General features: G+C 45.1%; 1 protein-coding gene across 1 annotated transcript; it reads left to right on the forward strand.

Moving 5' to 3' along the window:
• Positions 1-16,590: 16,590 nt before the first annotated feature.
• On the forward strand, positions 16,591-60,736 carry ZNF638 (zinc finger protein 638). Its single transcript, XM_069977159.1, has 26 exons — positions 16,591-16,777; positions 30,164-31,979; positions 33,245-33,306; positions 34,580-34,618; positions 34,701-34,942; positions 35,031-35,350; positions 36,539-36,679; positions 37,770-37,886; positions 38,037-38,068; positions 38,190-38,224; positions 39,185-39,217; positions 39,518-39,577; positions 40,339-40,391; positions 40,469-40,597; positions 40,954-41,085; positions 41,803-41,844; positions 49,431-49,568; positions 49,730-49,855; positions 49,947-49,984; positions 51,543-53,427; positions 53,996-54,055; positions 54,237-55,074; positions 55,729-55,914; positions 58,221-58,325; positions 58,922-59,040; positions 60,140-60,736. Exons 2-26 carry the CDS (start codon positions 30,378-30,380, stop codon positions 60,191-60,193), a joined length of 6,588 nt encoding a protein of 2,195 aa, XP_069833260.1. The 5' UTR covers positions 16,591-16,777; positions 30,164-30,377; the 3' UTR covers positions 60,194-60,736.
• The last annotated feature ends 212 nt before the right edge of the window (positions 60,737-60,948 follow it).

The following is a 60,948-nucleotide window of genomic DNA, read 5'->3' on the forward strand; positions in this document are numbered from 1 at the left end:
AGACCCCCTGTGTGCTGCCCCCAGTAGTCTATAGCCCCCCTGTGTGTTCCCCCTGTTATATAGCCCCCCTGTGTGCTCCCCCTTTTATATAGACCCCCGATGTGCGCTCCCCCAGTTAAACAGACCCCTTTGTGCTCCCCCTCCCATATAGTATATAACACAATAAAACAAACACTTATACTCACCTGGGTCCGGGCGTCTCCTCTTCTCTTCACTCTTGTGGCCGCAGGAAAGGTTTTCCCTGCGATCACAAGAGGCCGCACTCCCCTTGTCCTGGCGCCGATGCTCCAGTGATGTCACTGGAGCGCCGGCACCATAAGGACAGAGCGGCCACTTGTGACCGCAGGGAAAGCACTTCCTGTGGCCACAAGAGTGACTGACAGGAAGGGAGTCAATGTCTCCCGCCCTGTCAGTGCTGCTGCATGTAACTATGAGCGCTCTTTACAAGTGCTCATAGTTACAGTTCAGATGGCAGCAGTGAGCGGGGCAGCGGCCCTGTCCAGTGGTCTTGAGTACAAGAGCAGGGCGTGGGGGTTCCCCTGGATGTTGGGGGCCCCAAGCGATCGCTTGGGGTGCTTGGTGCCAAAGACCGCCACTGTATATATGTATATATATATATATATATATATATATATATATAGTGCACATATTTCCTAGATAGTACTAGTGGTAGGTAGTGACCAAATATTTGAGGAAAGAGTAATGGTGTGTCTACACAGAGAGATTTATCTGACAGATTTTTGAAGCCAAAGCCAGGAATGGAGAAGAGGAGAAATCTCAGTCTTTCCTTTATGACCTGTTCTCAGTTTATAGTCTATTCCTGCCTATGGCTTTAAAAATCTTTCAGATAAATCTCTGTAAAAGCACCCTAAGCAGGTTCTATCATTACCACCAGAACACGTTCTCAGATTAGGTCCCGTATAATTCTGCCCTACACTCCCGCCATCTGTCTTCATCATTACATCCAGGTCTTGCAAAATGGAGGGAATTGTAACAGGCTTCTCATCTTACTGCACCAGACAAGCACTTTAAAACTACTCACACAAGCTCTTCAAGTGCTCGGACAGAGTCAGTGCTTAATCTTTTAGACCTATAACTAGAACCAGTCTGGTATTTAAATAGCAATTACAGTCACAATTCACAGTGTGACATGGTTCATTGGGATTTCACACAAACAGATCGAATGATAGAACAGCAGAGGACTATCGGAAGACTATATACCAGATAGAAACTGACCCCACAGAAAGAGGGAACAAAATACCGTCCAAGGAGTATGGTTACAGTCCAGTCTGGCCAGATCCATAGCCAGGGAGATATAGACCACAGGACAAACTCCACAAGAGAAAGTAAAGCTCTGGGAACTTCTCCTAATGGATGTCTCTGTAGGGTTGTTGGCGTCACATATCACAATGGCCCTCTAAGAATTGAGGTATCCACCATCCAGTATGCAGAGAAGGTGCTGTCATCAGCATCAGTTCCTCACTCCAAATGGGATCCAGACTCTGACCAATGACGTTTCCAAGATCTCAAGAAGGTGCTGGCCTCAGGATCAGCTACTCACTCCAGTGGTATCCAGACAATTCAGAGAATGCAAAGCTCTATATGGAATATAACGAGGCTGAGCCTGATCAGCCACTATAGCTATAACACTGGAGCCCTCAGGGAGGCCTCAGGATGTCATAGCCACCATCAGGGCTTGGCACTTGGCACAGCCCCGATGGTGAACAGAGGGAGAATTCTACCTCTTTTCTGCCCTATAGCTGCTGCAGGGTATAGAGTCAACTGTTGCGCTCTGAACTCGGCTCAGGTCTCAGCAGTTGCAGTGGGTGCCCGGCTGTCACTGACAGCCGGGACCAGACGAGAATGGAATGGGTGCAGCTTCTGTGTCCGTTTCACCAGCGGACATGACTGTATGTCCATGAGCGGGATTGCATCGCAAAAATGGACATACACTTACGTCTGCGGTCCTGAGGGGGTTAATTCTAGCAGGAGACTCTTGTATTTTAGTGTTTGGTCAATTTGGCAACATGCACATTTCCAGGTTTATATTATACTGTGTGGGTTAGGTCTACGCTGAATGTGGAAAATGAAGAGGCCATCCGAGGACAAGGACCGACGTGAATGTTTACAGACTGTATATGCTATATGATATGAGAAATATTTCATGACTGGGATGTCTGGGCTACACCGGAGTTTTTTCTGAATGTTTCATTCGGTGAATCAGATCCTGTGCCAGAACAAACGATTATCTCTACGTGTGAGGGAGCAGGGACCTGGAATATGCTGAGTTAGTTGTGTTACCCGGTCACAGGGACATCGGTGATGAGTAAGCTGATGGAAATACACAGACCGTCCCAGGAGAGGCTGTTTGTAACCGGAGCCAGTTGTTTTGTCGAGGTGGAAATCCCTTTCTAATGTTCCCTGGCTGGCCAACAACCTAAATGTTTCTGAGCCCGGAGCTTAGGTAGACCTAGACAATGAATTTAGACCATTGTCTCGAGAGGCGTTACACAGAAACCACACGACTATAGTAGTGTAGTGAAGCTACAGGCCGGCTACATTCCAAAAGTTTCAAACTTGGAAATCTGTTCTTACTATGGCTGCCAACATGACCTTCTCCGTGTGCGTGCCCTCCGGGTGAGAAGAGCTTATCTTACCCGGCTGCTAAAGATCTTCTTATAGTTGGAATGTAGCAGCGCTGTTGGATGGAGACAAGATGGATGTGTTTTCTTGTATTCATGTTCTCTTTACTTTTTACCATGACAGATTTAATCGTGTTATTCATTAAACATAAAAAAAATAAATAAAAAAAATTGACATGTAATAGACAGGCATGACACCGCTCAGGACCTGGGTGCTCAAAAGACTTAAAAAAATCACCCAGACCGCGAACAATCAATAATTTTGAGACGTTGCCTAACTCCAAACCTGTCCAGATCTCTGCGTGGTCATCTGCCCATAAAATACATCCGAAACTGCGCGTTTGGCCATGATTCAGTGACTGAATTGTATGTTTCTTTTGCACCAGTCTGAACTGTGTCTTATTCTAGCACTTTCTTTGTGGTGATTGACAGGTTGCTAGCCTAATCCTGGGCTGCAGATAGTTCAGACTGTATAGTGATGGACAGGTTCCTTTGCCACTCGTCTTTCTTCTCTGACAGTCTTTGCTCTGTGGTCTGGACGTCAGAGGGCTGGTCCAATCACATCCTGGATCGGGACATCTCATAAGAAGTCAATTTGTGCTCTTTGCCAATTTTCGCAATAGTCTCTTGTAGCTGGAGCAGGCGTTTCATATTGGATTGTCTTGCTTGGAATTCTGACCTCTTTGCTTGTCCTCCTGACCTCCATATTTGCCTGCTGTCCAGACCATTCATTGGCTAATTAGATCTTTTGTACGGCCGGTAAAATCATAGTTGGCTGCACATCTCTTTACCTGTAAACGGACACAGAAACGATCATTTCTGCGGCCTGGATATGTAAAAGGACCCTTACAGTACAGCGTCACCATAGTAAACATTGCAGCTGACACTCTACAGGAACAGATCAGAGGCAGCAGGCAACATGCATATGGACATCCCGTGGGTATTACGTTGCATTTTTCCCCATTGACTTTAGCTTTTATGTGGCCGCAGTGTTTTTTAGCCAAGCGCCAGTTTTGTAGTTCTTGTTACCCTTGGTGTATGGCACAAATTCCAACACTACAATTTCAAACACTACAAAACATTTGGCGGCAAAAAACTTAATACTACACCTATATACTACTCCTAAAAACTATACTTATATACGCCAGCTAGTGGTTTCCATACATTAATAATAACACACATTGTGCCACCACACTCCTTCTCCTACATGTCTTAGAACAGGATTAAAAATGGTGCCCGTCTTACATTACTAACCCAACACTCATCTACCTGACTCCGCTGTTATGAGGAACATCACTTAACCATTTAATAGACAAAGGTCACTGATGCTCAGATGTCCTGGTCAACAATCTTCCTTCTTGCCTTCTAAGAGCCATAGTGCCTTTATTTTACCACTTACAGGGCTGGTTGGGGCGTCTTTTGTGCCATGATCTCTAGTTATTATTAGTACCATATTGGTGTAAAAGAAAATTTTTTGATTGCCTTTATTTATTTTTTTAGTTTACGCTGTTTACTGTGCAGGAACAATATTTTTATGTTTTATTAGATCTGACAATTTTGCATGCTACGATATATATATATGGTACCTTGGTTTAAGAGCAACTTGGTTTAAAGAGGATGTACCACCAGGTACATCCTCTTTAACCTGAACCCACTGATCGAATGGCGCAGGCACGGGGAAGCCGGTGCCGCTGTCCATTTTTCGGACCGAGGCCTGGTTCCCGTGCACAGCGCCGTTCTATGCACCGGAACCGGACGGTGTTCAAGCACTGAAGGCCGGCCGGGTTGCCCCCAGTGGAAGGGAATTCCCTCCCCTGTATGACGTGGCTCCCTTAGAATGAATGGAGTCGCGTAATACAGGGGAGGGAATTCCCCCCCACTGGGGGCGGCCCGGCCGGCCTCCAGTGCTTGAGCACCGTCCGGTTCCGGTGCATAGAACGGCGCCGTGCACGGGAACCGGGCCGTGGTCCGAAAAATGGACCGTGGGACCGGCTTCCCCGTGCTGGCGCCGTTCGATCAGTGGGTTTAGGTTAAAGAGGATGTACCTGGTGGTACATCCTCTTTAAGGGTGCCTTCACACGTACCGTATCACTGCGTATTTAACGCTGCGTTTTTATCGCTGCGTGTTTGGTGCAATTTTTACATGCAAGTTTTTTTTTTCACATGAAAATCATGTGAAAATCAAAACTCGCATGTAAAAATCGCACCAAATACGCAGCGATAAAAACGCGTTAAATACGCAGCGATACGGTACGTGTGAAGCTACCCTAAGAACGTTATAGTTTAAGACGTGTCCAATCAAGAAGGAATATCCTCTCCCTGCACCACTACCTTCCCGGCTTGGCTCAGATATAAGTATCCCTGCTACTGGATTCCCTCAATACTGCTGGTGGTGTTGCTCAACAAACAGCACAACATGTCCAAAAATATCGTTATAGTTTAAGAGCTCACAGTTTTTCAAAATTGTGACTTGGTTTAGGAACATTGCTTTGGTTTAAGAGCTCCCTGTACTGGGTGGGAGGACCAGTGGGGGAGGGGCATATTCTGCATAGTGTGGTCTACAGCCCTGTTCTCTGACCCAGGAAGTCTCCCTCACCTTCCAAATCATAGCAGATCCACTTCAGGCTGGGGCTTACATTAGGGGACAGGACTGTGGAGGTAATCTCTCCATAGCTGTAACCCCTCTCCCCCCCAGACAGAGTGCCGCATGTATGTGCCCACATCTGTCCTGCTCATTCCTTCATGCTCCCTGCAGTCTCTGTCCGCCCTTGTTTCCAATCCTCTCCATTACTGTACAGTAACTGATATCACATATTCAGTTGTTTCTGAATGTTTGTTTCATTTGTTTTACATGTTATTCAGAATAATAAATTATTTTTGAGGTGTGGAACCAATTGTCTACATTTCTATGATTTCTTATGGAAAAATTTACTTTGGTTTAAGAGTGGATTTGGACTACAAGCACGGTCCAGGAACGAATTATGCTCTTAATCCAAGGCACCACTGTATATATATATATATATATATATATATATATATACACTCACCGGCCACTTTATTAGGTACACCATGCTAGTAACGGGTTGGACCCCCTTTTGCCTTCAGAACTGCCTCAATTCTTCGTGGCATAGATACAACAAGGTGCTGGAAGCTTCCTCAGAAATTTTGGTCCATATTGACATGATGGCATCACACAGTTGCCGCAGATTTGTCGGCTGCACATCCATGATGCGAATCTCCCGTTCCACCACATCCCAAAGATGCTCTATTGGATTGAGATCTGGTGACTAAGGAGGCCATTTGAGTACAGTGAACTCATTGTCATGTTCAAGCAGAAATCGAGACTCATCAGACCAGGCAACGTTTTTCCAATCTTCTACTGTCCAATTTCGATGAGCTTGTGCAACTTGTAGCCTCAGTCTCCTGTTCTTAGCTGAAAGGAGTGGCACCCGGTGTGGTCTTCTGCTGCTGTAGCCCTTCTGCCTCAAAGTTGGACGTACTGTGCGTTCAGAGATGCTCTTCTGCCTACCTTGGTTGTAACGGTTGGCTATTTGAGTCACTGTTGCCTTTCTATTAGCTCGAACCAGTCTGCCCATTCTCCTCTGGCATCAACAAGGCATTTCCGCCCACAGAACTGCCGCTCACTGGATGTTTTTTCTTTTTCGGACCATTCTCTGTAAACCCTAGAGATGGTTGTGCGTGAAAATCCCAGTAGATCAGCAGTTTCTGAAATACTCAGACCAGCCCTTCTGGCACCAACAACCATGCCATGTTCAAAGGCACTCACATCACCTTTCTTCCCCATACTGATGCTCAGTTTGAACTGCAGGAGATTGTCTTGACCATGTCTACATGCCTAAATGCACTGAGTTGCCGCCATGTGATTGGCTGATTAGAAATTAAGTGGTAACGTGCAGTTGGACAGGTGAACCTAATAAAGTGGCCGGTGAGTGTGTGTGTATATATATATATATATATATATATATATATATATATATATATATATATATATATATTTTACATATTTTTATTTGTATAATGGAAAGGGGGATGATTTTAACTTTTGTTCTATACATACAGTACATTCCTACTGCAAGGGGCATCAGCAGTAGGAACATATATAGCCGTATGGCTCACATGAAGGGGTTAATAAACATGTCCCACTATCCTGACTTCATTGTTATTCTTTATTCTTCTTCTTCTTCTCATAGTAAACTCCTATTCCTTTAGTAACCCATATATGTACCTGATACAATATAACATTGCACTGATTTTCAGGCTCTATGTCTCCCTCTGCTGGTAAGAAACATGTATAGCAATGTCATCGGTGACATCGGAACTAAGATAATTCCTTATTTTACAGGGTGACTTTACAATTTGACAGTCATCAGTAACAAGGATTGTGTGTGACAGGGATATGTAGCTTTCCAGGTCTCTGTCATGGAGCAGTAGGCCTGATCAAGGCAACCTCAAACACAGAGATGGTCCCATCATAGTCTATGTGCAAGAGGCAATAAAACTAAAACAAAGTCAACGTCAGCCAGATCAGTACCTAGAGGTAATGTAGAAAGAGAATCAGCAGTCAGGGAAAGTCCAAGGGTCAAGAGCCCAGAGCCATATGAAGTATCACAAATCATGAAAAACAGGGAGGGGAAGGTTTAGGGGGGATGTGGGTGACGGAGGGGGACCTGGGCACTCATTGGGGGAGAGGAGTTCTACATCTTGGGGGATGTCACTCAGATCAGGCATTAGCCATGTTTATATGTAGTGGGTCTTTCCCGGCCATTTGCTCTATGGACCATGTGGTAATGTGAAAGCACTGTTTCAATTTGTTCCTTATTTAAGGGGGAGAATAGGAATAAATCTTTCCCAGGTGAGAAAGAACTGCTTGACTTTCTTTCCTTTGAGAAGAGAGGAATCCATCCAGTCCATACAAAACAAATACACTATTATCTCCAGAAAAAAAGTTGCATGGTGGGTGAAGAAATCCAGCAATGTAGGATATTTTTGCGAGCTGCGGCAGATACATAGAACAGTATCTTTTTGTCCTTCACTAGTCGTATGGAGCAGTCGTCTGTGAGGGTACTGAAGAGACACCACTGAGGGATGAGAGTGAAAGTGAGGCGGAGATGAGTAAGGGTGCGTTCCCAGCGCCTTCACGTCCCGCTCAGCCAATCAGTGCGCTGCGGCGGGGCAGCGCACTGACTGGCCGAGCAGGACGTGCCGGAAGCCCCGAAGCAAGCTGGAGCAGGGACTAGGTGTTGTATATGCTCCAGGGGCGGGGGGGTTAACGGGGGCGGGCTGCAGACATACTCACAGCGGGATGTGCATCCCGCTGCAAGTTTGTCTGTCCATAAGTGTACAGGGCAGGGATCCGCAGCGGATCTCACTGCAAATTTGCAAGAAATCCGATGCGGATCCGTTACGTGTGAATGCACCCTTAAAAGGAATGTTCTGATCTGGTTCCAGGTGGTTTGGATAAGTTGACATGACCACACGCAGTGAAGAAGGTCGGCAGAGGGGCATTGCACTTAGGGCACGTATGATCCGTGGTGTTGCCTACAAGTAAGCCTCTATAGGGTGATATATAGGCTCTATGAGCTATTTTTTACATTTCCCAATAAAATGCTGAAGGGGGGTATTTAGTTGCGGTCTGGAGGGCTTTTAAGATGTAATCTACTGCAATGTTGGGTATAGCCGATGATATTTCCAATCATTTATCGTTAGTCATTAATCATTAAAAATCGCTTTATCTTATGCTGCGTTTACACAGAACAAGTATCGTGCGAATTTGCACGATAACGGTCGAATTCGAACGATAATCGTACGTGTAAACGCAACGAACGATCAACGATTGATCTCTCAGCAGGTTCTCAAATTGCCGTTGATTTGCAAAAAATTGGCAGATCGCTCCATGTGAACAGTCGTTCGCCGATTTAACCAATGTGTGAGATAGGCTTTAAGCGATCGCAAAACAATCGCAAAACGATTTCTGTACGATATATCGTACCATCTAAACACTGATCGTTATGAAAAAAAAAAAACGTTACTCCGAAATCGTTAATCGTACGATCGGGCGAATTATCATTCCGTGTAAACGTAGCATAATAGTACCCTTAGGAAAGGATCTGTCCAATCTTTGGCAAGTTCTGTGAGGTTTTGTTACTAAAGCTGAATTCCCTGAAGTCTTTATAAAAACATCTAGTCCTGACAATTATACCTAAAGGAAAGGCTAAATATCTTATTTGCAGTGAAAGTATTTGCCATATTTTCTCCAGAAAACAGTAAAATGTTGCCCAGTATGTTGCCAATAACTGCGGGTGAGAAAAAATTCTTTGTCTGATCATATACAAAATGATTTGTAACTCGGCGGCCCAAGTTGCAAAGTAGCATTCCTTGCGTAGAGTTGCAAAAAGACTGAAGAAAATGTCAATAGTGAAGACTGCACAGGTCTCCCGAGAAGAGCTATTTATCTATTTGTGAGATGGAATAAAGTGTATACAATTTTAACATTTTTTGACGTTCCAGAAATCTTCTCTATTAGAATTTTCTTTGGACTTAGCGGTTGGACACTGTGCACTCTCCCATGCAAACCTTCAGTACACGAGCAGCTGTAAGCTGAGCTGATTTCTTTACTTTGCCACTTTTTGCTTTACTTGTTATATAAAAAGGCTGCCTGAGATTATTGCTGTACATAGTGTAATGCTCCAGGTTTTGCACATGACATTTCATTGTGCGGTTATATGATTTATAGCATTTTTAGCATGGTCAAATGGCGGGTGTAACCTGACATCATTAAAATGACTAAATCTATGATGAAAGTTAGGTCCAAACAGTTCAACCTAAAAATCGTAATGTACTTGCTGCCCCAACTCTAAGGCCCTCTTCACACGTCCAGTAAATTTATCCAGATTTCTTATGAGGAAATCCAAATAGATTTCTGGACCTATAGGGCTCTAATGGACATGGACACCCTTCAGGATTCTTCCTGAAGGGTGTGCGTGCCAGAAAATAGGCCCGGAAATTATAGGACAGGTCCTATAAGTGTCTAGAATTTTGGCACGGATGCCCCATAGAACTCCCATACTTCCAAATGAGCCCCATGTTAGACCTGGCCTATTTACCGAAGAAAGTGCCATCATTGGCCCTTTAACTGTACGTGATCCTAACAAGAAGTGCAGTTGTGGCACTGTGTGTGATGGGGCTAGGAGCCATTGGCTCCTGGCACCTGTCATTGACTCTTCTGGCCAGAGGTAGCATTATGCCCCCTGGCCAGAAGGGGGCGTCCCCTCCCCTCCAGCATTGCGCATGAGTGACATGCCCATACACTGGCAGAGCTGGAAGGGAGAGAAAGATGGAGGAGAGCACTGATGCGGCCTGCAGCAGGCGAGTATGTTTATTTTTTTATCCTCCGTTTTTATGGTCAGGAAACACTGATGTTTTCCTGACAGTAAAAAGGGCCACAGATGTGTGAAGGGAGCTTAAGTCAGATATTAGCACCCACTGTTTATACCACCGAACAAGTTGATAGGAGGAGGAGCCTCTTATATACAGTATTCTTTTGTATTTTTCTTATGTATTATTAGTTTTGCTAAATAACTAATAATCGCTCATCTGATGCCATCTCCTGTGAGATTTTGTCAGTAGTCTATAAGAGTATAGAAAAATGATCTGTCTCTGCCCCTTCCCCATGTGCTAGTGTGGAGTCTGTAGCAGTGAATGCACAAATGACCCCCCAACCAAAGAAAAGTGCGCTCCAGACATTGGTTAATTGAAGAATCCTACCTCTAAATGTATCATCTGGTGATCCAGTGGCGATCACTGGTTTTAGGTCCCCCTTCCCATGCCCGGTCCTTATTGACTTCGTGGGAAGCAAGCCTCCCACATCTGCTGCTATAGAAATCCATCTTCACCCTAGTCAGTGCATCACCATGATGCTAATGAAGTGACAAAAGCCCAGAAACCACAATCACAATTTGACCACATCTTCAAAGGGGTTAAACTACAAGGATGGAAGGGCTAATGCACACGTCCGGTATCCTGCGGAGTGGACCCAGCATCATGATTATGATGTTGAGAGCTCAGATAAGGTTTGAAAGTTCACGCTAGTGTACTGACCAGAGAATAGAAGCTCTGGGCCAACTTAGACTGATGACCTCAAAGAACTCAGTGTTCTTATGCATCAACAGCGAATGTACTGTACTGCACTGTGTATTCTAATAATTTTTCATACTTTTCAATTGAATAATGAAACTGGATGGTTTTTGTTCATGTAATTTATTTTTTTGTTTGCTATGTGGTAATGAGTCCTCCCATGATGTGATATCATTTAAAAGGGTACTCCTGAGAATAAAAATTGTTTTCAAATTAACTGGAATCAGAAAGTTATGCAGATCTGTAAGACAGTTCCTGACATGGACAGAGGTGGCAGCAGAGAGCACTGTGTCAGACTGGAAAGAGTACGCTACTTATGCTCTCTCGGCCATGCTGGGACGATCATAGTCAATTTGTTTGTATCCACTACCGTGTGATGGAATACAGTTGTTCCTGCATGAAGTTAGTTATTGCTGCAGCTTTTTTCTCTTTTCACACTTGACAAAATTATATATAATGTTTATTATTTATAGAGGACCTTTCAGTTGTATTAGTTTTATTTTCTTGTGATATAAAGAATGACCTCAAACATCTGGCCAATGTCACAAAGAACTATCTTTGTAGCATGAAAAAGAACAAAGAGTCCTGGAGGTGATGATATGGCCCCCACAGAATCCTGACCTCAACATTGAGTCTGGGATTAAATGAAGAGACAGAAGAACTTGAGCAGGAACATCTCCAGAAGATCTGGGGTTAGTTCTCCAAGATGCCAGAACAATCTTCCTGCCGAGTCCTTCACACAGTGTGCCAGTACTGAGAAACGTGATGAAGCCAAAGCCCACTCACATGAAAAATTGATTAGATATAAATTCCACAGCATCACCCCACATGATGGCACCAATACGTTAAAACCAAGGTGCTGCTGTAGAAGAAAGCAACGCTGTAGCTGCATATCAGTGCCCCCCCCTCCTCTCTTCCAGGTACACCAGGTCTATCCTCCTGGTGCAGGCGTCCACAGACCACTCAGTCACTCACTGGATCGTGGCTGTTTTCCATCTTCTCCCTTTCAGGTACATTATATGTGAGACTTCAGTGTACATGCAATGCCTGTAGCAGGACCTTCCATGCCAGGTCACGATGATGTCACAAGGATGCGTCTCATTGCCATAGAGCTGAAGCTTCAGGTCTACTTAGAGGACACCGAATTGGGGAGTGTTCCTTTGCCTCCTAACTTTCAGGTGCCTCTTGGTCAGCGGTTTAAGTGCAGGCAATCTTGCGACTAAAAACTTCTGTGGTGGTGCAGGACAGAGTCAATGCATCTCCCTCCTGGAAGCTGCTAAGGAGAATTTGGCACCAAATTTAAATGTGGTAGATACTCTTATGAGGAGCAACACATCTAGGTTTCTGTCTGGAGAAGATGGATGCTGCAGCTATGCTGACTTCCATTAGCATGGGCTTTTAGGTCCATAAAACCCTACTCCCTGTCTCTATATTTACTTGCTAATGGGTCTCTCTGTGTCTCAGTTTTTAGGGAGAAAAAAAAAAAAAGACACCTTAAAGAAAACTTTAAAAAATTTGTTGTATGTTTTTCTATGTACAAGAAACAAAAAAAGTTATGTGCCAGTTGTATAAATGATGTTATATAGGAGGAACGTTACTCTCTTTCTTTCGGACCTAAGATCCATGATTAGAGAGGTGAGTACTACACTAACAGTTAGACATAATTTCTTGGCGGAGTCAGAATCAAGCCTTCCCACTAGGAAAAGGTCTTTGAAAATTTCTTCCTAAAGGGCCTAATCCACGGGACGATTATGGTTCGCATAATCGTTAATGATAAACGATCCAAACTACCACCATTGCAAAAGACCTGAAATCTTTCACCCATTTACATGGAACTATAATCGTTACTTATGACAGTTCTTGCGATCGTCTTGTCGCTATTGCGTTTGTCACTACTGCGAACAACCGAACAACTTTTTATTCATTGCGAACGAGCAACGATAAAAATAGGTCCAGGTCCTATTAAACCATTAACGATTTCTTGTTCGGTCGTTAATTGTTATTCTACCGAACTATTATCGTTAAGTCGTTCGAACCTAAACGATAATCTGAACGATAATCATTCCGTGGAATAGGGCCCTTAGACTTAGGGTGGTTCCAATGTTGAACACAGCTCAAAACCAGATTTGGAAGAGGGGGAAATGGCAGAGTAAGAACAGGATTTATCTGACTATAAATACTTTGACTCCACCAGTACCCTTTTAAAAGCAGTTTACGGTTTTTACTCTAAAAAGCGCAAAGCCTTCTCCAGGAACATTAATTTAAAAATGTTGAAAAGAAATTATTGGTTTCAAGAGAATTCAAAAAAACTTTCCCCTTCTGAAAATGGTGACAGGTTTTCTGGCAGATTCATCGGCTAAAACTGTTAGATTTGGAGCTAAGTCAGAAGTTTTATCCAACTCCAAGAAAAGCATAATGGATGAAACTTTGGTCCTTAGTTCCTCTGTTCCCTCAAAACGTAGCTATGTGCTCAATCGATCTAAAATATGTGTACTATCACATACCAATAAACCCCTGGTACCAAATTTTTTTTGAGGTTTGCGATGGATTGAATAATGGAACAGTTCCAGTTTCAATGTTTTCCCTTTGGAATATCTTCGGCCCCGAGGGTATTCTCAAAGGTAAAAAGAAGGAAACAGCCATGACTAAAGGTGCTTACAGCATCTGAAATGCGTTGGCATTTATCTGGGGGGTAGTATCGTGGTGTGTGCACTGTAGAGTGGATATCAATGAACATCATTAAATTTATTGTTTCCTGCAAACTGGACTTCCTGTTCATTAGTTCAAATATTCTTAACGGTAGTAATACAAAGTATTGAAAAGCATTATGAATTACATTTTTGTCCTTAGTTCCTCTGATCCCTCAAAACACAGCTATGTGCCCAATCAATCTAAAAGATGCGTACTATCACATACCAATAAACCCCTGGTACCAAAGATTTCTGAGGTTCGCGATGGATGAATAATGGAACAGTTCCAGTTTCAATGTTCTCCCTTACCTGGACAATTTTTTTTGCTGCCAACAATGGTGAGAGACTGGTGAGTTCAGTCTTGTCAGGACAACATCCATCGAATTCTGCATCTTCTCCAGGAATTAAATGTCTGCGGAATTCCGTCAGCTGTCCGCCCGCACATCTGGGCGGCCGGCTGACTGAATTCAGCTGACATTTTCCGCGAGAATTCCTCAGTCTGAACCCACCCTTAGAGTGGATAGTGGGTTTCCAAAATTTGGACTTCAGCTCAACTACTCAGGTGGTGTTTCTAGGGACTCTTCTGGACTCTCATCTTTAGATAGCTTCCCTTTCATTTCAAAAGACAGATTTAATGAAAAAAAATCCTACATTTTCAAAAGAAAGAATCTGCATTCATACTGTAAATATGTGCATGAGAATGTTAAGGTCCAGGCAGGGACTCAGCATTGGTATAGGCGGAAGTTATCACGGAAGGAGGAGGAGGAGGGGGGAGAGATGCTGTGTACTGAGCGGCTCCCCCCTGCGCCCGGCGGCATGTCATATCCATTACCCAGCTACAGCTCCCATCACCTGTTCATACTAGAAGCAGATGATGGGAGCTGTAGTTCAATGTATATGGTCCGGATCGGCGGGAATGCGGCGGATCAGCGTGTGGCGGATCGGCGGGAATTCGGCGGAAATGCGGCGGATCGGCGGGCTTACTGTGTATTGAATGTATTGAATGAATACATTTATGCAATACTTTGGGGAGCAAGGACACTTGCTCCCCAAAGTATTCCATAGATGTATTCATTCAATAAAGCACTGTACACTACATTACATTACATTACATAGAAACCCATAGAAACAATAAAGTCCCATAGACTTCTATATAGAGAGCGCCCCCTGCTGGACACTCCATAGGAATTACACCCTGGGTCGTGACGTCACTTCTTCAGAGATATTTCTAACACTTCCTGATCTACTAAATTAAGGGAAATAGCAGTATATGTGCATTTCCCATAATTAATGTACATTAGAAATTTGTATAACTTTTCATAAGTAACAACATATCAAAAATTAATTTTGGCCGGACTTCTCCTTTAAATGAACTAGATCATAGTGACCTAATTCCTGAAATGAACTAGATTTCCCATCACTATTATATAGGCCTGATACTGCAGAAACTTTTTCCTATATACTTCTGATACTGCAGGAACCTACCATTACGGACCCCTGATACTGCAGGAACCTATCCCTATATACCGGATACTGCAGGAAACTATCCCTATATACCGGATACTGCAGGAAACTATCCCTATATACCGGATACTGCAGGAAACTATCCCTATATACCGGATACTGCAGGAAACTATCCCTATATACCGGATACTGCAGGAAACTATCCCTATATACCGGATACTGCAGGAAACTATCCCTATATACCGGATACTGCAGGAAACTATCCCTATATACTGGATACTGCAGGAAACTATCCCTATATACCGGATACTGCAGGAACCTATCCCTATAGACCTGATACTGCAGGAACCTGTCCCTATATACTGGATACTGCAGGAACCTATTTCTATATACCCGATACTGCAGGAACCTATCCCTATATACCAGATACTGCAGGAACCTATCCCTATATACTGGATACTGCAGGAACCTATTTCTATATACCCGATACTGCAGGAACCTATCCCTATATACCGGATACTGCACCAAACCCCATCCCTATAGACCGGATACTGCAGGAACCTGTCCCTATATACCGGATACTGCAGGAACCTATCCCTATAGACCTGATACTGCAGGAACCTATTTCTATATACCGGATACTGCAGGAACCTGTCCCTATGGACCACTGATACTGCACCAAACCCCATCCCTATAGACTCGCAGTCCCTGTGACATCACCACATTTTCTAATAGTGTAGCAAAAAAGTTTTAGTAATACCATTAATGGTGCGTTCACACCTACAGGATCTGCAGCTGATTTTCTGCAGCAGATTTCATTTAAATAACTGAACACAGCATCAAATCTGCTGCAGATCCTGTAGGTGTGAACGCACCCTAAATGGGTTTTTCTTTCCCACCCTGGAATAAAAAATTAGCTGAAAAAGTGACACGTAGCCGAAAATGGCCCCAATGAAACCATCCTACAAAGTATAAGGCCATACACAAAAAAATTCTATTTTTTTCCTACCACATTCAGGAATTATTGTGGAGTGGTAAAATCCGATGAAAACCTCCATACTTTGTCTCTCTGTAACCATAGCGACCCACACATCAGGTAATAGGTCATTTGCGCGTCATAGCGACTGCCTTAAAAAAGAAACCGAAGCTAAAGACCCCCAAAAAATATAAAATTCTGTTTTCCTTGACAAAAATAACAATTTTTGTGGATGTTGAGTCACCATGGCAGCACTAGCTCATGACTGACCAAACAAACATGGCGGCCGTCAGCGCGGGACCGCCACAGCAAACCCTTCCTTCACATTAGTAATCCCCACAGCCTGCAAACACACGTAATGACTCTGGTCACCATGTCACGTGCAAAGAGCGTAACCTACGCTGCCGACGTCTACAACGTTATGAGCCAATAACCATATGACCACGCCCACATACTTTCCCGCTTGTCCTTCCTCCCGCTGTATTCTTCCCATTACGGCCTGCTCGTAAAAAAAATGTGTGACGTATTTACGTATGGGCCTGTGGTTACGTGGTGACGTAAGACGCGACGACCGCAGTCACGTCCTCTTCAACCGCCAATCAGAGTAAGGGTTGGTCGTTGACCGACGTCTGTCTCCAGCCAATCCAGTTAGGCGAGAGGCGGGACGAGAGGCGTGGTGTACGTACTCGCCACAGCGAACGAGGGTGATCGGTGAAGGAGGGGGGAGAGCTGAACGGCGTCGTTACCAGTGACGGGAGGAGGCCGCGCTTACCGGAGGAGCAGCACCGAGCGTGGGGACGAGGCCTACCGCACACCGCTCTACTGTCCGCACGCCGAGGCCCGGGCTCTAGGTGAGACAGCAGGTAGGCCCGGGCTCCCTGACGGGGCACAGCACACCGCCGGCCCGGGCGCGTACGGACGTGTGGGGGTGCTCGGCTCTACACCGGGGCACCTCCAATATGGCGGCTACCCGCTGTCACCCAGCTTTCCCACACTCCCCGCAGCCATGTGCTGGGGCCGGGCAGGGGGAGCGGAGAGATGGCTGAGGCCTCCCCGGGGGTGCGTGACGACTACAACTCCCAGCATGCAGTGTGTGTGATGCCGGGGGCACGTGACAACTACAACTCCCAGCATGCAGTGCTCATGTACCTGGTGTGTCACAGCGCCACCTGCCGGCCACAGAGATTTACCAGTGACTGCTGGATTATCAGGATAGTCCGGATTATCGGGACATTACAGGAGAGTCTGTGCAGTACATGCCGGATTAGGAAACTTTTGAGTTCTGGTGTTGGATCATTTGTGTTTTGGGGGTAAATTACATATGCTGGATTATCAGGTTATGTAATACTCATATGAAATGTGCTGGACTATGGGGACGTTACACGGCAGTCTGGGGTTACACGTGCTGGATTATGGGGACGTTACACGGCAGTCTGGGGTTACACGTGCTGGATTATGGGGACGTTACACGGCAGTCTGGGGTTACACGTGCTGGATTATGGGGACGTTACACGGCAGTCTGGGGTTACACGTGCTGGATTATGGGGACGTTACACGGCAGTCTGGGGTTACACGTGCTGGATTATGGGGACGTTACACGGCAGTCTGGGGTTACACGTGCTGGACTATGGGGACGTTACACGTGCTGGATTATCGGGACGTTACACGGCAGTCTGGGGTTACACGTGCTGGATTATGGGGACGTTACACGTGCTGGATTATGGGGACGTTACACGTTCTGTATTATGGGGACGTTACACGGCAGTCTGGGGTTACACGTGCTGGATTATGGGGACGTTACACGGCAGTCTGGGGTTACACGTGCTGGATTATGGGGACGTTACACGGCAGTCTGGGGTTACACGTGCTGGATTATGGGGACGTTACACGGCAGTCTGGGGTTACACGTGCTGGATTATGGGGACGTTACACGGCAGTCTGGGGTTACACGTGCTGGACTATGGGGACGTTACACGGCAGTCTGGGGTTACACGTGCTGGACTATGGGGACGTTACACGGCAGTCTGGGGTTACACGTGCTGGACTATGGGGACGTTACACGGCAGTCTGGGGTTACACGTGCTGGACTATGGGGACGTTACACGGCAGTCTGGGGTTACACGTGCTGGACTATGGGGACGTTACACGGCAGTCTGGGGTTACACGTGCTGGACTATGGGGACGTTACACGGCAGTCTGGGGTTACACGTGCTGGACTATGGGGACGTTACACGGCAGTCTGGGGTTACACGTGCTGGACTATGGGGACGTTACACGGCAGTCTGGGGTTACACGTGCTGGACTATGGGGACGTTACACGGCAGTCTGGGGTTACACGTGCTGGACTATGGGGACGTTACACGGCAGTCTGGGGTTACACGTGCTGGACTATGGGGACGTTACACGGCAGTCTGGGGTTACACGTGCTGGACTATGGGGACGTTACACGGCAGTCTGGGGTTACACGTGCTGGACTATGGGGACGTTACACGGCAGTCTGGGGTTACACGTGCTGGACTATGGGGACGTTACACGGCAGTCTGGGGTTACACGTGCTGGACTATGGGGACGTTACACGGCAGTCTGGGGTTACACGTGCTGGACTATGGGGACGTTACACGGCAGTCTGGGGTTACACGTGCTGGACTATGGGGACGTTACACGGCAGTCTGGGGTTACACGTGCTGGACTATGGGGACGTTACACGGCAGTCTGGGGTTACACGTGCTGGACTATGGGGACGTTACACGGCAGTCTGGGGTTACACGTGCTGGACTATGGGGACGTTACACGGCAGTCTGGGGTTACACGTGCTGGACTATGGGGACGTTACACGGCAGTCTGGGGTTACACGTGCTGGACTATGGGGACGTTACACGGCAGTCTGGGGTTACACGTGCTGGACTATGGGGACGTTACACGGCAGTCTGGGGTTACACGTGCTGGACTATGGGGACGTTACACGGCAGTCTGGGGTTACACGTGCTGGACTATGGGGACGTTACACGGCAGTCTGGGGTTACACGTGCTGGACTATGGGGACGTTACACGGCAGTCTGGGGTTACACGTGCTGGACTATGGGGACGTTACACGGCAGTCTGGGGTTACACGTGCTGGATTATGGGGACGTTACACGGCAGTCTGGGGTTACACGTGCTGGATTATGGGGACGTTACACGGCAGTCTGGGGTTACACGTGCTGGATTATGGGGACGTTACACGGCAGTCTGGGGTTACACGTGCTGGATTATGGGGACGTTACACGGCAGTCTGGGGTTACACGTGCTGGATTATGGGGACGTTACACGGCAGTCTGGGGTTACACGTGCTATGGGGACGTTACACGGCAGTCTGGGGTTACACGTGCTATGGGGACGTTACACGGCAGTCTGGGGTTACACGTGCTGGATTATGGGTAGATTGTATGATGGGAGCTAGGGGTTCTCTTGGTGCAGGCGGTGACCTGACCGGCCGGTCAGGTGACCAATGCCATCTTGTTTGTGGATTTCCATCTCTGGCATGGTGCACTGGCCCAGTTATTTCTGTATCTTCTGGACCTGCGCCAATTGTTCTACCCAGAGTTGGAGTGGAGGATTTGTCGATTTCTAGTAACCTGTTTGGTCCGTGGGAGCGGCTGCGGTTCAAACACATGCTAATACTGAGTGTTGTGCCTTGCATTTGCACAACACAATCAGGTGAGAGTCCCCCATACACTCTCTTGTACTTCACCCCTTTGTCTCAGATACCACACCATGGAGCGCTGTTCAGATGTGTATTTGATACCATACTAAGCAGAAATTACAATAACTTCAGACGTTCGATAATAATTGCAGCTGTCTCTAGGAAAGCTCCTCTGTACATCAGTGACATCAGAACTAACATAATCCCTCATAGATTTCATAAGTCATTTTACAAGATGACTTTACAATTTTACCATCAACCATCTCACGGATGGGGGCGGGGCTAAGTGGTACTAGGGGCTGAGCAATGTGTCACAAAGCCCACGAGGCCCCGCCCACATATAACAGTCCATAGGTGATAAAAACGACTTTACCAGAACAAACCCCATGAGGTGTGATATAAAATAAGTAATGAAAGCTGTAACATTTACCCTTTGCACCTGTGGAGAGCAGTCAAAATGCAAATAGGGGTGACAGTGTCACTTTAAGTCAGGTCAGTACCTCGAGTTGATGTAGAAACAGAAAACAAATAGGTGACCTCCTGGCTCTTGACCCTTGGACATTCACTAGCACCAAAAATACAATAATTTATTTATATAGTACTAACGTATTCTACAGCACTGCAAAAAATTCCCAGGCAGGTCCAAATTAGTTTTCAAATATGTGTGTATATATATATATTTTTGGATACAATGATGAGAAAACATACCTTAAGGGTACGTTCGCTGTGTGTGACACTGACAGCTCCCCATCAGCCAATCAGTGGAGAGAGGGGAGCCGGGAGCTTCACTCACAGCCGCGGTGTCGAGCAGGTAATTTATGCTCCGGGCCGGGGCTGCGGGTGGGGGGGGGTGGTTAAAGGGGCCGGGTCCCGTACATGCAGCGGATCTGCTGTGTGTATGGGACCCGTTCAGCTTCACAGTACAGGATCCGCAGCGGGTTTCGCTGCGAATTTGCAGAGAGAAATCCGCTGCGGATCTGTTACGTGTGAACATACCCTTATAGATATTTTTTATTTTTCTCATCGTTGAATTTGGAGGGAAAAAAAAACCCGATTGGGGATTCTTTGCACTCTTAAAAATAAAATAACAAAAAATAAATAATTTCATTTCCATCAAGGGAATGACAACTGATTGAGCAGGAGGCCCCTGTAAGTTAACCCCTTCCTCCCAAATAGGGATTCCCCTGTACATTAACACCCTCCAACCGCAATAATCTTGATTCTTCCAACACCCCTGCTGAGACCTCCTAATGATGACAGTGTTAGGATAGTGATGTATCCCTGTTAGGTGGCATACCCCCCACCCTAAATACCTAACTGCTGCGTCTGGCCTCTCCTTCCTTTCCGTGCTCTGAGCACAAGTCACGTCACTCTTGCACCGGACCACTGGGGAAGTGTGTGGGCTCTTGTGGCCAGAGGTAGAATGCTGCTTGTACCCATAAGAGCAATTGGCAGGACCAGCAGACGCCACCCCAGTCACTGATTGGCTGAGCGGCCAGCCCATCAGCCGGGGCTGGTCATCAGATTCCCCCCCCCCCCCCCCCGGGAGCTGTATGTTTTGGTGGGTTACACAGTATTTTGGTACAATGGACCCTGTCTGTAAGAGCTTGCTTTCCCACGTGCTGCCCCTGACGTCCTGCTGCTTTAAGCGTTTAGGTACATTTCATAGCCGTCTTTATTTACAGCATCTAGTCACATCTGTTACATAAAAAGAGGCTAAACATCTTTCTTTCTTTGCAGTGAAAGTATTTTTTTATACTTTCTCCAGAACCCAGTGAAATGTTGTCTGGTATGTTGCTAATAGTTGCTGGTGATCTTATACACATTGATTTGTAAGTTGCTGAACGGCATTCCTTGTGTAGAGTTATAAAAAGGCTGCCAGATTGCTGCTGTACGAAGCGTAATGCTTCAGGTTTTGCATATGACATTTCGTTATGCTGTTATATTATTTATGGCATTTTTAGCTTGGTTATATTTTGAGTGTAACCCGGCATCATTAAAATGACTAAATCTGTGGTGAAAGTTAGGTCCAAACAGTTCAACCTAAAAATATGAAATTTACCTGCTGCCCAACTCTAAGGTCCCTATTACACCAACAAATTATCTGACAGATTTATTTTAAGCCTAAGGGCCCTATTCCGCCGGACGATCATCGTTCAGATTATCGTTAAATTGTTCGAATCTAAACAATCGTTCGGTTGAAATGCAGTCAACGATTAACAACCGTTTTTTTTTTTATCGTTGCTCATTCGCAAAATGTTCGCAAATCATTCGCATTGAATAAGACGTCGTTCGGTCGTTTGCAGTAAATACGAACGCAATAACGAAGAAATAGCGAAGAAAAAACGATAGCAAATATGATCATAAGTAATGATTATCGTTCCATGGAAATTAGTGAATGTTTTCAGGTCCTTCGCGATAGCGGTCGTTGGAGATTGTTAATTGTTAACGATTATGCGCACGATAATCGTCGGGTGGAAAATGGCCCAAAGCCAGGAATGGATTTGAAAAGGAGAAATCTCAGTCTTTATCACTTGTTCTCTGTTTATAGTCCATTCCAATCTGTCAGATAATCTGGCGGTGTAATAGGGCCTTAAGGCCCCCTTCACATATCTAGTAAATTTATCCAGATTTCTTATCAAGTGATATGGACCAGCAGATGTCTTGACAGATTATCTGACAGATTTTTGCAACCAAAGCCAGGAACAGACTATAAACAGAGATCAGGTCTCAAAGGAAAGACTGAGATTTCTCCTCTTTTCACATCCACTTCTGGCTTTGGCTGTAAAAATCTGTCAGATATCTGTTGGTGTAATAGGGCCCTTAAAGTTCTATTAGGCGGGGACACCCTTCAGGATTTTTTCTGAAGTGTCTGTGTTCGTAATTGGGATTCTGGCATGGATGCCCAAGGCCGTGTAACATCTCTGATGAATCTCCTTATCTCCTGTAGTTGAAGAAATTTCTTCTATCGATAAACAGACTTGGCAGACAACTGTACTCTTAGGTTATTAGGTGTTAAACCTTTACCAAAGCCATCCTGCACGGCTTCCAGTATCTCTGGCACTGAAGGATTACTAGGGGCTGTCTGTCGAGGGGTGCACCATTCTTGGAACACTCTCCTGACTCTCACATATGATCTGTTTGTCGCCTTGCTCCTTGAGTGAGAAATCATACCCAACACCCTGTCGGGAAAGCCTTTAGTAGGGACTGGTCAACCTCCAGGCTGTGACATTGAGAGACTCCCAGATTTTGGCAGAGCTGCATGCCCTGAGACGCCAGGTTCTGCATGGGTGGAAGCCTCCAATACTTTCCTCAACTCATCGACCTGGGCAAGCCAGTATCTTTTTGGCCAAACGGTATTACCACTATTACTATGGAATCATCCTGCTTGATCTTTATTAATTCCCTCGGTATTATTGAAGATGGAAGAAATATGTAGGCCAGTTTGAAGTTCCATGTTATGGACATCACATCTACACCATCCAGATTGTCCGCCTGATAGAGGAAACAGAACATTGGTAATTTGACGTTCCTGCTGGTTGCTATGAGATCACATCTGGAGACTATCTGACTGAACACTGCCGGGTTCATTGCCCACTCTACTGGGACTGTCAGGGTCCTGCTGAGACAATCTACTAAGATGTTATGAGTTCCTCTGATGTAGACCGCCGATAATAGAGATTTTCTTGATTCATCCAACCCCCTGCTGAGACCTCCTAATGATGACAGCAGTAACATAGTGATGTGAGGCAGAAGCATGATGATGGTGGGGGTAGTAGTAGGATAGCTTTACAATTGACCTCTAAGTATCTTCCTCAGGCCCCTAAAGCTCCCTGTAGGGATCAGTCTGTCACTGGTGCCCCGGATCACACATTGGACTCTTGTTTCAGTGAATGGTTTCAAGTCACTCAGATGCGAACTGCCTGCCAAGCAGTGAGGAGTCTGTCTCCCTGTCAGTCCAGTATCTGGCTCGGACCCCGCGCTATTCGAATCATGGCAGCTTGAGAGGAAGACAGAAAGAAGCACCCGGATCCTACAGCATTTGTCAGCAGTCACAGGGCGTATGTACCGGCTCCCGTACAATGTCCCAGGGAAGGCAGAGTCTGCTCACCAGCTGCCCAGCACTGCAGTGATGCACAGGAGCGGCGACTGTTTAAACTTGTGGGCGGAGACCTGGAGAGGGGTCCCCAAAGCTCAGGGAGAATGGTGGTGGTGTCCCCCAGTGGTGAGAAGTAACAGCTGTTTCGGCAGGTGGATCTTTTGCCGGCAGCTACCATATCAGTAGTGCTAGCAACCACCAGGTAGGGGGACACCTTGGCTTGTCAGGGGAAGTGGGATGGGTTATGCACCAGTAGTGAAAAAACTGACACGTAGAAGATCAGGTCTGTTAACTGAGGCCAGAGTCAGTTTCGACTTTTTACCAGTTTATTGCCCGTCCCTAGTCGCTGGCCTTATAAAGTATATAGCATAAAACTGACTTGTGTCTAATCATGACGCCACCCTCCCTTTCGAGCTCCTCTTTGCTTGTTTTGTAAGTCCCGTCAGTCCTGCCGCTTGTTTTCAGTGTGCAGGGATAAGTGTTGAAGAGCTAAAGACTCAGATGTTTACTCAGGAGAAGAGACCTCTTGTGCCCCGAAGATCTAGAGACAACCAAACCCTGTGTGCATTGACTAAGTGAGCAAATCGGTTTCATTGTTCTAAACCGGAGAATTATGCCAACATGCACATGTTCTGCCAGGTTACACACCTGCGGGGGAAACATGTTCCCAGTTATTCCTAGATACAGATAGGATAAAACGTATTCACTCAAACTTTAATCGTACTATCGTGAATGGTGCTAGTTTCTGGCATTCTGGATTTTTATACAGTCAGGGAGATTAGGCTATTCCAAAGTATGAAGCTATCATTTTATATTCAGATGTGTGGACGACCCCATGCAAATCCCATTAGTCCCTTTTCTGTCTATAAATCAGGATGGTGGTTTACAGACAGAAAATATTAGTGTGGACGAGGCCTATATGTTACCTAGCATGTTGCTTAGTTCTACAGTGAATTGTATTACATATCCTATTAGGTTGCGTTTACATGTAGGGATTTGGTCAGAATTTTTTTTAGCCAAAACCATGAATGGAATTAAAATAGAAAGATATGCACTTTTTCTGTGTTGCAGTCAGGCCCCTTTATTGGCTGTATGAGCGCTCATAAGAACAGTCCTTCCTGATGACCTGTGTAAGGTTGTGTTTACACACACAAGTTTTTGACCCTTAGATGACAAAGCAATCTTATATTTTTTTTCATTGCTGCCTTCCACATTTGTTTTATTTATTTTTTTTTTAGTCAACATGCCTAGACCTAAATGAGGGGTTTTTTTTCTGGGATTCGCTGTAATTCGCTATATCATGGGGTACATATGACATTTTGAGTGCTCTTATTACTTTTTTTTGGAAGATGATGATTTCAACGACTATGATGATAATAAGGGCCACACAATTATCGAGCCATGGGAAGGCTCAGTAAATTTACCAGTTGCTGTTATGGTGCCTCAGCCGGTCTGTGTAAAAAGTACTGTTATCTACTGATAAAAAAAAACCCATCTATCTATCTATAACTAAAGATGATTTGGCTCACTGCCCCTATACTGCCAGGAGACTTGTTCCTCTTTCTGACTCAGCTAGCACAATGTAGATGATAAAACCCCTCCTGAACCACGTGTTCTTCTACTGCCCCTGAATCCAGCCTTATGTGGATTTCACGCTGTAGCCACGTAGGTGACTGGATCATTGGCTTCCGTAATTTTCTTAAATGTTGGCCGTGGTGTGAAAAAAGTGCATTTATACTGCAGATTAGCCCAGTTTTCATAGTAGTCCATGGCTGCAGGCCTATCGTCAAACCAGTATGAGGCCACTACGTGGGAACTCTGTGTTCTTTACTGCACCTGTCTTCCATTTCAGCCTCTGGGAATTTCTTGTAAATATGTTTTCGTAGCTTGAGGACTCGTGGCCACAGCCATGTTCGGTATCCATGTTACGCTGAATACAACCTGCACTGTACCGTCCATCTTCTGGTGATTTTACAACAGAAAGAAAAAATTTCATGGGCTCACATTGTGTATTACATTCTCGAAAGTCTGTGCTACCATATGGCAGCACACGTGACAGGCTTGTACGTATACAGATCTGTTCGCTTCATTGCCTTATGTTCGAGGCTTTACATTTTGGACTTTCACTCTATTATACTGACATGCAGCCTTCGCACAGACTACGCTGCACTCGCTTCCTCTAAATCTCTTCTGTCTGACTTGTAGGAAATAACTACTGATAAGATCCTTGGCTGCTAAGGTGAAGGAAGACGCGTGGCTGGAGTTGTGTAGGCGTGTTACACAGTGTGATACTTACAGGGCTAGGAGCAAATTGTCTGCACTAGACTGCTTATAGCATTGGAGTAAGCTCTGCAATGGGAGACCTATAAATGTTTTGAGACTGGGAAGCGTGAAGACTGGGGCCTTCTGGAGGAAGCACCTTTACACTGAGGCGGTGTTAAATGGTTCATGAAGGCAGAAAATTACAAATGAGATGAGAAAGATAGACAGGTCTGCCGAGATGATACAGAACTGCTGACTTGATCTTCTGTCGCACCTAACAACTCCCTGAGGTGGTGAAGACTACTTTTGACAGATAGAGATGTGTGTGTGTGTGTGTGTGTGTGTGTGTGTGTGTATATATATATATATATATATATTGTATGTATTATTTTTTATTTTTATTTTTTTTTACTATAATTAGCTTGCCTAAAACACCTTACATAGAGGCCTACAAGAAAACAGAGCAGAAAGGCTAAGTAGTTTTTTTGGGGTGGGGCATCAGCGAATAATGATTGGGGATCTAATTCTTGCCACCACTACTTGTTAGCGATTTTAAAGGGGCCATGGATCCGATCACGGTTTATCACTGTATTTTCAGTAGCACTTGTGTCTGGTATTATAGCTTGGTCCAAGTCACTTGATTTTAATTGATCTAATATGGATTTTCTGAGCACCTATAATGTTCATTTCATTTATAATATCACGCCAAGTAACCTGTGTGTCCAGATAATTGCAGCTGACGTATTGAAGCATACGCTGATTTTTTTTATTTTGTTTCACCCTTCTTGGTTATGCTGATTTTCTGGTGATCACTTGATACGGGATGAATGATTATTTGTTTTATTATGAACCGGTTGTTCCCTTTATATACCCTATCTGCTGAGTAAGGAAAAATACCAATGCCCAGGGTCCTAGAGGATCTGTAGAAAGAAAAGGCGGACTTTTTAGGCACTTCCCTAGATGATGGATTCGAAGGGTGTTCATTAAAGATTTCCCCTGATCCACTACTATTTATGAATTTGGAGTACTGAACTGACAAATCTATGCCGGAGGCGATCAAAACCAAGAGATGTGGTATACATACCAGAGGTGTCCACCTTCTTCAAGACAATGGCCCAGTTTACAACCCACATGTTACCCAAATGGAAGCGCCCTTATTCACCTGACCTCGCACCATCGACTTCCACCTCTTTCAAACAACGAAGCCATTTTTGAAGGGAAAATATTTTCCAGATGATGAGACCCTGGTTTCCGAAGTCATAACGTAGCTTTTGGAGCTCCTTGACGACTTCTACAAGCGAGGTGTTTACAGTATCCTAAACAGATGGGAGAAGTGTGTGACTCTAAGTGGCACCTCTATAGAGAAGGACCAGTAATCACAGAAGTGGGTCAGGGGAAATTGTTAATTAATGACCCTTATAACATGATCTCGCACCAAAAGATAAGATGAAAACGTCTAGTTGTTTGCATAAAAAACGTTTTTCAGGGAGACCTTCTCCCTTCATCAGGTTGGACCTTAGATCACGTTATCTCTAGGTGATCTTCTCAGGAAGTGCCGGACAAGTCTGGCTTTGCCTTTCATGGATCTTCCAAGACTGTGGGCATTGATGCTTTCCACACTGCGCCTCATTATAGTGTCTGGACCGGTAAGACTGCATCTCTGACATACCCTGCAGGCCATCCTCATGTTGTGCTTGCGGAAGCGCTTAGTAAGGTGAGCGTGCTCCCTCTTCACTCTGCACCAGGGATATCGGCACAGGTTTGCACCTTGTTCTTTTCTTTCTACAGGCACTTTCTTGCTGAAGGAGATGTTAGAAGAGACTGTACGTACAGGATCTATTATGCTGTTTATTCCTTCAACATCAATTTTAATTTTTTTTTTACCTGGAACTAAAGCTTTTTTTTACGCGTCATAGTAATATGATCTTGTATCGCAAGTCTGGGTTACCATTGTATACGTTGTAGCTATGAGGCAACCTTTAATAATGTGTTCTTGGGGAGGGTGCAGTGTATTTGGGTTATACATATTCTGAAATTTATTTGGAATTAATATATATATATTTTTTTATGTTTCATTGTTAAATTCATTAAATGTAAGTAGACCTTTTTCAGAAAGACCACCTTACATAGTCAGTTCATAGTGGCTATAAGTGAACATTGGATGAAGAATTAGCGAGTGTCCTTTATGTACTCTGAATCTTGTTTTACTGCAGTAACATAAGAGAAGCCTTCCATGCTTTGTATGGTTAATACTCTCCAGTAAATACAATTACCTCTGGCTGGAAATAGCAGGGTGTATACGCTCGTCAGTCCTTTAGGGCTGGGAAGGTGTCGGCAGAAATTGAACTCCAGGGGTTTACGAGACCGTAATTGAAATTATCCACAACTCCCTGATGTGCGTGAATCATTAATGTCTCAAAGCTCACATCTGTTTGACTTACACAGATATCCGACATAAGGCAGTCATGGCTTGATGTCATCTCACATTAGTGGGTATTGGCCACATCTATTCATTTGGAAATGTGTGTTGCAGAGAGAAGCAGTGGGGTTTTTTTGTTTTTTTTAAATTTTACAAAAAATTTTGGCAAAATGAAAATTCAATGCTGAGCTCTCCTGTGGAGCTCAATATGTCCCCAAAGTTCATGTTACCGTTTGAGATTTATCCATTGGCGTCCACTAGGCTGCACTTGTATGTAGGTCATCGCAACCAGGAATAGAGTGAGTTGATACCGTGTTTCCCCGATAGTAAGACACCCCCGAAAGTAAGACATAGTTGGACTTTCGGGGGCTGGGCTAAAGTAAGACATACCCCCGAATGTAAGACATAGAACTGGGTGAAGAATTCATGGGATAAGATCACTGACACGTGCATTGCAAATGCACTGCGAGCTGGCTACCTGGACAAGACCTGCTCATTTCAGGACAGTGCCATTGCTACTCATGAGAGATATGGGCCAATCATTCAGCAGAAAATAGAGTCCCAAGAAAATCCACAGGAACCTCAGAGTGTGGATATTTATGATGATGTTCCTGAAGATGATGACATGGTTGTCATGGAATAAATCTGTTTTATCTTCAGTATAACATATTCAGACTGTTCGTTCTTACCGTTTTTCATTGTTGTACATGTTTTACATGGAAATACCGTCATGATACGGTTGTAACAAGACATTCTGGGCACTTGCTTTTATAAACCTGTTTTGTGGTGAATACCATACTGTTCAGGTTGTTAATAAATGTTAATTTTATGGTTAAAACAAAAATCTAAATTTTTTTTTCCAATATAAGACATACCCCAAAAGTAAGACATAGTGGGACTTTTGGGAGTAAAAAGAACGTAAGACACTGTCTTACTTTCGGGGAAACACGGTAGTATTTCTATGTTGCTCGGTTGTGTTGACCGGTATGTTTCAGTTTGCAACTTCATAATGTAATCGGGTGTTGCCAAAACACTGAACTTGGGTAACACTTCTTGAGAAGTTGCACTCAGTATCGAGACCTGACCTAACATGTAGAGTACAGATTTCCATTATTGCTTTTAGGTTCAGAAATAAAAATTCTATTCACAACCATTCTCTTGGCTACAGTATGATCCTTAAGATGGGAGCAATAAAGTAAAAAGAACTCTGGAAGTTAGTAAAGTTACAGTGTGGGGTTTTGATTAAAAACTGCCCCAAAGCCCAGCTATGTGGGCCCAGTCAGTCATGGTTTAATCATTGGAAGGATTGCTTATATCAGCTGTGGTGATGTTTGCTTCCGGACCCTAAAATAGAGCTTGTGCCTCTTGCCCGTTGCTCCCGAACACCCTATGTGCCTCGTGAGAAAAATGATAAAAGGGTCATTATTCTGGCATTTCTTGTCATTTGTAGCTTTTACTTTTTTTTTTTTTTTTTTTAATTACCTTCATTTAGAATCTGTTTTTCCATATGTGCTAATGTTAATTTGCAACCAAATGCAGCATTAAAGTTTTAAGGGTTATAATAATTTCACATGAATATACGATGTGATGTTTTTTATTAATCCTCATTCTTAAAAAAAAATCTATCAGAAAAATCTTCAGGCAAGAAGTTTAATTTACTGGCAGCCAGCTATGTGTATGGGCCATTGTTTCTTACAGTATTTCCATCTCTGGTTGTACCCACTGTGTGAAGTTTGAAAAGATGAAAAATCTAATATCTGTGTTTTAAATTTCAGCTTTGTGTTGTTCTTGGAAAATTGCGCTCCAGTTGCGAATACCTTGAACTTTGGAGTTTCTAGTCCGATCCTCTTGAGCCTTCCTCATTTGCAGCTCGCCCAGATTAAGACTCAGTTGGCTCTTCATCAGTTGACTTCTGTCACTTCGAACAGTACTTCTCCGCTCTATGCTTTGTTAAACCAAGCTTTGTTGAAGTTAAGTACTGCTCACGCCATGTTTAATCGTGGAGGATTTGCTGGGCAGCGGCCAATGGGCCACGCTGCTATGACGCAGCCTGGGATGAACCATCCTGGAATGAATATGTCGCCTATGAATATGTCTGGATTGAACATGTCCGCTATGAATATGTCTGGTATGACTATGTCTGCCATGAACCAACCAAATATGAATCAGCCTAATATGAATCTTGCTGGTATGAACCATCCTGCAATGACCCACCAACACATGGGCCCTCCTGTAATGACCCATCAAAACATGGGCCTTTCTGGAATGAATCAGCCCAATATGAATATGAATTTAAATCGAATGACCCTTCCGACCATGAACCAAGGAGGAGGAATGGGTTTCAACCAAGAAATGAATACTCAAGCATTTGGCATGAGGTCAATGGACAATACCGGATCCTTTGTTGGTGTAAATGCTGACCCAATGGGAATGAAGGCAGTTCCAATCAGACCACCTATGCATACACCAACTGATAGACTTATGGGTTCACAAGTTTTAACCCAACAGTTTTCAAGCCCAAATGTTGCTATGCATCAAGGACAACCAAGAATGCCATCTCAAGCTCAAGAAATTCCTTCCATAGTGAATCGTGTGGTGACACATTCCTCAGATCGTATGATGGCAAAGCCTAACACCCCTTTACAGGAACCTGCGCAACGCATGAAGCAGAAACGGTGGGACAACGTGAATTACGGAAACGCAGGTCAAGAAATGGGAATGCAGTCTATCCAAGGTGGTCCTTCACTCAATCAAGTCCCCAGCCCACAGAATCGCTACACAAACGAGAGCGCCTCAAGCATTTTAGAAAGCTTTGGCTTATCCAATGAGGACTTAGAAGAGCTCAGCCGCTATCCTGACGATCAGCTGACGCCATCCAACATGCCAGCTATCCTGAGAGACATCAGATTGCGTAAAATGAATAGAACTACATCTGTGCCCGATCAAGCCGCTGGAAGAAGACCAGGAAATGATGCGGTAACAAGTAAAGTCATAGATTACGGACACTCAAGCAAGTACAAGTTTAATGAACCTGATGCTCCTGTACGACCATATGAACCACCGAGAACTGAGCAGAAACCTCCGCCAGTCCCCAAACAGCCTGTAGTATCTAGTAATACAAAGCCTAAGCAGAGTCCTCAGAAAAAAATGGATAACAAAATTCCCACAATATCTGGAAGCCGTAAACCTGTGTGGTCTGCATCCAAGCTAGACAGATCCAACAATAAAACTTTAGTCGGAGAAGACCCTACAGAACCTGTTGATGGGGCAGTGACCGTCCCTAAAGTTGACAGCCCTGTGATCACCATTCAGGCTGAAGCCACCGTGATCCCTGAAGTAGCCGCTCCTGTTCAAACAGAACTGAAGCCGACCATCCCGGTTGTGACTGGCGTCAGCCAAGTCGCCTGCCAGAAACCCGCTGAACAACCTGCAGCCGCGAAGGGCAACTGGAAGCCAGTCGTGTCCCAAGAAGAAACGCAGAAGATGAAGAAGGTGCCGACTCCTTCAATGATGAATGATTACTATGCTGCTTCTCCTCGGATATTTCCCCATATCTGTTCTCTGTGTAGCATAGAATGTAGACACCTGAAGGTGAGTGTTCTTTATGTTTGTGTGTATAAATATATAACATCCAGTGTATGCATGCTATGCAGTTACAGCTCATGGCCAATGATGATCAATCGTATATCGGAGCAGAATACGTGCCCACTAATATTAGGATGTAGGGTGTATTGACCCTTCACTGACGACCACCTCCATCTACCATGGTGTACGCCATAGTTCTACCTAACTTTTTGGGGCGGGGAATGGGTTATTTTCTTATCCAATGAGGGAGAATTTTTGTGTCAAGATGAAGATGGCTGTGAAGGTCCAGGTAAATAGCATTATACTCGGTACACGAAATAGTGGTGACGCAAACCCGCTGGATGTGTGATTTAGAATTAATACTGGGTTAGGTAGATGAGGGAGGTTGAAGACCATTGGAAAAGTGCCAAAGCCAACCTCCGCCAGCAAAGATGGAAAACTTCAAAAACCTGCATGGTGGATCAACGAAGAAGCTCCGTCAGCCAACCAACATTATGGCCAATGAGACGCATCAGTGGTTGGGTGAACCGGCTGAGTGTGAAGACTAAGAAGCTTAGCTGCTCACCTTGAGATTCACAGCACTATTCTTACTCTTTTATAGTGACTAAGAAATAATTGTCACCATTCAGGGGAACGTTGGTTCGGGGGAGGGGGGGGGTCTGTTACAAAAGGTAAGTTTGGAAAATGTCACTACCTACCTTAGCGTGAACCCTAGTGTGGGTGCACTCTCTTCCAATCTGTAGAACAATTGCTAGTCTGTTGTAGGCTTTTTAACCGTTCATGAGGGAAATATGTACTTTTTTTTTTTTTTTTTTTGCGACAAGACATTTTAAATCTAATTTTTTTAATTTGGATATATTTAGTCACTAACTCTAGTTACAGTTGGATTTGTATTGGCATCATTATAAGTTGTTCTTCTCTCCCCCCCCCCCCCCCCCCCCCCCCCTTCTACTTCTGAGCCAATCTATGTATTGACATTTAGTTGTCTGTGCGGCATCCGGCGGAGCCAAGCATAGGCTGGTCTAGTCATCGCTGCACACCCCTCCAAGCCTTTGCCTGTTATAAAATGACAAGGCCACAGCTGGGAAGCATGGGCTCTGCAGTGACAGTGTATAACTTATCATGGAAAAGTTTTTTTTAATTTTTTTCATACTTATTACTTTTCAGAGGCAGGTTTATATTAGACAGTCCCTAACAGGGTCTAATAAAATCCTAAGCCTGTTGGCCCATTTTAACACTCCTCCTTTCCCCACCTTTTTTTTTATTTTTAGGACTGGATTAAGCACCAGAATAACGCCTCTCACATTGAAAGCTGCCGGAACCTACGCCAACAGTAAGAGGAAATTTTTTTAATTCTTCTGAACTTAACAAAGGTTGAGCTGTGAGGATGTTACATGCTCCAGCTTGAGTCAACCTTCGACCCTAACATATTTTTTTTTCCTGTTTTGCATAGTATGTTTTCTACATCAAGTAGAATAAATTCTGCATTCTCTTAATATAGGAGAAATTCTAGTATCTTGTAGAAGATAATGGTGGCTCCCAATCAGCTGTACAAGCAAACCTAAACCACAATATGAAGTATAAACGTGACCTCGAGTGTCGTTTCTCATGATGATGCATCTTGTCACAGTAAAGAGTGACACGTCCGTTCAGTGACAAAAAGAGAACGTTCTGTTATTGCTTTGTGAGAGCTTGAAGCAGCTTGATGCACAGTGCTGTTTATACTCAGTAAAGTACGAGCCCTAGAGAAGTCGGGAGACAAAAAAAAAACTAAGGGATTTTATTGAATCAAATTTTTTCCCCCCTTCTACTTAATGTGGAGAAGCTTTGGCCATTCGTAAAGTATTCTCGCCGTCCACATGTGCGGGATGTGTAATGATGTGGAGAGGTCATGGGGTCTTTGCCATATTGGAGATTTGTGTGTTCATGGATATTTAAAGGAGAAGTCACGGGAAATGGTTATAAAGTGCTTTTTTTCCCTGCACTTACTACTGCATCAAGGCTTCACTTCCTGGATAACATGGTGATGTCACTTCCTGGATAACATGGTGATGTCACTTCCTGGATAAAATGGTGATATCACGACCCGACTCCCAGAGCTGTGCGGGCTGTGGCTGCTGGAGAGGATGATGGCAGGGGGACACTGAGGGACACAGGGCACTGGAGGGACACTGAGCATCGCTCTGCCATCATCCCCTCCAGCAGCCACAGCCCGCACAGCTCTGGGAGTCGGGTCGTGACATCACCATGTTATCTAGGAAGTGAGACCTTGATGCAGTAGTAAGTGCAGGGAAAAAGCATTTCCTGTAATAAGTGTTTATTGGTGACTACTCTCTATTGTATTGTGGAAACTTATTAGAAAAAAAAAAAGTCAAAAGTTGTAATGAGGCCAACCGGAGAAGGTAGACAAATCACTGAAGTGCTTATACAAACACTTCTCCTTGCTTATACTGACACCGTAACTAATCCAAGCTTTTGACATTTCTTGGACTTTTTTTTTTTTTATGGTAGCCTCATGCCATTGCCTTTAAGTTATATTAGAACCGTAGAGAGGTCTTGTCATTGAAAACTTAATCTCAGTATGTACATTTTTGTGTCGTTACAAGGTATCCTGATTGGAATCCACAAGTCTTGTCATCTGCAAGGTAATGCGGACATCAGGGACTGGTAATAAATGGAGGGGCTGGACCTTGTCTGGTTTCTGATAGATTTGTTTTATCACTCTAGGAATGAAGGCAAGAAAGATGAAACCAAGTCACAGACTTCAAAGTCTAAGAGCATCAGCCCTCGGAGGTCTAAAAGGTCTGGGTCCAGGCAGAGAACTCGGAAATCACATTCCCGCAGTCCAAGATCCTCTGGAAAAAAGTCTCGGAGTCGCAGTCGGAGTCCACGTAGATCTCGCTATAGCCCACGTCGCCGCTCGCGATCTCCCAGAAGACACAGGAGATCGTCTCATAGCAAGTCTCCTGGTGAGACTCTATATGGCAGATGCTGTGTGACTGTGCTCATAGCCAGGTTACACTTATTACCATAACACCTGTTCATATTCTCTCGCAGATAAGAGGGCTGTGGATGCAGCAGTGCAAAGTTTTCTCGCCGCCACCGCCAGGCTAAAAAATGAAAAGGGAAAGTTTGCAAAACAAACAGGCAGTGGCAAGAAAGCACCCCCCAAGGCATCCAATGGTAATAAAAACAAGAAGCCTGGCAATAATGCCCCCGGCTTAAAGAAAGCGGGCAGCGTCGCTAATTCCGGCGGTTTGTCCAAGAAGCCCATGGCTCCCACCAAAAAACCGGAGTATAAGAAGCCGGTTGTGAGCACCGGGGCCAAAAAGACCACAGCAAACACTACTTCTGGGAAGAAGCCACAAGCAACTCAGGTATGGTAGCCCAATGTAATCGTATACGTATGGATTGTGTCACACACAGATATGCCGCTTGTTTCAGTAGGTGATAGGTTTTGGCTTCTATGTTTAGCCGACCCTGCTGCTAATGTCATTTAACCCTTTCATTAATACAATCGCAGCGTTAAAATGGATGATTGATAGATGCCATACTTGTCAGATGTCTGATCGGACACTTTACAGCAATAAACGTTTGGCTTTGTGCTTCACTCTCTGATCATCACGCTCCATCCGAATCATTGCAGGAGGTGGGCCCCAACATAAGTCTATGAAGCTGCTCTCCTGCAATGAACTCTAAATGAGCAGCAAATTGGGGAGTGGAGAGCGCAGCCATGCCAGTCTCCTGGCTATATCTAGCATCTTGGCTGTGGGACATATGAACCATTTTTCAGTGACATTCACCTATTAAATGTGCCGCATAGTCCAGACCTAGACGAAAACAAGCTTATACATCTCCCTTAAAAAAAAAAATCAAGCCTAGCTAGTGATGTCTGTTGTTGTTGGTTGGAGAGCCCCGGGGTATACATAAACAGCGTTCTTAATGGCCTTTTACATGTTCTCGTGTAAATAAAGTTGTGTGGCCGATGATAAAGGGAAACTGACAGCACAGGTTTGTATACATGATATGTATATATCAGTGATGTCACTTTCCATATCACACAGCAGTACATACTTACCGCTGCTGGGATCCGACATTCTGTTCCTCACTTTCTCCCATCCAGCCGCTGTCTCCATCTCCTGCCGCCTTTGGCTGTCAATTATTCTGTAGGAGGCAGGGCCTGAAGACACTGGCCAGAGGACCAGGATGCTTGGTAAGTATGTACTGCTGTGTGATGTGGAAACTGACAACATATCCGTCCTTTCCGTTTCCATAGCTGCACTAACGATACATGAATCGTTTGTGCAACCTAGCCACTAGATTTCTTGTGTAAGGAGACTGCAAACCACCCGCAGTCAAGAAGTCTGTGAATCTAAAAGGACTCGTTGTATTTATAGCGGTCTTTTAGCCGTTTTAGAAGCAATATGAAACACTGGCTAATGTTATAATTGTAGTTTTAACTCTAGTTGCATCCCCGATATATGGGGAAATTCTGTGGCATGTTACACTGCATAACTTTTTTTTTTTTTTTTCTCCCTTCCTGCATTTGAAATTTCTTCTTGCAGCTTGCAAACAAAAACGACGCTGGAAAGGTCATTCGTGTCACCAACCTGCCGGACAGTGGCTACACCAATCAAGACATCCTGAAAATCGTTCAGCCCTTCGGAAAAGTCTGCGATATCCTCGTAAATCATTCGAAAAACGAGGTACGTCATCCCTGATAGCTGGATAGAAGCAATCTACGTCAGAAGTGAAGTCAGAAAAAAAAAATCAGCCATAGTCCCCTTTGTGCCTGGACAAGCTGTAATGTAGAGATGTGTATTTAGTACAGATGAGCGCAACTAGAGCATGGTCAAGTCGGATGCCTCGGCATTTGAATACCGGTGGCTGAAGTAGTTGGCTGCAGCCCTAGGGAGTCCTGGAAAATACGCATACAGCCAATGGCAATAGGTTGCATTCATGTTGTCCAGGCAGCGTTAGGGCTACATCCAACTACAGCCACCCCTAATCAAATACGCAATAATTGGACTCGAGCATGCTCTAGTTGCGCGATTCTTTAACGGGGTATTCCCCCCAAGAGCTAAAAAAAAATGAAATGCTCCCAAACCTAGCTAGTCTTACTCACCAAGTCCCCCTGAGTATTTTGAGCCGCCTCCCATCTTTCTGGCTGCTGCCGTTCCTGAGTTACAAGTTTTTCTAAAAGCCGATCTATATCCAAGATGGGAAACTACATTTCCCATCATGCAATGCTTATGCCTGATGATGGTGAATTAGCAGAGCTGAGACAATGAAGGAGATGATGACAGTGTACTACTGTGTGCTGCTGGTGAGTGCTGGACGGTGCGCCAAGTGGCTCTGGACACAGGGGGTGAGCTCTGGGCTGGGGGTGACCGGATGGCTGCTGTTAGCTGCGCTGATCACTGTCTCCCTCTGTCACAGCAGCCACCCTATCAGTGTTCTCAGTCACTTCACTGTGCTGGGACTGAGGACACGTGATGCCGTCTCGGAGGGTGGGGGCCAGGAGCAGGGAGCGTGTCGGTGTGGACTGAGGTCTGATGATTCTATGCAATCCGTGGGGGTGAATGCAGCTGGATAACAGCAAAACTGCAGAATCCATAATAACTATATTGGAAAGATTAAAGCTACGGGTGGGCAGCGTATTAATGCTAAAATTTTGGGGGGAATACCCCTTTAATATTTAGCTGAATAACAGGGTGGACGTTCCGCTTGACCCTGTTTGTGCTCTGTCCGTTCACATGTAATAACTTGTATGCGTTTTTGGTTCTATTTTTTAAGGCTTTCATGAAAACCAACTTCAAAGAAGCAGCCGCAGCAGCGGTGGAGTTCAGCACGTCCAATCCGATAATGATAAACAACCAGCGTGTCACCCTGTCTCTGGCCGACCAGATGGAAGTAAGTGCTCACAGGAAACCTTGTATGACTGTGAGTGAGGTGTAGATAGCAGGTTTATTAGCCATCTTTATGCTGTGAGTGTTATCTATGTCACTAGATCCGCTCTTAACCCACCAACTATAAACTCTTCTGCCTCCCTTGTCTCCACAGGCTCCTGTGAAGAGTCCTGATAGAAGTGAGAAGTAAGTCTAACATTTAGCATCCAGCCTGCTGCCATCTGGTTGGTCTTGTGTTTATTAACCTGTATTCTATATGTAAGAATATCTTATTCGTATACTGTAATGTTTTCTGTTTTCCCTCCAGAATAAAAGAACCCGCCCAAGCTCCAGCTCAGACAGGTAGGTTACTAGGCGCGTCTCTCTGCAATGTATGTCTACTATTGACATTTAGACTCCAGGCATTCTATGTCATGATGGCAGGCGTGCTCTGCTGCTTTCATAACAGATGTGAATAGAGGGCCATAGATATGTTTTGACTAAAGGGCTAGAGGACCCATTGTTCTGTGCGTGTGGCGTAGAGCAGGGGTACTCAACTTTTAGTGAACGTCCACTTACCGGGGTCAATTGTCAGGTGAAGGTCCGAGCTGAACATCATTAGTAAATATGTTGCGTGCTCCCCCAGTAGTATATAGTCCCTCTGTGTGCTCCCCCAGTAGTATATAGTCCCCCTGTGTGCTCCCTCTACCATATATAATTAAAAAAAAATAACTTATACTCACCTGGGTCTAGGCGTCTCCTCTTCCCCTCCTGTGGCCGCACTGCATTGGTCACAAGACGGCGCTCTCCCCTGTCCGTCGCTCGAGCGCCGAAACCAGAGACAGGACAGAGCGGCCTCTTGTTAACGCTGCGATCACAAGAAGGACTAACAGGGAGGGAGCCGATGGCTGATCCCTGAATTGTTTCTGTGCCCAATGGAAGCCTATGGGTCAGGAAGTCTGCAGATTACCTGATAAGAAATCTGGATAGCCTGGGGGCCTTAGTCTGGATTCAGGGGAGCGTAATACAGTCTTTTATGCTTTCATTCGGTGTCACCAGACCTGGGAACTAATACAGAAATGTATCTGCGTTATGCTCTGCAACAAGGGGTAGGGATTCACAAACTTTCCCATCAGGGATGTTAGTTTTTTTCATGTTCTCTGTTGGTCTCTGTTCAGTTTTAGTAAAGGGAGAATGGGCCCTTTACGCTATAGTGGCTGCTGAGCCGGCTGCACATCCAACCATTTAGGGCCGCAATGCTGCAGTAAAGTAGTAATTTTTTTAATTAAGCCTGACTTTTGCTCGCTCTGTCTTTTTTTTTAGATGAATCTAAAGCTCCTTTGACTACAAGCAAAGGTATGAAGACCTCACATTGTTCAAAAGAAAAAAACACCCTACAGCGCTGGTTCGGTCACACAGTATATACTCTGAACCCAGTAGACCATTGGTGGGGAAAACTACAATTCCCATCATGCCTGGACAGCCAAAGCTTTGGCATGATGGGCACTGTAGTTGTCATCAGCTGGAGGGCCACAGGTGTTCCACCACTGAAGACTGTAACTTAATGGGGTTCAATCTGCTCCTAGTCTTTGGTCACTGGGAGAAGGGATATTTGTTGTTGTACGTATATGTATGAGAGTGATGTCTCTATTGCAGATACCCCAGAGAAAGAAGACCCAGACAAGAAGCCACAAGAGCAGCTCCAGCAGGAGATGGGTAAGAGCCCAAGCGCGCACAAACCTGTATGCGTTTCTCTTCCTGACATTGTCTCCTAAGAGTATGTATCTCAGGATCCATCATTCCTCTATATGTATATAACAGAGGATCCATCAATTATCTATATGTATACAACACTGGATCCATCACTCATCTTTATGTATATAGCACAGGATCCATCGTTCCCCTATATGTATATAACACAGGATCCATCCTTCCCCTATATGTATATAACACTGGATCCATCACTCATATGTATATAACACAGGATCCATCGTTCCCTTATATGTATATAACAATGGATTAATCACTCATATGTATATAACACTGGATTCGTCGTTCCCCTTTATGTCTATAGCACAGGCTGCATCATTCCCCTATATGTATTTAACACTGGTTCCATCACTCATCTATATGTATATAACACAGGAACCATCGTTCCCCTATATGTATTTAACACTGGATCCATCGTTCCCCTGTATGTATATTTACATAGGATCCATCACTCATCTATATGTAAATAACATAGAATCCATCGTTCCCTATATGTATATAACATAGGATCCATCGTTCCCCTATACTGTATATAACATAGGATCCATAGTTTCCCTGTATGTATATAACATAGGATCCATCGTTCCCCTATATGTATATAACACAGGATATTTACATAGACTTCTGCTCCTTACCTTGCTGCATGTGGCTGTAACACTATGGTTTGGGTCCAGACTTCATTACTGAGAATCTCTTCTCTTCCCCAGAGCTTCCTGAAGGTTTTGTCAAGCGCTACAAGTTGGTTGACCCTCCTCATAAGGTATCTGTGCTGTTTATTCTCTCCATGCATCTGTTTTGTGCCGGATGTGGCGGTAACACATGACCTTCTCTTTATAGGACAGTGACAAATGTGTCATAGTTATATCTAACTTACCTGAAGGCCAGTACACGGTGGATGAGATCTCTAACTTGACCAAACCATTCGGAGGCGTAAATGATATTCTCATCGTTGCCAACCACCGAAAGGTAAGGCTTTTTTTTTTTCTCCAGGCAATTGTTTTCCAGATCATATAGAGTGGGTTTGGACTATATAATACACGCTATGCCTAATACTACAATATGCATCTCCCTCCACACCTTGTTGTTCTGTCCCATGTCTGATTGATAGATTAGCGGTCGGCGGGCAGTGAATATCCAGGACTACTGTGCACATGCACAATAGACCTGCGCATAAACCTACTGACAGTCTCTTTAAATTGTTTTTGTGAAAGAAGTTGTGACATTACTTGTTTGCACGATGGAATGACGTCGGGCAGATGTGGGCCTTTGCTGGGAATCACTCGAGATGTATGACCATTTCCTCCTCCTGTCTTCACCTACAGGCATACCTGGAATTGACCAGTAAGAATTCGCTGGATTCATTGATGAAGTTTTACAACGTTTTCGCAACTTACCTCAGCGGGAACCTGTTGTCTATATCTGCCGCACCCAGGTTCAAGGACCTAAAAGATGAGGTAAGAGGACAGGCATGCAGGTTGCATAGCATGCTTACCACCCATCAGTGGTGAATATGAGGGAGAGGGTGCGTTCACTTTGAGGAGTCCGCGCTGAGAAGTTTCCACTGATTCCGCCCACTCCCACTTGACTCTCCACCGGTCCCATAGACTCCATTCTATGGTCAGATGGTTGGCGGAATCCGCAGGATGTTCTCTGCGTGGATTTTTCAGTGTGAACGCACCCAGAGTCACAAAGCAAAACGTGGCAAAAACTCCTCTGACGTTTGCTAGAAAGAACATTGAGAAGTGAATGAAACTTAGAGATGAGCGTGACTCGAGAATGCTGGGCTCTGAGCGTGCGGCATGTGATTACCGGTGGAGGCGGCCCTAGGGAGTCTGGGAAAGCATCAATACAGTCTATGGGTACAAACACACACACACCGTATACGCAGCAGATTTGATGCTGTTTAGTTATTTAGATCTAATCTACTGCGTATCGCAGCAGTAAATACGCAGCCTATATGCCGTGTGTGTTTGTACCCTATGGCCTAGTCATGCTTGGTCTTATTGAAAGCCTTATTGAAGTCAGGGCGACGTCCCCAGCTTTGTAATGTATTTTAATTCGTCTACTATGTCTATTTGGTACTGGATGCTGACAGACTGCTTCACACCCAGGGCCGAAACCTTTGCCGTTTAATTTTTTTTCTTATCCTTATGCTCTTTCCTTCTCCCCAGGACATCATCTTTGCTGATCTCATAGAACAGGCTTCCTACCAGGTAACTAGTCATTTCCCGTTTCTCCATCCGGAAACCTCTTTACTAGGAGTTAACGGGTTAATTTTGCTGTTTTCATACCGTATTTTATATCGTACGTCATGGTGCTTGTTCCAGTAAAAAGTGATGTTTTATCATCTGCGGATTGTGCTACCTGGGCAGGGTTTACAGGCATAGGCCCCGCCTCTCTGTGAAGTCATCACCCCTTCGGCGGCCATTGGAATGAGCCGAACTAGAGAGGTGCGGCCTAGACCTTTAGGCAAGCCCATTCTATTGGCCGTCGAGGGGGCAGTGCCTAGACAGCTATGACGTCACAAAGGGTGCTTTAAGACTAGTGTATAATTTAAGACAGTGTCACTTTAAGACTAGTGTATAATATAGTGTCACAATATCTTAATCAACAGTAGATGTGATATAAAGCAAGTTTGCAATATTTATTTTCTCTTTTCGCCCTATGACGGCACCCCTGGAGAGGTCCACCTCCTTTCCCCATTGGACAGGAAACAGGATGCAGGGAATCCCTGGATCTTTAAAAGAAGTAACCTTCCCTCCTCTCGTCAGTTTCTGTTTCCTGTCCCAAGGGAGCAGGAGCTGGAAGGGGCTCTCCCTTCCCTACCCTGGATTAAAAGAGAGAGTGACTGGGGGTTACCGGGTTAAAACTTACCGGCTTCCCGGCGGCGTCAGGCTCCGTCATGGAGCAGCCTCCTAGTCTGGCTTCCCCCCGACACCTCCGGAAGACGGGTCCCCGGACCTCCCCTGGCCCTCCTCGGTGCGGCTGGTGCTCCAGTCTGCAGCGCTGCGCCCGCGCGCGCTGCGGCATGAGTAGCCGGAAGTACGGGGGAGGGGGTAGCTCTGCCGGCCGTGTTCGGCAACTTCCGGGGTCTGTGCCTGCTCAGGTGGAGCGCCGGGAGGGTGACGCCGGGTCAGCGCACGGCGTGGGGGCGGAGTCAGCCGGTCACATGGGATTTCGGCGCCAGATTTAAAAAGGTGCCATGATGGACGCCAGGTCAGTACTCAATCCTGGGTGCTTGAGCTGCTCTCCCTTGTGAAGCAGCTACCTGGTGCTATAACGGAAGTTCTGACCTCCTGGATCTTGGACGATCATCATGGAGGGTGAGAGCGCTGAAATCACCGAATCTACTCCTCCTGCAACTCAGGTTCCAAAGGTATGGAGTGGGTAAGAGGGGAAGTTCCCCAATCGATTTTATGTTTTTCTCTAAAGTTTTGATGTCTTGTCAATTTTAGGAAGGGTCATCCAGTAAGACTCGCTCTAAGAGTAAAGAATGTCCAACCTGTAGAAAACGATTAAGTAGCTCCTACAATAAGCTTCTTTGTGGTAGCTGTATGAATAGAGTTCTGGAAGACCAGGGACCATCTTTTGTTCGTAACATGAAGAACATCATCAAAAAGGAAATTAGGGTAGGTTTAAAAAAAAAAAAAAAAAAAGTTTTTTTTTTTTTTAAGATATATAGATATATTTTTCTTTTTCTGCTTATTTTCAGGCTTCTATGCCTTTTCAGGCTCAGCCTCCTACAACACCAGCCCCTCCGTTAGCCCCTATACCGGCTCCAGCTCTGCCTCTTCCTATGTCAGCTCCAGCCGTTTTTCCAATTATTGATCTTGAACAACCTGGACCTAGTAGATCTGTGTCTCATCCTCCGTCCTCTTTAGGAGAAGAGGAGGACCAGAGTCTCGGCACAGAGGCAGAGGATATGGGGCAGTCGGGCTTGGAGGTTGAGGAAGTAGTGTCTGAGCCATCACCTGCGGTAGATTTTGTGGATACCTTAATCAAGGCCGTAAGAGAGACTATGGGCATAGAGGAGACTCCAGAACCTCAGACCATACAGGATAGAATGTTTGGCGGTTTGGCTCCTAAAAAATGTCCAGTCTTCCCTATTCATCAGAATATCAAGACTCTCATCAAACATGAATGGTCTAACCCAGATAGAAAATTCTTTATACCAGCCGCTTTCAAAAGGAAATATCCATTTGACCAAGAGGAATCTAGCACTTGGGGCGTGGCCCCCAAAATAGATCCTCCTATAGCCAAGATATTCAAACAGAATGCTCTACCTTTTGAGGACTGTGCCTCCCTGAAAGACCCAATGGACAGACGAGCAGAGATTTATTTAAAAAAGGATTGGGAGGCATCTACTGCCGTGTTTAAACCTTTAGTGGCAGCCACTTCAGTCTCAAGAGCCCTAGAGGTTTGGTTGTCTGAACTTAAGGAGATGATTAGTAAAGGGACACCTGTTGACGAACTCCTTAAACCATTTGAAACCTTGGAAAAAGCCATGTCTTTCGTTTCTGAGGCTTCAGCTGACGCCCTGAAGCTTTCCGCTCGTTCAGCCGCGGTATCTAACTCTGCTCGCAGATCCATGTGGCTTAAAGAGTGGAAAGGGGACGTCACTTCAAGATCTAAGTTATGTGGGGTCCCCTGCGAAGGTAACTTGCTTTCGGTCCAGCTCTGGACAATATATTAGAGAAAGCATCAGACAGGAAGAAAGGGTTCCCCCTGATACCGCAACAATCTACTCGTCCCTTCAAGGGAAAAGGTAGGAACACACAGAGGAGCTCTAACACTAATAAAAAAGAGTGGAGACCCACGAAAAAAACCAAGGGGTTCCTCTTTAAGAATACTGATAACCCTAAAAAACCTACACAATGACGCCAGGTCCCTGTGGGAGGGCGTCTGTCATGTTTTTGGTCACAGTGGTGTAACATTTCTAATAGCACGGTTGTACTGGATCTAATAAAACATGGTTTAAAGATTTCATTTTTGTCCTCCCCAGGGGAAAGATTTGTAGTTACAGATCTATCATCAGAGCCTGAAAAACAGATAGCCCTCACACTAGAAGTTCAGTCCTTACTGGATAAAAAAGTTCTGATCCCGGTCCCAGAAGCAGAGTATGGTAAAGGGTTTTATTCCACTTTGTTCCTGGTAAAAAAGCCCAATGGTTCTTATAGAACCATCATCAATCTTAAACCGCTCAATAAAGTTCTTACTTATGAAAGGTTTAAGATGGAATCTGTTGCCACTGCCATCCTGAATCTCTCCCAGAGGTTCTTAAGGGTGGCCGTAAAAATGCTGGATTCAGTATGTCATTTTCAGTACCGGGCGTTACCCTTTGGTATCTCACAGGCCCCTAGAGTGTTTACTAAAGTAATGGCAGAAGTGATGGCACACATAAGGGAACAAGACATAATAATCATTCCCTATCTAGATGATTTTTTGCTGGTGAGTAACTCCGCTGATTCACTACAGACCCAGATCAAAGTAGTAGAGGACATCCTGGTTAAATTAGGTTGGGAAATCAATGATGACAAATCCAACAAAATACCCTCTCAGTATTGCCAGTTCTTGGGGATCTGTCTGGATTCTAGATCCAAGAGATCCTTTTTACCCGAAAACAAAATTTCCAACATTTGCGCTAAAACTCAGGAACTTTTGGATAACCCTCAGACTACTTTCAGGAAGGCTATGTCACTTTTGGGTCTATTTACTTCCTGTATTCCTGCGGTTCCCTGGGCACAATATCACTCTAGGGTGTTCCAGTCTCAAATCCTTGGTGAATGGGACGGTGCGGTTGAATCTCTTGATTTGCCCCTCCTTCTATCTCCACAGACACTCAGATCTCTTTCCTGGTGGACACAAAGGAATCATCTCTCCAAGGGACTTCCTTGGAACTTAGAAGAGGTTGTGACAATCACCACGGACGCCAGTCCTCGGGGATGGGGAGCCCATGCAGATTCCCAGGTCTTCCAGGGCCAATGGTCTCCAGAGGAAGCCAGGGACCCACAAAACGTGAGAGAGTTGAGAGCAATATTCTTCTCCTTATCCCAGGCTCTTCCACTAATAAGAAACAAAAATGTGAGAATCTTATCAGACAACAGGGCGGCAGTGGCATATGTCAACCACCAGGGAGGCACAAGGTCACCACAGCTCATGAGGGTAACTCATTTTCTTTTCAGATTAATAGAACCACATTGCCTATCCCTGTCAGCACTTCACTTAAGAGGGGTAGACAATGTAAAAGCAGATTTCCTCAGCCGACACTCTCTAAATCAGGGAGAGTGGGAACTTTCACAGGAAGTTTTTTACCAGATCTCCAGACTGTGGGGAACACCAGAAATAGACCTGTTTGCCTCTCGAGCGAACAGGAAGATTCCCAAGTTCTTCTCCCTCTGCCCTGCCGACAAGCCCTTAGCACTGGATGCGTTAGCCCAACCGTGGAACAGGGGCCTTCTTTATGCGTTCCCTCCCATCAGACTAATTCCGAGAGTAGTCAGGAAGATCAGACAGGACAGGGCCCATGTCATACTGATAGCACCCTTTTGGCCAAGAAGGGTCTGGTTTACCTGGCTCAGAAAGATGTCCCTGACGGATCCTTGGATACTACCAGACAGAGCAGATCTCCTCAGCCAGGGCCCAGTCTTCCATCCACAAGCTCACAATCTTCACATGACTGCCTGGCATTTGAAAGGCAACTGCTGATAGATAGAGGCCTTTCTTCTGAAGTCATCACTACCTTGCTTGCCAGCAGAAAGAGAGTTACCTCGATGATATACTTACGCACTTGGAAAACATTTTGCAGATTTGTAAATAAACCGATAAACGTACTGGCTGCCCCGGACATTCCTTTAATTCTACAGTTTCTTCAGGAAGGTCTAAATAAAAACCTTAGACCCAGCACTCTTAAAGTACAGATCTCGGCACTCTCTGCCCTCTACGATTATAAACTGGCGGACCATCCATGGATTAAGAGGTTCGTTAAAGCAGCCAGCAGGTTGTGTCCCACTGTCAAGTCTAAGATTCCTCCCTGGGATCTCAATCTAGTGTTAAATGGTCTCACCACTAAGCCTTTTGAACCATTAGTTGAAAGCCATATTAAATTCCTATCATATAAGTTAGCCTTTCTCCTAGCCATAACGTCAGCCAGAAGAGTTAGCGAGATTAGGGCTTTCTCTATACAGACTCCCTACATGACCATTAGAGATGACAGGGTGGTCCTATCACCTGACCCGGCCTTCTTACCAAAGGTAGTCACTGATTTTCATAGATCTCAGGAGGTAGTGTTACCATCATTTTGCAGCACACCAGCTAATGAACAAGAGATATCTTTTCATAGTCTTGACGTTAGAAGAGCTATTCTACATTATTTAAAAGTCACAGAAGAATGGCGCTTAAGTAATAACTTACTGATATCCTTCCAAGGGAAATATAGGGGTAGAGCAGCCTCTACACAAACAATAGCCAGATGGGTCAAACAAGCGATTGGAGAGTGTTACAGGGCTAAAGACATGATAACGCCAGTGGGGTTTGGAGCTCATTCAACTAGAGCAGTAGCTACCTCTTGGGCGGAGAGGGCAGCAGTTTCCATTGACCAAATTTGCAGAGCAGCAACATGGAGCACCCCACATACTTTTTTCAGACATTACAGATTACAACTATCATCTACTGAGGATCTGACCTTTGGTCGCAGAGTTCTACAAGCTGTAGTCCCCCCCTAGGCGGCCATATTCCTATTCTACTCTCCAGGGGTGCCGTCATAGGGCGAAAAGAGAAAATTAAAAATTACTAACCGGTAATTTCTTTTCTTTGAGCCCATGACGGCACCCCGCCTAAATCCCGCCCTTGTATATATAAAAAAAAAAAAAAAAAAAAAAGACATACAAAACACAAAAAAAAAAAAAAAAAAAATGTGTGCATTTCTATATTTTTTTGTGTGTGTTGTGAGCTTCGCTCCTAGGTCCTTGCTAAATACTGACGAGAGGAGGGAAGGTTACTTCTTTTAAAGATCCAGGGATTCCCTGCATCCTGTTTCCTGTCCAATGGGGAAAGGAGGTGGACCTCTCCAGGGGTGCCGTCATGGGCTCAAAGAAAAGAAATTACCGGTTAGTAATTTTTAATTTTTTGGTGGTTATCATGCTGTAAAATTGAACTTAACAGAAATACAGAGTATAACAGCTATACTTACTGTATCCAGGTCCAGTCTCCTGAAGGCAGCAATATAACAGCTATACTTACTGTATCCAGGTCCAGTCTCCTGAAGGCTGCTACGTAACAGCTATATTTAATGTATCCAGGTCCAGTCTCCTGAAGGCTGCTATATAACAGCTATATTTACTGTATCCAAGTCCAGTCTCCTGATGACTGCTATATAGCAGCTATACTTACTGTATCCAGGTCCAGTCTCCTGAAGGCAGCAATATAACAGCTATATTTACTGTATCCAAGTCCAGTCTCCTGATGACTGCTATATAACAGCTATACTTACCAGAAATCCAGGTCCAGTCTCCCAAAGGCAGATTTTCTGACTTGGGTTGCTTGTAAAAAACAGACTGAACCCAGGAATTCTGGCCAGTACAGAGAGTCACAGCTCAATGTGTCCATCAGTCACATGACTACCTTCTCTCTGTGAGCGCTCAGATGGGATACACAGTACTTCCTGTTTTCTGACCGTTTCCTGTGTTTTGAGAAAAGTCATAAAACAGGAAGTGCTTTGTCTTCCATGATAACTAAAAATAAATAATGAATGTAAATTGCAAACTTTCTTTATATCACATCTGCTGACTTAGAATTTGAAAGTTATAACGACAGCAACACTTCCAGGGTTACAAAGACAGCCAAATGGGTTCTTGTATACCATATTCAGCATGGAGAGCTGTGTGGTTCTATGACCAGGGAGTTACGATAACAGTGTAGGTGGCTCCATCTTAGAGATGACTATACCTTAAAGGGAACCTGTCACCCTGGGCAGCCCCCCTGAACCCACTCCACCCCTGGACAGGGCCCCACATACATACCGACTCCTGCATGTCTCGTTGCCGTTGCCGACACGGAGATGTCGCAGACGGCCCATCTGCGCCCTCAATATGCAAATCAGGGCAGAGGAGTCCGATAGGAAGTCACTGCTCCAGTGATTTCCTATTGCCATTGGACTCCTCTCCCCTGCGGTTTGGCCTGCAGCAAGCAGTGTTTTCTTTCCAGTCTGGAGAGTAGTAGAGGCTTTCTATAGGGGTTTACTACTGCTCTGGACAGTTCCTGACATGGCAATGTATCAGATTGAAGAGAATAATACACTACTTCCTGCAGGACATACAGCAGCTGATAGGTACTGGAACACTCAAAAAAAAACTTTCAATAGAAGAAAATTACAAGTCTCCGTCACTTTCTGGCCCAGCTGAGTTGAAAGACTTTTTCTCTTTCTCTTTCCAGTCTGGCACAGTGCTCTCTCTTGCCACCTTGGGTTAATCATACAAGAAACTAAGTTATTGAAAATATAAAGCTTTAGCTTTCCCACCTCGGCTTGTTATCCTGTATCCATAGGATTGGGGGATACCACGCTAATCACTGGGACCCCTACCAGTCCAGGGAATGGGGACACAGTCACCCCTACAGCTGCAGTGAGCGCTCCATAACCTGCAGGGAAGATTACCCACCTATTTTGGGGTCTGGTTGTGGTCCCACCAGTCAGCTTGTTATTCCCTGTCCTAAATATAAGAGATGGGAATACCCCTTTAAGCATGTCCGACTTTCCATAGCTGCTTCGTGTGTGTATAATTCCATGAACCATTTTCCTTTCCAGATTACACCAACAATCTATGAAAAATTTATCTATCTCACAAACCTGCCTGAAAAAGTGGAGGATGAGTTTGAGATCCTGCGTGTTGGGCTTCGATTTGGGAGAGTGGAGCACCATGTGTTCTTTAGTAATAAGAAGAAGGTGAGTGCTGCTGATGTGCTGTAACCAGTAAGTGGCACATACCAGTACTGCACCCTAGTGGTCACACAGAGTAATGCAACCATTACCTTTGCCACAGGTGAAGTGACTACGGTCCTCTAAAGCCACTGTTAATACTTTTGTAATTATTTTCTGTTTCCCAGGCAATATTTCTCATGCATAGCAGCAGTGCTGCCAAAACCATGCATAGCTTTCTGTCCCAGTACCCTTGCAGCATCGGAGATAATGTCATACAGTGCTCTGTCCCATCCAAGACCAAGCTAGCCGAGGTAAGAGCATTTACAGCGGCTACTTCTCCATTTTTATTTTTTTTTTATTATTTTTTTTTTTGTCTTCATGAATGCATTCTTTTCTCTACAGGATGAATATATGACTTACCTTGAATTGGAGAGACACAGGTAAATATGGCCACTCACTCATGCCCTGGATTCTGTGAATCTCAGAGTATTCTCCATGCGGATGAGACTTGCTGATTTTATTTATAATCAAGGGATTATCCAGGAATATAAAAAGATGGCTACCTTCCTTCAGGTTGTGTGTGGTCGGCTTCATTCACTTAAGTGAAACTAGGCTGCAGCACCAGACACACTGAGATGGTAGTAGTGCTGTTATTAGAAGAAAGCAACAATTTTTTTCTTTTTGCTCATTCTGGACAATCTGGACAATCCCAATCTTCCACTCAGGTAAAATACGTGCTGAATCATACCCACCCTCCTGGAGACTAAAAATCCATTCCATACATGTCATTCCCCTTTCTGTCTCCTTCCCCAGTTCTGAGCTGCTGCATTCTGCCCAATACACAGGAGTTTTTGTGAGAGCTGTTCTCTCCATCTCCTCCCACCTCCCTTCCAGGGTGGCTTATGTAAACAGTGTCTCTGGTCGGCTGTTTTTGCACCGTGTTATGCGGGAGAGTTAATCTAAGGTCAAGTTACTTTTGAGTGCAGATACAGAGGCACTGTTTACATGAGCCATCTTGGAAGGGAAGAGGGGGGAGACGGAGAGAGCAGCTCTCACATTTTTCTGTGTTTTCAGCAAGAAGCAGCCGCTCAGAACTAGGTGAAGGAAACTGAGAAGGTAATAACAAGTATGAAACAAATTGTTAGTCTCCAGGAGGTGGGATGATTCAGCATGTATTCTTTTAAATAGAAAACAGTTTCCTTCTGATAACAGATGTAAGTGTAAAGGCCCTATTACACCAACAGATCTGACGACAGATTATCTGCTAAAGATTTGAAGCCAAACCGAGGAACAGACTATAATCAGAACAGGTCATAAAGGAAAGACTGGATTTCACCTCTTTTCAAATCCATTCCTGGGTTTGGCTTCAAATCTTTGACAGATAATCGTCAGATCTGTTGGTGTGATAGGGCCTTAACTGCACGTATACAGGTATAATCTTCTGGTACATCTAGTACTTCATGCCTTTTAAAGAGAATTTTTTACGTAATTTACAGTGTAGATAAGTTTCTGATTAGTGGGGGGGGGGGGTCTACCAAACAGGACCACCACAAACGGACACCTATAACCCATGCAATGCATAGATGCTAAGCTGTAAGCCTTGGGAAGAGCCCTTTAAGTTGTCCTTAATGGCAGTACAAAAAAAGCCTAGACCATGTCTGTAATCTGGGTGTAAAGGCTGTCAGACTGCCCGGCCTGCTTAGTACATGAGCTCCCATCTCATTGATCCCAGCTCGGTTCCATTATTGAGCCTATTATACAGCTCTGTAATCATGCGGACAGGCTGGATCCTATGAAGCAGACCAATATCTTGAATCCAGGCCACTTAGAAGACCATCTTCTCACACACGTGACAAGTATGAGAAGATGTATGTTCAGCAGTCTGAGCGTTACTTGGCCTTGCTGTATGCGTGTCAGATAGCAGATAATAGAGAGGCTCACAGCCTTGGTGTCATCCACTCTACTGCTTTTATCTAACTTCTCTGTTTTGCTTAACAGTGTAGACAAGGACATTGAGAAACCCGCTCCAGACGTTTCTGAATCTAAAGAGCCTGACGAAAAGCCCGAAGAAACGTCTGTGAAGAAACCTGAGGAAACGGCTTTGAAGAAAACTGAGGAAAAGGGGGTGAAAAAGCCAGATGAAAAGGGGGTGAAAAAGCCAGATGAAAAGGGGGTGAAAAAGCCAGATGAAAAGGGGGTGAAAAAGCCAGATGAAAAGGCGGTGAAAAAGCCAGATGAAAAGGGGGTGAAAAAGCCAGATGAAAAGGGGGTGAAAAAGCCAGATGAAAAGGCGGTGAAAAAGCCAGGGGAGAAAGCGGTGAAAAAACCAGAGGAAAAAGCGGTGAAAAAAACAGAGGAAAAAGCGGTGAAAAAAACAGAGGAAAAGACTATTAAAAAATCCGAAGAAAAGGCGGTGAAGAAACATGAGGAAAAGGCGGCAAAGAAACCTGAGGAGAAGGGAACAAAGAAACGTGATGAAAAGCCGGTGAAGAAACTTGATGAAAAGCCGGTGAAGAAACTTGATGAAAAGCCGGTGAAGAAACTTGATGAAAAGCCGGTGAAGAAACTTGATGAAAAGCCGGTGAAGAAAACTGTTGACAAGGTGGTGAAAAAAACTGATGACAAGGTGGTGAAAACGGATGAGACGTCTGTGAAACATGAGGAAAAGGTGGAAAGAACAGATGAAAAGGCTGTGAAAAAGCCTGACGAAAAGACCGAGGCACAGTGTGAAGAAAAGACTGACCTAACGGAAGAGAACCCCTCCATGGCTAAAGACCTGGAGCCTAAGGTGGAAGCTACCACCTCGCCTCCTGTCACTACTTGTGAAACGGCAGATATAGCAGATGGGGCAGGGGAAGCCACACCACCTCCATCACCTAAAGACCACCTGGTATGGGACGTAGACATGGCTGAGGATTCATCTAAGCAAACAAGTCTTGAGGCCATTCCTTGCGACATTTTGGCAATGGCAACAGAAGATGATGATGATGACGATGATTATGGTGGTGGTGGTGGTGGTGATAATGGTAATGGTGGTGTAGATGAAGATGATGATGAGGAAGAGGCAGCAGAGGCTCCTGATGCCCCAGACACATTGCCCGTGTATGTGCAGTCAGAACCAGTGGTGCAGTTTCATGAATCTCATCCAGTATCCCATCCTCTAGTGTCAGAAGACTTAGAAGTCCTTGTATCTGTAGAATCTGATGAGGAGGAATCGGAAGACAAGGACAGTTCCCAACCTCTGCCAGTCCCTGCTGCTGATGGTACAAGTGACAAAGAAGACACCAAAGGTTCCCAGGATGCCATGTCTAAGCCCGGACAGTCACTGAAAGCTGAAGATGTAGGAAATAAGGCTGAGAGTAGCGAGGACGCCGCTGCTGAACCCTCCAGCAGTGCAGGCAGATCAGAGCGTTTCTCTACCAGGACAGAAGAATCAAAGCTGAGAAGTAGAAGATCCCGAGATAGAAGGTCTAGGTCTTCAGAGAGGTCCAGCAGAGACAAAGCAGGGTATTCTGAAGGGCGCACACCCACGCTGAGGACCACAAAGTATAACGCTCAAAAGGGAGAGATCTCTGTAACAGTCACAGTGGATAGCCAGAAGTCCTCTTCAAGATTTGGGGATTCCAGAAAGAAAACATCAAGGGAAAGGGGATCATCCTCCTACGAGAGCAGCACACACAGATCTAGTAACAACAGGTCCAGCCCGGGCGACAGCGCCTCCAGTCACACAAAGTCCGGCTCCAGCTACTCGCAGAAGAAAAACACCGGAAAGTATTCCTCTTCACAGTCTGAGAGAGAGTCCAGGGATACACCCAGAACCCGGGAGAGAGAACGCGAGAGAGATGCTCGATCTAACAGAAAGGACGACGCTACAAGAGGCAGCGTAAGTTATCCAATTGTCACCGAAAACCGCACTCTGGGAAGGCTGCTGGACTGGAATATCTAGAACATTCTGTCTGGCACTTTAAAGGGGGGCATTCATTTCAGTGGGAGGAGTCATAGTCTCCTACTAGTCCATGAGAAGTTACCGCAGGTTCCCTTTGGCCAGGAGTAGAAAAAAATTTGGCATATGAAAGAAATTCAGATTTCTAGGTGTAGAGATCCCAAAATATTTCTATTCCCCAAGAAAGAAAGGTCTTCATCATATGTTTGTATGGTTGGTAGGTGAACAGCGTATTGTACACCATGTGGCGGCTCTGTAGTGACCCACATGTGACTAGAAAAGCCATAGAAGAAGTATGAGTAAGTTTACGCCATAACTGGGGAGTTCCTCTGCTGGTAGATACAGACCTAGAGACCCTCACAGCCAGTTTACACATAACCACCTGCAGTATAGGGAATAAATTGCCACTTTCACATGGCTTGTGTATGACATTACATGGCCACAACCTAATGATGCAAAGTGTATTCCTTTTCCCCTTTTGTAATCCTGTGTTTTTGCCTCCATGTAGAGTTCATCACGTTACACACGGAGCTCCAAGAGCAACAATCGTAGTCCAAGAAGCAAAGAGGTGAGCTAAGGGATGTGGGGACCAACCCGAATGCACTTCTGTACCCCTATAAGACAGATGTCTGCACCCTATAGTGTGGTACAGGATGATGGCTCTCAGTATCTGAGGATGTGGGTAGGGCACAGCTGGGGAGGGGATACGTATACTAAATACGCTGGTATTTCATCTTTCCCGTTTTCAGGAAGACAAAACTTTCCCATTCAACCTGGATGAGTTTGTTACGGTGGATGAGATTGTAGAGGAGCACGTCGACTCGTCAAAGCAGCCGGAGGAAAAGTCTGACACCAGCAGAAGAGGCAAGAGGAAAGAAAGTGACCCTGCTTCCTCTGACGCTAAAAAATCCCGAGTGATCGACACCGGTTCCCAAGAGCAGTCATTTGTCACCTTAGATGAAGTCTGCGATGAGGAAGAAGGCGCCTCCGCTCAGGAGAAGCCTGCCGACAAGGCAGATGAGCCCCTGGTGACTCTAGATGAGGTGCACACAGAGGATGGACGTACCGCAAGCACCAAAGAGGAGCCAGTGCTGATGACCCTGGACGAAGTAAGTGATGATGATGCCGACGATGATGGTGATGCCCAGGACTCCGCCGCAGAGCAGCCCTCCTCCACTGCGCCAGAGATCTTGGCTAAGGATCAGCTGCTCACCCTGGATGAGGTCAATGAGGAGGACGAAGAACTTACAACACCTGCTGGGCCTTCCAGCGTAGTAGAGACCAAAATACTGGAAGACGCACAGGATACCAAGGAGAAGGATGGTGCAAAAGAAGCTGAACCTGAAGCCCAGGAGCAGCCGCCGACATCCCCTGCCGAGGGCAGCCAAGCGGACCATACAGAGCAGTCTCTACTGACCCTGGATGAAGTGAAAGCCGAAGACGAGGAGATGACCTTTACCGATATCGAACACCAGTTCCTGACTGTAGATGAGATCGGAGAAGAGGAGGAAGAGTCCGAGGCAAAAACCAAAGACAAGTCGTCCAAAGGAAATGTGGAAAGTAACAAGTCAGAAGACAAGGAACCTAGTAAGTGTGTGTGTGTCATTGCTTTTATATGTGAACAGTCAGGAGAAGATGGCTTCTAGAAAGAGGAAATACTAAATCATAATGGAATCATATGGAGACTTCTAGCACGTAACTGGGTTTTATGACTTTTAGGGACTATGCGCTGGTTAGCAGCACGTGGGATAAAGGACAGTTTCTGGATGCACATCTGGAGTTGTCCTGATTTTTGGATGCTCCCAAAGGGTTCTATGGGCCATCCATGCTGTAATTTTGTCAGAAAATAGGACAGTACCTATAATTTCCTTACCCATTTTCTTGCACGGACACTTTTCAGGAAAAATCCTGTAGGGTATCCGTGTCCCTTTAAGAACTCTATGGGTCCAGAAATGGATCCGGATTTCCTGATAAGAAATCCAGATACATTTACCAGATGTGGGCATGGGGGCCTAGGTGATGTAGAATTGAGTGCAGGTGGGTTTGTTTGCTTCTCCCACATACTCCTGTGGTAAGTTACATTATAGATGAGAATCTTGTTCTGTCCTGTGAGAATCGGTAGGGCCAATAACCAACCACCTTTACACCAGAGAGAATGTAGTCACTGACCGTCCTTTCCTCCTGCTGAGGTGGCAGCTTCCAGATTCAGAGCTGATTTTTGTTTTGTTTCAATATCACCAGCCAGGAGGGGTCGGCCACGGAAAAGACCACTGCAAAGTGCTGAAGGCAACAAGGACTCCCCACAGCAGGCTACCCCTGACACAAGTAAGGGAGTTGCATCAAAGACAACCCCAGCAAAAGCGAAAGCCGCCCCATACAACCAGAAGCCGGACAACATCGCTGCAACCCCTGACAAATCACAGAAAGGTAAGATGGCGGCATGGGGCTCAGGAGGGATTCTCTTCAGTAAAGTAGTGATACATGTTGTATATTAAGTGCTTCACCTCTGTGTGATCTCCAGTATAGGGGATCTGCTGCAGATCTGATGCTGCGCTTCGCCATTTATATTGATTTCCGCAGCATCAGATATTCTGTGAGTATACCTTTTATAGTTCCCATAATGTATCCTGAAGCAGGTTACAAACTTACCTGAGCAGACCGTGTACTGACCATCATGGATTGCTGGATTCAGATAGGTAACCAATGCTATTCCCTGCAGTGACACACGCCGTGTATGTGTATAGCTTAGGTGAGGAGTTCTCCACGGGGCGGGAGACGTTATCGGCTTTTCGATAACCCATTTGCACTTAGGAATTCAGTGGAAGTCCTGACGCTTCCATGGCTGATTTTATTGTCCGGAGGCTTCTGGAAACCATTAGGAGTAAAGGGGCGTGTGCATCCATACTCACCTGCTGCAGCGGTTCTCCCAGCCGGCTTTACCTTTACTCTTTTGACTTTGCATGTGCACAAGTGACATCACTCATACGCCGCAACGCTGGGGGTAGAGAGCAGCCCCTTGTGACCAGAAGAGTGATTGACAGGTCAGTCACAGCAGCACATTTAATTGTATGCGCTACTGATTAGGAGTACCTACAATAAAAGGGCCAGCGTCTGCACCAAAAGAAGAACCCGCCTCATTCAAGAGTCTCGAAACACAGGACTAGTCAGATATCCCTCGGGGAAGGACCCAGCCAAGGGGCGGCTCCTGTAAGGAAACCACCATATTAAGTGGCCCTTTAGGTCAATGTAATGATAAGGAAAAAACTAAGGCCAGGTAACCATCCACATACAGCTGTTTCAGGGTGTTGCCCCTCATCAGTGTGGAGCAGGATTCTGGCTTGGTGGGAGCAATGCCTAGTAGAACCATAAGAGAAAGAGACCAGCAAAACGATAAAACTGCCGGCTGCTGGTTAAAGCGCTCAATGCAGTGAAGTCCTAGGTGCATTGCCCCCTGGCTAGTCCTGTATTTTGAGACTCTTGAATGAGGCTCCACAGGCTCTTCTTTTGCATATTCATGTTTCCCAGGGAGCAATGCACCTAGGATTTCACTGCCAGCAGCTGGCAGTGTTATCTTTAGCTGGTCTCCCTGAGATCAGTGATCTGTTTCTCCTACAGCATCGGCACCAGGCAGCACATGCCCAGGGGGGCCAAGCAATGCAGACGGAATTCCGGACAGATATGCATTCAGAGTTGTCCGGACTTCTGGGTTGCCCCTTGGGTTCTATGGGGCATCTGTGATGGCCGTATAGGACGTGCCCTATATTTTCTGGAGCAACTTTCCGGCACAGACCCCCTTCAGGGAAAAAATCCAGAAGGGTGTTAGATCCCTATAGAATCATTCCTGATAAGAACTCTGGATACATTTACCGGATATGTGAAGGGAGCCTAAGGCAGATGCCCAGCATTATTGCTGTTTGCTGAATAGCTTGCAGGCTTTTGCTCCCTTTTATCAGACGGTGAGGAGTGCTGACCAAAGCCTATACAAGATATTTTATGTTGTAAGATATAGTGTATATTTTAAATGACCCAAACTATCGTGACAACTTCTGATGTATGGAAGGGACATTTGTACAGTTTTGAAGGCTGGGGCTTTCAATGAGCCCCCACTTATGTGTAGAAGTCATCAGAAGAAGCACATCATGGCGCAGGTCACTCCCCTGGCTTGCAGCACTCTATAGTATGTCACTGGATAGAGAGGGAGGACAGTGGGGAAGTGACACTCACTACTGTGCATGGGAAGGGAAGAGAAGCCAGGGCACCATGTAACGGTGAGCAGCATTCTCTCTATGAGCAGGATGGGGGCACAGAAAGGTACACCTGCCCCCTGAGAGATGGCGGCTGTAGTGACTATACATGCTGAGTGTAATAGGAAACATCAGAGGCGCCATCACTAGAGATGAGCGAACCTGGTTCGGGTTAGTCAATCTGAACCCAAACGTTCGGTATTTGATTAGCAGTGGCTGCTGAACTTGGATAAAGCTCTAAGGTTGTCTGGAAAACAAGGATACAGCCAATGACTATATCCATGATTTCCACATAGCCTTAGGGCTTTATCCAACTTCAGCAGCCCCCGCTAATCAAATGCCGAAAGTTCGTGTTCGGATGGACTCGAGCATGCTCCAGGTTGGCTCATCTCTAGCCATCACACGCATGATAAGACACATGAAGACGTACTGTGGGGGTGATAGCAGCAGAACCAGTCCTGAATCAGGATTTCTCTTCCCTTTTTGCAGCTGAAGGAAAACCTGCGGCCGAAACTCCAGCTAAGAAGACAAAACTGGAGACCCCGCCAGCAGAAAGGAAGAAACTGGCGCCGTATAATTCCGGCACCCCAGTGGGTAAGTTATTTTATACTAGCTGTATATCCTTGTACAGAACCAGTCAGTGTTTAGGGATTAAAGAGGGTCTGCCTTCCTTCCTGTGTGTTGGGCAGCAGCCCCGCTCCTCCTCTCTCCTCGATTGATGGCTCTTACTCCCCCCCTTCCCTTTTCTTTCTGATCTATTTAAGGACCTGGTGGTCTATGAGTTGTGATTAGTCATGGAGGGCCATGCAGATGTTTCCCCAGCACTTCCCTCTTGCCAGTTTCAGTCACGCTCAGGCCCTTCTAGCAATTTTACTATAGGGATGTTAGAAGGTGTGTTATGGCGTGTCCACAGAATATTGTCGGTCCGGAGACCACCATGTGCACACACCTAATGAATGTTAGCCATTTGCCATTGTTTTCTAGCCTATTGGGCACAATGAATTTCCTGGTCTGTGAATTTCTTATTATATGGACTGTATTTTCAGTCCCAGCTTCCAGACTTTGATTAGCGATTTGCCCACTTTGCGGAGCCTGGTTTTGTAATGCGGCTGTCTGCGGGAGACCATAGACCCTGTGTGGTGAATAGATCCATCATCATTGATACATCATCTTTCTTTTCCATCTTGCAGGATTGGAATTTCTCATACCTAAAACAGGATATTTCTGCGAATTGTGTTCACTTTTTTATATGGACGATTCATCGAAGCTGAAGCACTGCAAGAGTCTACGACATTACCAAGCAGTGGAGGTAAGCGGCTCATGCTCCGCTGTCATGGCACACCTCTTCCTCTAGATGGCACTGTACTGACACATTTCCGAATATAACAATTCCATAATCCAGTGTCCACCACTTAGAAAAACTTCTGACATATCAAGATGGAGAGCTCAAAAGTTCTGATGGGTCTGTATGCACAGGCCCTAGATAATCCATGAAGGTGTTGCAGGCAGAAGCACAACTGGATGGAGATCATGCCCAGCCGGATAGTGACCAACCAGTCTCCTACCAAACATTTAGTTCCTGAGTTATTAAAACTATATATACATTTTTTTGGTGTGTTTACGGGGTTGAACCACAATTTACAGCATAGGCGATAGTGGTCTGACCCCCAGCAGTCATACATTTGACACCAACACATTCCTGGTATATTGAGAAGGCGTGCACATTCAGCAGAGTACTGTACCAGTAGATTAGGTGTATATATAGATTATAAAGGGGTACATAACCTTTGCTGCCCATGGTGAGATTAACAATTACTTCCATACTTATCTATTCAGTCTCCTTCTCCCAGTTCTCAGCTGCTGCTTTTTGCTCAAGGCACAAAATTCTGTCATTCTTTCTGTCTCCCCCCTCCCTTCTGAGACAGCTGATGTAAACAAATCCCTGGCTGGCTTTCTGTAACATTGTAGCTTCTTTGTAATGCTGGGAGGGTTATTCACAGTGAGTTCATTAGCAACTTGACCTCAGAATAATCCTCCCAGCATTACAAAGAAGCTACAGTGTTGGAGATAAAGCCAGGCAGGGATTTGTTTACATCAGCTGTCTCAATAGGGAGGGGGAGACAGAAAAAAAAGCTCACACACAGTTTTTTCGTCTTCAGCAAAAAGCAGCAGCTCAGAACTGGGGGAAGGAGACTGAATAAATAAGTATGGAAGGAATTGTTAGTCTCATCTTGGGCAACAACATGTCAAACATCGTGTGAGTGGAATACCCCTTTAAAGATTTGGCAGCATTCAGCGCCACTGGTCCAGTTACCACTTTTATTAAAATTGTTCAGAACTTGGATAAGTCTAAAATTGAAATCTTTTTTTTTTTTACTTTTTTTTTTTTTTTTTTTTCCCCCTTCTAGAAACACTTGGCCAAGTCAGAATCCTCTTGTGAAGGGAAACCATCGGGCTCGTGATCGTCTCCGCAGACTCCGTCACATGAAGTCACCATTGTTATTGGGTCCATTGTGTACATTTTGTTAGGGCAGATGTTTATGTTGTAAAGTACTCTTTAGATTTTTTTTTTTTTAAGTTTTATCAGAGAAGAGTGTGACGTGGGTTCTGTAAATAACCCCAGGTCACATCTATGTGACAGTTCCAGTACTGGGGCCCCTGGAGTTGCCTCCATTACTGTAATATATGTATTTTTATTATTTTTGGCCCCAGCCACACAAGTTTTTTTGAGACTTTTTGCGTCTTACACGGCAGTCACGCGTCCCTGATGACAGAAAATTGTACGGTATCGGTTCCTTGTCTGTTTAGTTTTTACACAGGATAATTTTATATGAAGTGCAGCGCCCCCCTGCTACTACACTTGGGCGCCCGCTGTAGTCCGCCTCACCTTACTTATATTATAGGGACACTGCTTTAGAGGCTTTTTTTTTCGTTGTCAACTTTTGCAGATATGTGCAAGATAAAAGCTGTAACAAATGCGTTTCTAAATAAATAGAAAAGTGCTACATTGTGTGTGTGATAGGCGGTACGTGCCGCACGCAGGGCAGCTCTGATGTTACAACATGGAATCCATTAAAGATGTGCTCAGAATTACAGATTTATAAATTCTATGTAAAAACCTCCAGTCGTCCAGTACTTAGAAGCTGCTGTATGTCCTGCAGGAAGTAGTGTACTCTTTCCAGTCTTATACAGTGCTCTGCTGCCACCTCTGTCCATG

Source organism: Dendropsophus ebraccatus, chromosome 7 (assembly GCF_027789765.1).
Source record: "Dendropsophus ebraccatus isolate aDenEbr1 chromosome 7, aDenEbr1.pat, whole genome shotgun sequence".
Classification (NCBI taxonomy): Eukaryota; Metazoa; Chordata; class Amphibia; order Anura; family Hylidae; genus Dendropsophus; species Dendropsophus ebraccatus.

Excerpts from the sequence above, each read along its gene's own strand:
- ZNF638 (XM_069977159.1), top strand. The coding sequence starts at position 30,378 with ATGTTTAATCGTGGAGGATTTGCTGGGCAGCGGCCAATGGGCCACGCT. Across the intron at positions 31,980-33,244 it reads TAGAATGTAGACACCTGAAG|GACTGGATTAAGCACCAGAA; the intron begins GTGAGTGTTCTT and ends TTTTATTTTTAG. Across the intron at positions 41,845-49,430 it reads TAGAACAGGCTTCCTACCAG|ATTACACCAACAATCTATGA; the intron begins GTAACTAGTCAT and ends TTTCCTTTCCAG.